Source organism: Pongo abelii, chromosome 13, assembly GCF_028885655.2.
Source record: "Pongo abelii isolate AG06213 chromosome 13, NHGRI_mPonAbe1-v2.0_pri, whole genome shotgun sequence".
NCBI lineage: Eukaryota > Metazoa > Chordata > Mammalia > Primates > Hominidae > Pongo > Pongo abelii.
The window spans coordinates 92,494,816-92,566,904 of record NC_071998.2 but is presented as its reverse complement, the minus strand read 5'-3'; the positions used below and the strand labels follow the sequence as shown (position 1 = coordinate 92,566,904).

The following is a 72,089-nucleotide window of genomic DNA, read 5'->3' as shown; positions in this document are numbered from 1 at the left end:
AAGGGAGGGAGGAAGGTCTGAGAGATGACCTATTGGGTGCTGTGCTCACTGCCTGGGTGATGGGATCATCCATACCTCAAATCTCAGTGTCACACAGAGTTCCCATGTGACAGACATGCACATACATCTCCTGAATCTAAAATAAAAGTTAAAATTATTTTTAAAATAAATACATAAAATAGTGGGCTTTATTGCCACTATTAAAAGACATCCCAACCCCTTACAAAAGAGAAGCTAAATAGAGTCTGGCTTAAGCTTCCGTGGAAGTCACAAATCCTGGGAAACATACAGCTCACAGCAGTCACTGAGCTGTATACCACACCTCCAAAACAAAAGCTAGGGCCCTAACAGTAACTTACACTAACTGTATAGTCTCTCCTGTCCCACTCATTGCCTCTCCCAACGCAACAACCATCATCTTGAATCACATGTTTGTCATTCCTTTGCTTTTATTTTTATGTAGTTTTCTTGTATCTAGATGTACCCTTCTAAAAGCACATATTTGATTTTAGTTGTTTTTAACTTTGTGTTTTTAAAACTTGATATCTTATTTTCCTGCTAATGAAAGAAAAAGTTTAGCATGTTCTCATATCCTTTCCTTCTCCCTCTCTTCTCCCCCACCCCATTAGCTTGTTATAATCTAGACATTTAATTTTATGTGATATAGATATATTTTCCATTTTTCTTTGGTCTCAAATATTTTTCCAAGCAACAAGAAACACTATTTGATCACCTTTATTTCATAAATTTCTTAGAACACAACATCTTCTTCGTCATTGATTTTCTTTCTTTTTTTTCCCATGTCATTGCTTTTCTCATTTCAGCAGCTCATCCGAAATTTGTCTTCACTTTGGAACTTGGTGAGGTAAAGCTTCTGAAATCTTATATACAAGCAGTTCTCATTAAGCATAATTCTGATCAATGCAAATTTCAGTTACTGCAATTTAGTTAAATAACAGCAGACTGTAACAGCAATGGTTCAATTTCAGTATATAGTTATAGTTATTATAACTGTGATTAATTACATAAAATAAAAAATTTGCTCTTTAGTCTTCAATCATCATGTAAATAAGAGATAGATCATGAGCAGTTACCATCCACACCACTCTTTCAAAGTCTGTTGGCGATCAGTCACTGTGCATCTGTTAATCAGGTCAAGTGAAAACAGCAAAGCATGTAGCTATGTTGCCTCATTGTCTCCCAGTGATAACCAACCTCGTGATGTTTTTGCAAAAATGGATAATCAAATGAAGGAGCTGGCTAACAAAGATGAATTGCAAAAGAAATAAAAAGTGTTAAGTCTGAAAGTGAAATTGGATGTAATTATAAGATTTGAAAATGGCAGCAGCAAAGCAAAAGATGAGAACTAGGTCTGCAGGATGGTACAGTATGAACCATGTTGAAAATGTCTGATAAATACAAAAAATAAGATAAAGTCATATCAACATATTTTAGTTTAAATTGCACCGTTTAACAGAAAGCCACTTATCATTGAAATTGAGCATTTACTTCTACTTTAAAGATATAACAAACAATTCCAATCATTTGGCAAGAATTCATGGCAAAATGTGAAATTAGTTACCACATGGAAAACAAACAGTAATTACAAGGAGAATGAAGATAAAGTCTGATTTCACCATTTCAGAAATTAGCATGAATTGATTAATGTTAAACTATCTGGTGAAGCTACTATTGCAAATAAAAATGTTGCTATAAAATCTGCACTCAGATTCTGAGAAATAGTTAAGGCAGATGGTTATAATGATCAGCAAATATTTATATTGATGAGACAGACATTTTTTGGAAGGGAATATCATCAAGAATTTAGGCAAAAAAAGAAAGAATCACAAAGTGGCCAATAAGGAGTAAAATAGATTAACTTCTTTAATTAGGAGGTAATTTATACATCATAATTTATATGAAGAAAAGAAAGCAAGCATTATTCAAACTACTCCTGATACTTTTTAATTATGATTTTTAATTTACAAATCATAATTGCATTTATGAGACAATGTGATGTTTCAATAAATTTTACAATGTAGAACCACTAAATCAATATAATTAACATATTCATCACCTCACCCATTTTTTTTGTGGTGAGACACTTGAAATTTACTTTATTAGTTATTTTGAAATATGTTATACACTATCATTAACTAGTCACCCTACTATGCAATAGAACTCAAAATTGATTCCTCCCATCTATCTGAAACTTTATATCCTTTAATCAAACAATTCAAAGATATGAAAATATCATATTCTTGATATTTTTCACAAAGAAATATGTTAATTCTCAATGTTTCTAAGATTTAAATCATAATATACTAAATAAATACTAGTTTTACTATTTTTTTCATTTCCTAATACATTTATGAATAAGAGTTTTTAATATTTTGACAAAAATTTCTCAAGGGCATGGAACAATTTCCAGTTTTCTGATTAATTATTAATATAGCTTTGCATGGTTTCAGCAAAACCTTTTCAGTCCTGCATTACCATGTAAACTGAGGAGTGCCTATACTTGGAAACATTTTTACCATGCCTACACATCTGAATAACAGTTTGCTGGATATAAAATTCTGGATTCCAAGTTTTCTTCCTTTAATAATTTGAAAACCTTATATGGCAAAAGGGTCTTTGCCGATGTGATCTTCAAAAGGGGAATTACCCTGAATTATCTGGGTGGGCACTAAATGTAATCACAAGGGTCTTCATGAGAGAGAGGCAAAAAGGCCAAAGAAGGAAGAGGTGATGTAATAGCAGAGGAAGGGGAATGAAAGGTGACATGAGTGGGATGATGCCCAAGGATGCAGCAGCCTCTAGAATGCAAAATAAGCAAGGAATGGGTTATTCTTCACAGACTTCAAAAGGAGCAACTCTGCCAACAACTTGATTTTAATCCATAACACTCATTTTGGACTTCTGACCCCAAGAATTTTAGGAGAATAAATTTGTGTTGTTTTGAATCTGTGGTTATTTGTTACAACAGCAGTAGAAAACTAACATAGCACTCAACAAAGATTGACTGGAAAGTTGAATGAATGTAAAATAGCATCACATATATGTACATCCAAATATAACACTTCTCAGCTTCCCCTCCTCAAAGCAGAAACTTAGAGCCAATTGAAGTGTCCCCTGGTTCTTTTGAGGAGTTCCCAACAGATCCTGTATACATACCACATCAGTATAAAGTCATGATGAGGGAAATGGTGCAGATCTGATCAACTGTAATTTGGTTTGTTCCATTTTTGGCTCTGATCAGTGACTCAAACCTAGTTGAGTGGGTAGGATGAGAGAGGTGCCATCTTATTCCCTTTAGTTTCCTCCTTCTCTTCTTACACTCTGCCCCCAACCCAACTCCTCTGTTCTCCTCTACTTGCAAAAGAAAAGCCACAGCATTTCAATAGATGCAAACACACACTGGTGGGAAATTTTGGTGAGATAATTGCCAACTTCAAACAGCCAGAACTGTCCTTTTACATGCACACACACGCACACAGGCACACATACACACATGCACATGAAAACATACAGAATGTGAGACAGAGAAAGGACCACAATGATGTTTAATCTGACTTATAAAATTTTGATTTTCTTTTTGCTTTACTATATTGTTATTTTTCCACAGTGAGAATAAATCATTCGTAAGATAAGTAAATAAAACTTTAAAGCAAAATATTTTAAACAGTTAAACCTGTTTTTAGAAGGACTATGGAGTTGCTGCCAAGAGCTAGACAAAAACATGAGAGACATGAAAGGAATGTAGATTCCAATCATTGCAGCAAAGAGGCTGAATACAGAGCGATGCAAGTTAACTAATGTGATGGCTAATTTTATGTGTCACCTTGGCTGAATTAAGGAATACCTAGAGAACTGGTATAGCATTACCTCTGGCTATCTGTAAGGGTGTTCCCAGTGGTGACTGGCATGAGAATCAGTGGACTGAGTGGGGAAGATTCACCTTCAATGTGGGCAGGCACCATCCAATCAACTGGGGGCCTGAATAGAACAAAAAAAAAAGAAAAAGAAGAGAAAAGAACTTTCTCTTACTCTCTCCTAGAGCTGAGACACTCTCCTCCTGCCCTTGGACATCAGAACTCCAGGCTCTCCAGACTTGGAACTCCAGGACTCACAACAGTGGCCTCCCAGGTGCTCAGGGCTTCAGCCTTGGACTGAGAATTACACTATGGGTTTTCCTGATTCTGAGGCTTTTGGACTTGGAATGAGCCACACTATTGCCATCCCAGGGTCTTGAGCTTGCAAAAAGCCTGTTGTGAGACTTCCCTGTCACCATAATTATGTGAGCCCATTCCCCTAATAAATCTCTTATCTATCTGTCTATCTATCTACCTATCTGTCCATCCATCCATCCTATTGGTTCTGTTCCTCTGAAAATCCTAATACAGCTGCCAACTCATATTAGGCAACTAAAATTGTTGCTAAGAGGCATGTACATTACAATCCTCAATCAATAGAGTGGCATTGTAGCTACAACAGGGCACTTAGCATATCTGTGAGAGGTGATGTCCTTGTTTCACCATGTTCTTTTGTTAAAAATTCAAGTGTGTGGAGTGAGGGGTCTGACTGTTCCTGGATTCAGAATGTTAGTTTGGGCTAATCAAAGTTTTATTGTGATAAAAATAGATTAGAACATCTTTTGGACTTACCCAAAATGGTGCCTGCTTTTTGTTTTTTTCTCTTTTGTAAGGTTGGAGGAATCACAAGATTAGGTGATGGTTAGAGGGCAGAGAGGACCATAACACCATTTCCAGTGTCCTCTCACCTTTAGGTTTATGAACAATTGCAGATACTTCATTGTGGACAATGAAGAAAATCAAGGGTGGTCAGGCAAGTTATAGCCACTGCTCAGCACACAGTCTGTATGTGTCTTTGATAAAATGTTTGTGGTATTCTGGTAAAGTAATAGTTTTAACAAAGTAAGCGTTAAAATTTCTTATTAAAAAAAGATGTTTCTGCCTATGACTAGTGACAAATGCAGCAACAGGATTTACTTGTTCAATGACACTGAGGTTTCTAGGAAATTTGCATGGTTAATGCTACTATAAAATTCAGTTCCCAAAGTGTCGAAGAGTCAGCTTCCTAAAAAGGTGAGTCAATTTGTGAAACCTTAGAGAATCACTGGGAAATACTCAAAATCCTTGAACATGGAAAATCCACTGAGATGCTTTTACTTTCTTTGCTCCTTTAAAAAAATTGAATGCAAATATTTCCCCCTTGAATCCATGGAAAGGAAATAAGTAGAAACCACATTGATGAAAGTTATTGTCAGGGTTCTAGTTTCATGTTAGGTGGTGGTTTTAACAATGTGTATTATTGTTGTTATTGTTATTGTTAATAGATAGAAGTCCTTATATAGACATTTGATAAAAGCATATCATGAATCAAGAATCATGATTAATCTCTTCATGTACCCTGTTAAAATACAAAGTTTCAACCAATTTAGTTTAAATGTCTAATTGGCTTTTACTAGTGATTCATGAATCAGTCAGCCTCCCATGTAAAAATAGAGGGAAGCTCCACTGGACATGGCAGAACAGTCAGTTTTGTGAGATAGCTTGAGCAAGAACAAGGAAACAGAAAAACACAAAAATAAATGTGCATTGGTTAACATCAGGTTACTTCCGGTCACTTTCTTTGTAAGGGTTAAAGCAGAGAGGCATGTTGGCTCAGGGTAACTGGGCCCTTTCTGATTGGCTGCTGTGAATCTCCTATTTTTAGGAAAAACTGGCCTTTGGGGCGGGCAGGGCAGGGTGTGGATTATCTTGCTTCCTTAACGTTGCAGTTTGATTATGTGGCAATCAGCATGAGTGACTGCATTTTGGTTTGGTCTGTTGGGGTCTAGCAGAGGAGCTCAATCCAAAACAATGGCTTCCTATAAATTTTATTTAACAAACCCCTACTTTTGGTCAGGCTCTCACCCAGGTGAGACTTAGGGCATCAGTGCTACACTCAGTGATCATCATTCTGGATTTTCAGTCTCAACACATTATTCACAGGTTAGAGTGTCCTCATTATTACACATTTCTTTGAGTTTTTGTCATTCTGGCTGGAGAGAGACTATTTGGCATTGGGTGGATGACTGCATGCAGGAATTTAAGACTTTTGAGAGCATGCACCAGGAAGACTATCCCATCCTAGGCCTGACCCATCCAGAAAACATACAGACTATAGCAAGTACATATTGATAACCCATACTTGGTAGGAGTTAATTGAAATCTAATTATAAATGCTCAGATGGGCCTGATGGACAGGAGTCATCCCAGGAAGAACAGAAAGGGACTTTCCTGGCTTCAGAGGTTGACAGATTAAGCACTGATTATAAATACTGTTTGCAATTTTATAACGGTTTCCTCGCCAATACCTACTGATTCTTTGTATCATCTTACCAATACCATTATGGGTAAAGAAATGTAAGGAGCCTAACAAAGGTCCCTTAAGGAAGCCTGGGAACACCATGTAACCCTCCATTTTCCCACAGTTAGGAAAGGAAATTAAAATAGCATCTCACTCATTGCCAATATTCCTTTTCATCCTTAGAAGCACTTTGTTGTCCATAGGCAATAGTGTCTAGGTTTAAGGAGGCAAAGTCAGGTAGCAGGGAATGTGCTTTATAGCAGGGATCCCCAGCCCCTGCTTAACTGGTCTGTGGCCTGGGGTTTGGAGACCCCTGCTATAAAGCATGCTCCCTGCTACCTGGACTGGTAACTGGTCCTTGGCCTGTTAGGAACTGGGCCATACAGCAGGAGGTGAGTGGCAGGTGAGCAAGTGAAGCTTTATCTGTATTTAAAGCCACTCCCCATCACTTGCATCACCACTTGAGCTCTGCCTCCTGTCAGATCAGCAGCAGCATTAGATTCTCATAGGAGTAAGAACCCTATCGTGAACTGCACATGTGAGGGATCTAGGTTTCATGCTCCTTATGAGAATCTAATGCCTGATGATCTAAGGTGGAACTGAGGCAGTGATGCTCGCGCTGGGGAGCAGCTGCAAATACAGATTAACATTAGCAGAGAGGTTTGACTGCCCAGAGACCATAATTAATCAATCGCTTGCAGACTCATATCAAATCCCTATTGGGGAGGGACAAGTGACAATTAAGCTGCATCTGGTGGCAGGCTTTATAGTGGAAAGTAAGTTGAGGTACTTCAATTGTATAGCTGCATCTGTTGGCAGGCTTTAAGTCACAATCTGAGACTTATTTTAGTCCATGTGTGGCCCGCCCATTATTTTATTCACTACTGCTGTCCGTGACTCTTTCCCGCATTGTGTACTTGTCACAGTCACGGTTTTGGTAAGCCCACATGCTAACCATAGCCAAAATGAGTAAAAAACAAATGTCAATGGAGAGCTTCTTTGAAAAGGGGGAAATACCCAATGATGAAACAGCAGAAGACTAAAACTGTGAGCAAAAAGAAAGCTGCATTTAAAAGAAAATACCAAGAGTCCTACTTAAATTACAGGTTTATTGCAACAGGTGAGTCACATTCTCCAAGCCCACTATGTATAATATATGGCAACTGGCTATCCAACAAAGCCATGGAAACTTCAAAACTGCTTCACCACATAGAGACAAAGCACCTGCATTAAAAGGTAAGCCTCTGCAGTTTTTCAAAAGAAAAAAAAAAACATGAACATAACAAACAGAAGCAATTATTGAAGGACACCACTTCATCAAATGTGTCTGCACTCAGAATAATTCTTACTGGCTAACTGCACTGCTAAAGCTAAGAAGCCCTTTACTATTGGTGAAGAATTGATCCTGCCTATTGCTAAGGAAATGTGTCATGAACTTTAGGACAGACTGCAGTTCAAAAGGTGGCATGTGTTCCTCTTTCAGCTAGCACCATAACTAGATGAATTGATGAAATAGCAGAGGATACTGAGGCACAACTATTAGAGAGGATGAATGAGTCTCTGTGGTACACAATCCAGGTTGGTGAGCCTACTGATGTTGACAACAAGGCAACAATGCTTGTTTTTGTGCACTATATTTTTCAGAAGGATGTGCATGAGGATGTGTTATGTGCACTTTTCGTTGCCAACCAACACAATGGCTGCAGAACTATTCAAGTCTTTGAATGATTACATATCAGGAAAACTGAAATGGTCATCTCGTGTCAAATATGCATAGATGGAGTGGCTGCCATGACTGGACGGCTTTCTGGTTTCACTACTAGGGTCCAAGAGGTTGCTTCCGAATGTGAGTCTATGCACCGTGTCATCCATAGAGAAATGCTTGCTAGCTGAGAAACATCACCTGAACTTAACAACATTTTGCAGCATGTGATTAAAATGATCAACCACATCAAAGTACATGCCCTTAACTGAGGTCTGTTTGTGCAGCTCCGTGAGGAGATGTATGCAGAGCACACAGGCCTTCTCTTATATACAGAAGTGAGATAGCTTTCTAAAGGTAGATTGCTGGCCAGAGTTTTTGAATTACAAGAGCCACTCCTAAGATTTCTTTTAGAAAAACAGTCACCACTGGCAGAACACTTCAGTGACACAGTATGGGTCACAAAACTTGCTTACTTGTGTGACATATTCAACCTGCTCAACAAATTCAATCTGTCACTTCGGGGGAGAATGACAACTGGGTTCAAGTTGGCAGATAAAGTGGCAGCATTCAAAGCCAAACTAAAATTATGGGGGCCACGAGTGAACATGGGGATTTCTGACATGTTTCAAACATTAGGAGAGATTTTGAGAGAGACTGAGCCAGGGCCTTCTTTCTTTCAGCTGGTGGATGATCACCTATTTCAGCTTTCAAAAGAGTCTGAGCATTACTTCCCAACCACAAAAGACCCCCAAACTGGAAAGGAATGGATCCACAACCCATTTGTGAATAAGCCAGGTGAATTGACTTTGTCCATGCTCGAAGAGGATCAACTGCTTGACACTGCAAGTGACAGTGGCCTTAAAAGTATGTTTAAGACAACTTCAAATCCTAATTGTCAAGGTGGAATATCCAGCAATTGCCACAAAAGTGCTGAAAAACCTGTTTCCATTTCTAACACCTTACCTTTGTGAAGCAGGGTTTTCTGCAGTGACAGCAAATAAAACGAGTTTACAGAGTAGACTGAATGTAAGCAACACATTTCGGGTGTCATGGTCTTTCATCACCCTCAGATAGGGCCATCTAATTGCAGGAAAACGAGCTCAGGGCTCCCATAGATTCTGCATTATGGTGAGTTCTATAATTATTTCATTATGTATTACAAGGTAATAATAATAGAAATAAAGCGCACAATAAATGTAATGCACTTGAATCATTCTGAAACCATCCCCCGACCCCGTCTGCGGAAAAACTGTCTTCTATGAAGCCAGTCACCAAAAAGGTTGAGGACCGTTGCTTTATAGTTTTTCTTTTTAGCTGAAGGGTTTAGATAACAGACCTCACAGGGTGGAGTAATAGTTTTGGCATGAAAGCTGGGTAGAGCATCTCCCTGATAGCAATAGAGGCTTTTTGTAGGAACTTCTTTTTTATGACAGCAATCTCTTTAGACAGCAGTATAGCAGTAAGGAACTCATCAACTTATGGGTCATTTTTTATTGACGTGCCTGCAGATGTGAAGAAATCTTTTTGTTTCCAAAGCATTCCGAAGTTATGAACCACCACAAAGGCATAGCAACTGTCAGTCAGACTGGTTTTTAGATAAAATACAGGCACGGGCAAGTGCACAAAGCTCTGCCTGTTGAGCGGACTTCAAGTAAGAAAGTTTGCCACTTTCAATGAGCTCATATTGGATGGTGAATGCATATCCAGCACAAAAGTTTTCTTCCTGATCTTTAACACTAAGATCCATCCAAAAAAAAAAAATGCTCAAAAAGGATTTTGAAAAGGAATGTCCTGCAAATCAAGATGGGAAATAATGACTGATTGAGAGGTTACCATTTTACAGTCATGTGGTTGACCTTCAACAGATAAGGGCAACAAAGTAGGATTGGGAGCATTATAGCATTTCAAATGAAGATTAAACAGTGAGATTAAAAGGATTTCATATGAGATTAGTCTGCTCACAAAAAGATGTTGGACACAGCTAGAATTGAGAAGACTCTACTGCAAGTGGTGTGTGGGGATACACAGCATTACCTAAGATCAGATTTCCAGAAGCTACAACCAGTTTTTCCACTGCATCTGGCTTTAAGGCAATTTGAGTATGCCCTAGTGACTGAGTTTAATTAAGCACTGTAATAATCTACGGCCCAAGCTTTCCACCATGTAGCTGTGTAACCATTCCCAAAGTCTGGTTATTACTCTCTTGCACAAACAGGGTGGAAGGTGTTGAATAACTGAGCAATCCCAAAGCAGGGGAGATTTGTTATTTTGTAATGCCCTTATTATCCTACAAAGGCTGTCTCGTGTTTTTTCTTCCCAAGGAAGGGGTTCAAGAACTGAGCTTTTAGGGGTTCAAGAACCAAGCTTTTAGACTTCATAAATGTTAATAGGAAAATACTAGGGACTCACAGATAGCAATATCCAACTAAACCTAAACACCTGCAAAGTTGTCTCCTATTTACAGGTCTGGGCAAATCTTGGATAAGCCTAACTTTATTAGGAGACAGTTGGAGACTTGCAGCACTTAGATCATGTCCCAAATAGTGAACAGTATCTGATGATAACTATAATTTGTCTTGGGAAATCTTATGTCCCTTCTTTACTAACCATTGTAACAGATAGATAGAGTCCTGTTGGGATACCTCCTTAGTCAGTAAACACAGTAAGAGGCCATCCACATATTGCAAGAGAGAGTCAAGCCTCTAGGAAATGGAGAGCACTCAAGTCTCAAGCACTTGAGAGGAATAGGAGGGGCCTTCAGTGAACTCCTGAGGCACGACCATTCAGGTATATTATTGACTATTCCAGGTGAAAGCAAACAGATATTGACTGTTGGGGTCAACTAGAATGCTAAAGAAGGTTAATCATAGGTATACCACCGTAAACCATTTAGAATTTGGGAGAACCTGTGACAAAAGAGTAGGGTTTGGAACCACTGGCAAACGGGAAATAACTATCCTGTTAATGGTTTGTAAATCCTGAACAAATTGCTACCTTTGACTGTTAGGTTTTTACAGGGAAGATTGGGGAGTTACAAGGATTGGTACATGATATAATTAATCTCTGAGCAACTGAGTCTTCTATTATTGGCTCAAGACTTTGTATGGCCTCCAGCTTTAGCGGATGTTAAGGGAATTTGGGAAGAGGCTTAGTGGGGTCTATTTAAATTTTAATAGGCTCTGCACTTTTTATTCTTTCAATACTAGTATTAGACATGGGCAATATGCCGCTGAGTTTCTCAGGTAAGTCAGGAGCATTTTGTGGACTGTTCTCTTCCTCTGTATCTAGGACAGATGGTCAAGTGTACAGGAGATCTGACTCAGGTGAGTCAGGAAATTTCAGAGTCAAGTCTCCGTTAGAGGCAAATCATATCAGGCCTTTTAGCTCAGACAGAAGGTCTCTGCCCAATAACTTGACCAGGGTTGTGTTACACAGCAAAATACAATGTTTTTCAGAAAAGGGCCTTGAGCCATTTGTATAGGTTGAGAAGCAAATTCTTCTTGAATTTGATTTCATACCTCCACAGCTAACATTTCCTTTTTGTTCCAAGAGAAAGCCTATCTTGTAAAAGTGGGGTGTAAAGTAGAAAGAGTGCCCCGAGTGTCTACCAAAATTGGGTGAGACCTCCCATAGATTTTTATCTTTGTCTGCTCCTGACTATTCAAATGCATAACTGGTAGTGGCTTACCATAGTTTTCCACAGAGGCCCATCAGTCCTGGTGGGTAACATGGAGATTACTACTGGAGGGTGGGCAGTCTGTGTTTAGAGGCCTCGTTTGAAATCTTTGAGGGCAGTTCCTATTCCAATGTCCCAGGTGTTTGCACAAATGGCAACATTTTATTGGAAACTGCTTTTTTAAGGGTAACTTCTTAAGAAAGCACCGTGGTAGGTCCAAAGGTCATTTAAATTGTTGATGCTATGGAGTTGCTGAAATTGCAAAACCAATATTTGGAAGCTCTTTGTTTCTTATCTTATTCTAAGGTCCTTTCAAAATATTCAGCTATAATCACTAATTCAGCCAAACCTGTAGCCTCCTACCCTATCTTTTGTGTTTTTACGAACCAGATAATTTCAGGGGAGAGTCCATTTACAAAAGGGGTGGGTAGGTTTGGTTGGGTTGTATTATCCACTGTGTAGAAGGCAGAATGCTAAAGAAAAGAGCTTCCCTGGGTTTAGAAAATTCTTTCTTTTTTTTTTTTTTTTTTTTTTTTGAGACGGAATCTTGCTCTGTCGCCCAGGCTGGAGTGCAGTGGCATGATCTCAGCTCAGGGCAAGCTCCGCCTCCCAGGTTCACGCCATTCTCCTGCCTCAGCCTCCGGAGTAGCTGGGACTACAGGCACCCGCCACTATGCCCGGCTAATTTCTTTTTGTATTTTTAGTAGAGACGGGGTTTCACCGTGTTAGCCAGGATGGTCTCCATCTCCTGACCTCATGATCCGCCCGCCTCAGCCTCCCAAAGTGCTGGGATTACAGGCGTGAGCCACCGCGCCCGGCCTGAAAATTCTTTAACTATAGTCCTAAGCTCATTTTTTGTCCAAAGATCATAAGTCACTCGAGGACTATCTCCTGAATTCTCAGGTGGTTGTTTCTTATAAGGAAACTATATAACCATTTTTTTTTTTTTCCAGAAAAGAAAGGTAATTCAGACAGAGGGTCAGTAAGCTGGAAATACCCAGGAAAAGGAGAATAGAGAGGGGCAGTAGGATTCCCATCAATCATACCATCCTTGGTGTGGGAGATAGCTTGTATTTTCAATTTTTCATTAGCTTTTTGCAATAAATCTAAAATATCCATTTTAGAATCTTGTAATCTCTTAGAAGCTTCTATCCGTCAATTAAAATATACATCCTATTCTGTCTTCCTAATTCAGGAAACCTGGGTTTCAAGTACCCCTTTTAGATGAATAATCTTCTCCATTTGGAATGTTCCACATATGGCTATTGTAATTCTGAATTATCTTTGGTAAAAAAAATTGCCACTTTTGTAAGTATTCACAGCTTCTGGAGCCATAATTTTCATATGTGAAAAAGATAGGCATACTGCGAAGTGGAGTACTCAGTCCTTTAGATAGTAGGATCCCATTTTTACATTGAATCTTGGGGTCTCTCGGAGCTGAGATAAAAGCTTAAGGAGGAAATGTCATAGGGTTCAGTTGTGTGCTATTTTCATCGTGTTCTTCATTGCATAGACATTTTCTTGAGGTTGGCGGGTGACCTAGCATCATCTAACCCACCTATGACCAACTTATCCTAACACAGGAGTCTTTTTGTAGGTGACAGGGTCCACTGGCAGCTTTTTGGTGCCCAACACAATGCCCACCAGCCAAGTTGCGGCTTGGCTCTCAGATTCCCTTGACCAACTTAGCCAGTGATTTTTCCTTACCTTAGCCCGTAAGAATAAAAGCAACGAAGAGAAGAAAACCCAAATTTCTGAAAACTTGTGAAAGATGGAGTCACCTTCTGGAAGTAATTGCCATTTACTGCAATTGCTCTCAGTTACCTTTAAAACTAAAGCCCGCTGATCACTGTTAACACCCAAAATCATATGCCCTATGACAGCACAAACAAACTCTTGGGACAAAAAATCCAAAGAGATCAGGGTGCTCAAATGTAAGAGACAGCAGAGCTTGGACCTGAGAGAAACGGAGAGAGACAGAAAGAGAGAGAAAGTTGCTCATGACTTCCAGGCTCTATGAGGAAGACAGTAGACTTTAAAGGTATCAGCAGTCTTTCCTTTGGGTCCCTTTGTGGTAGCCAGAATTGTTAAAAATAAAATTTCAACAAATTTAATTTAAAGATGTAATTGGCTTTTATTAGTGACTCATGAACCAGGCAGCATCCCACCTAGAAATACAGGGAAGCTCCACTGAACATAACAGAGCAGTGGTTTTTTTGTAAGGTAGATTAAACAGGAAAAAGAAAAGAGAGTAATACAAGAACCAAGAAACCAACCAAAAACACCCACCCACCCATACACACACACACACACACACACACACACACACACACAAACAAACAAATAAAAAACAGAAAGTAGATTGGTTAATATCAGGTTACTTTCGTAGTAAGGGATAAAGTAGAGAGGACTTCCTTATCATGCTGGCTCAGGTTGATTGGTCCCTTTCTGATTGTTTGCTGTGAATCTCCCACTTTTTTAGAAAAAAAACTGGCCTTTTGGGGGATTGTCTTCCTTCCTTTGAGTTTCAGTTTGATCATGTGGTACTTAGCATGGACTACATTTTGGTTTGGTCCATTTGGGTCTAGTGCAGGAGCTCAGTCCAAAACAATGGCCTCCTATAAATTTTATTTAACAACGCTGAAAGTCCAATTTTTTTAAAAGCAGAACAGAACAAAAGAATGGGGAAACATAGCAAACTCTTCCTACTACAATCGGTACCCAGTGAATGATTTGGGGAGGGGAGAAGATTAGGGTAGAACCAAAAAGGGGGATTTCCAGAGGGGAACCAGGATGCTATAAGCTTGTCTTCCCAGGACTTTTTCCGGGCTTTCCCAGATTACCACCTCTCTTACCTCCACCTCCCACCCCAGAACTTTTCAATTCATTTTCTTTTATAAAAGACCTTGATGGCTTTTCAATTTGGGGTTCTAATCTGAAAAAAAGTGGCTCCCTGTGGTAGAGAATGTAATTATTATTATCTATGCATAACAATAATCGTATAAAATTATAATAATAAACATTCTTGAAACTACCACCCAACATGAAAATTATAACCTTGTGATTTTAACAAACTGAGTATGAAACAACTTCAGATAACTGGGTATTCCTCTTCATAACCCATATTGGATTGTTTAATAGCATATAGTAAGACAAAGTAACAATAACTTGAAAAAAAATATAGTTAACCTTCTCAAGTGAAAGATGTCTGGAAGAAGGAGGACCAAGATTGAGGCTCCACGGTGATCAAGGATCTGAGACTTCCTTCATTTGCTTTGCCATCTTTAACTTGAAACTTTTTTTTTGCAAGACCGCTTTTTAGTCCAAGATGGCTGTAAGAGTTCCAAGCTTCACGTCTGCATTCCAGACAGCAGGAGAAGCTTTCCTGGAAAACTCACCCAACTATTTCAGCTTATATCTCATTCACACCCCAACCCTGAGAAGTGAGAGAGAAATGTAGTTTTTCATTCGGGCACACTGCTCTAGAATCTATCACAAAGGATGAAAAGGAGTATTTGCTACTGGATTGACACCTGGCAATCTTGTGCCACATGCTTCATGCACAAATGCTGCTCAACACTGAAAAATATTTTTATCAACCCACATGTTTATTCTTCCCTCACTCACCTCCATTCCTCATGAAAAAAAGGAACTTTCCACCCAAAGTGCTTCAAAGTTATGATTATGAGAAGTGACAAGAAAAAGATGTCTTTCTTATAGATGTTCTTTTCTGAAGAATCTGACAGAGCCAGGATTCATGTTCTTCTGATCTCTGACCTGCAAAATGCTGCAGGTGTGGCCAGGCCTCTAGGAGATAGCACAGAGACCAGAGCAAGGGACATCCAAAACTAGTTATCTGGGGATGGAAGGATGCCCAAACAGGAAATGTAAAGGTACACAATGTATTCTTCTTTTGGGCTCCTCATGGTTTTCCTAATGCTCTACTATAAGATCAGATTTTTGGTATCAGGATGGTGGGGTGACATTTTGTTTTATAGTATAAATCTCAATGTCTGTCATTGGAGGTATTTGGCTGGGTGAGGGGGAAGAGTCTCATCACTGGAATCACAGAGGCATAGCTTTAGTTTTAACTGCTTAAGTATTTAGAAATTATCCCCATAAGAACTCATCCATTTAAAGTTTTCATCATTTGGAACTTCTAGGATACCACATCCAAACCCAAAAGAGTACTTCACTGAGGACAGAGGTATTTTCTTAGCAAGTTCAAACATGAAACTGGGATAACATTTCAGATCGCACTTCCCTTTTCTACCCCTCAAAAATTTCCAGATTAAAAGTGTCAACAGAGTATTTAGGATTTAGAGAGGAAGATGCCTCCAAAACAAATCCATTTGAAATGTATCTGTAGAGCCAAGGATTTTACCCACACTGGGGACCACAGGAAATGACCTACCCTGAGATGTGTTTGGTATTTTTGAAAGAGGGCAACTATAAGCTGGACATTTGGTGATGAGAGAGGATAGAGAAAGGAAAACCTTGTTTTATCTGTGTAGGTGTCTTTTGTGATGTTAAAAGTTATTATCCAGCAGATACTACTTAGCCCAGGGGCTGGTGGCTATGCTGGTTCCTTCCTTTCCAATCGGAGGCCTCTGCCGCAAACATGATCCGCCAGATCATCAGTCAGGCCAAGATACATCTGAGCTTGATCCCCCTTTTTGTATTTACTGGAGCTGGAGGTACTAGAGCAGAACTTGTGTATCTGGAGCTGCAAAAAGGGATCCCCTTTTTGTATTTACTGGAGCTGGAGGTACTAGAGTATCTCTAGTGTCTGGCATTGTTCAATCCAGATGTTAGTTGGGACAGAAAGAATAACCCAGAGCCCTGGAACCAACTGGGTCCCAATGATCTATACAAGTTCTACTCAGTGAATGTGGATTACAGCAAACTGAAGAAAGAAGGTCCAGATTTCTAAATGAAATGTTTCATTATAAAGCTGCTTTAGAATGAAGGTCTTCCAGAAGCAATCCACACAATTTTCCACTTAACCAGGAAATATTTCTCCTCTAAATGCATGAAATCATGTTGATGTAATCTACTGGGGAGATTACACTGATTAATAAATAACTGAAACTTGAAAAAAAAGTTATTATCCAACTTGATAGTCAGAAAACTGGAGTCTGGAAATCTGAAATATCACCTTCCTCTTTTCATGCGGCTCTTCTTCCTGCTTGTCAATGGAATTCACTTTCCGTGGTACCAAGTTGTTCAGCCATCAGATCCAGCTCAGCTCATATTCTGAATCATTGCTAATTCTAAGGGTAAGTTTTTCTGTTGTGGCTACAGCATCACTATGGTAGCAGTTATAGCACAGATTGGGAAATGCAAAGAAGAATCAAACTGCATTCTGTAGGCCCAGGAAAATGTCAGATGTGTATGTGCAAAAGGGAGGAATGGTAATGTGGCTTCATGCTGGATATCCTGGAGAGAGGAAAGGTTGACTTTCTTTTTAAGCTCCAACTTCTATTTCACATAAAGCAAACCAAGTACTTTTTTACAATGAGTTGTGAAGTCGTGAAATGTATCTACTTGCAGAAAAATAATTCCACAGGTGTATAGCTGTGTATATTTTTTGAAATTTATAGTCTATACACTGATAGAATTTAAGGAATCAGAAATCACTTTTTCTCATGACAGTCCCCCACCACAGACATCAGACATCAACTTTTTCCCAAACTTTAAGCACTTAAAAAATAGGTCCAGAAAAGGGCATATTGCCTTTTTCCTTACTTCTATCAAGAAGGGGATCTAGATCTTCATCAGTTTGCCAAACCAGAAATGCAAACTAATAGGTGTATCTTCCTGTCTCCTCCCTTTCCTGAGCTTCTTTTAATTTCCCACTCATTATCTTCTTCTCCCTGGTTTTCTGTCTTCATTTCCATCTACCTTATTTTCAAAGGGACTCACAATGACTTTCAAAAACATACTGTATCATGAGCACTCTGGTGGGCTGACTAATGCCCCCCAAAGATACCTATTTCCTAATCCCTGAAACCTGTGAATATGTTACCATACATAGTTAAAAAAAAAAAAAAAAGTCTTTGCAAATGTGATTAAATTAAGAACCTTGACATGCAGCGATTATCTGGATTATCCGGGTAGGCCCATTATAGTCACAAGTGTCCTTGTAAGAAGGAGGCAGGAGAGTCAGAGACAGTAGTCACAGATGTGGTGATGTATGTAAAAGGTTACAGTAATGCGAGGAAGAGGCTCAATGATCCAAGAAATGTGTGAGAGCCCTAAAAACTAAAAAAGACGAGAAAATGGATTCTCTCTTCTGAGTCTCAGGAAGGAACCAGCTCTGTTGACACCATGACTTTGGATTACTGGGACTGACTTCGGACTTCTAAGATAATAAATTTGTGTGTTTTTAAGACATTAAAGTTGCGATAATTTTTATAGCTGAAGTAGGAAACTAGTAAAAAGACCAAGAAACAGTTCCAGATTAAAGGAGATTAAAGAGGCAAAACAAATACATGCAAAACATAATTCTGGATTTGATCTTGAACTAAACTTTTTTCTTCGGGTAAAAAGTATATTAGTGAGACAAATGATGAAATTTAAACAAGGGCTATATATTAGATAATATATTTTATTCATATTAATTTCTCAATTTTGAAAATTAAATTAGGGTTGTATAAAATGTCTAGAATGTCTTTGTGCTTATAAAATAGACATGGAGCTAGTTAGAGATAAAGGAACATTGTGTCTGCAACTTAATCTCAAGTAGTCACCCCCTTATGCACACACAAATATTGTGAAAGTTGTCAGAATAAAAATGGAGTCACTGATGTCAAGAAAATTCCAACAAATAAAGCCACGGAAGGCCATGAAGAGAGAGTTCTCACATTTGTATGCCTGATAACACAAAAGATACAAAAATCACAACTTTGCACAAAGGCCATTGCAACCTTATGCAAAAAATATTTCTGCACAGACATCTGTCCAGCAACTGCCTGTCCAACCTCAAAATGGTGTTGTGCTTGTTACAGATCTTAGTAGTCAAGAATAATTACTTCAAAACAATTATGAAAGCCTCCTTTTTTTTTCTTTAAAAACCTTAGCCTTCCTTTACCTCCTTGAGTACAAACATAGTTTACTATGGCATGCATATTCCCACTGCAATGTTCTATTCTCAAATATGCAATTTTTTTTCTTTTTGAGAGACTGTTTGTTATTTAGGTTGACATATATGATATCAGAAGTGGGATATGAAAAAGGTCACTATTGGAAGAAATTGATGGCTTTTGGAACCAGTGTGCAGTACTCACTTGAGCCCTTTGATCCCTCCACTTCCACAGCTCACCATTTTGGCCCTTATGAGCTGAGCCTCTCTCCTTTTGACAGGGTCTTTTTTACTTTATTTGGGATCTAGTTTAAATAAGGCCACTTTAATAAGAAATCTTACATCCCTTCTGGGCTATAAAATACTTTTTTTTCCAGTCTTTTCTGGTAAGTCCTGGTATAAAGACAAGTCTTTTTCGATTGAATACTCTTGCTTTCTAGAGAATTTACATTTGGTCTGTGAGGCACGTCTTCTCTGGGTTCCATATGTAGTTTAGTATTTCATTTGATCTGCACACCTGGGTTAAAATTTTGTGAACACTCTTACCTTGGTTTCTTTTGATTACGTTTGACTCCTTTCCCTTATTATTTCTGAAAATCTTCTGGGAAGAAAAAAATAAACATTCTAAACAGTAGACACAAGATGGCTAATTAAAAGCCACCAGAGCAGTCACCACCATCTAAAACACCAATTTAAACCCCTGATATTCCCTGGATTTATAGGATTTATAGTTTTGTTGCTCTTAAGGGATTAATAAGAAACAGAATGGAATTCTCAAATATTAAGGCATGCCAGGTTTCCTGGGCCTCCAGCTGGCTACGTAAATGGCCATTATTTTAAAAATCTGCAACTATACGGTGAACATGTAGTCTTTTAAGTTCTATGTCTCTCGATTTTTTTCTTCCTACTTTAAATATGTTGGCTTTTCTGCTAGTGGTGAAATAAAACTCACTGCTATCTCACTGCTCTGGCATTCCAGCCAAGATTTAAAAAAAAAAAATTCTTAAAGGGCTACCATATTAATGGCTTTACAAATTACAACAGCTCCACAGTAACTAACAACGTGGACACCTTCCAAAAATATAAATTTAGGTTTGCCTAATTAGCAATTGTGTACAATAATAAAACATTTAATTCAAAAATTAATAATCTAAAAAGAAACTATTAAAATGCTTCCCTGCCCTCATGTGCTAATCAAACAAATCAGACTGGCAAACAAAAGACAGATTTGTTACTAATTCAAAGCAACTTGGGAGATGTTTTTCTCATACAATTCAGCTAGTCCTCACCATAATGCAAATATTAAAAGTTTAAATCTAAACTCATCTAAAACTGGGCAAAAAGTAGTAAAAGAGGTTTTTAAAAATCAAACTGCCCTGAAAAATGCTTTACTCAAAATTTTGGTCCACAGTCTTACCTACTGGGGCAAATAAGGTTTAGCCATATAAACAGGTTCCAATTTTGTCAAAAATATAATTTGGATCCAACTATCTTTTACAAACTGATGAGTTTATATTACTATCCCCTAACTAAAATTCTAAAATAAAAACTATAAGCTCTTTGTTTGTGTATGTATGTGTTTAAATAAATTTATACATATGTACATGTATTGTGTTGTATGTTGTGTCTACTTGGCAAAATCTGGCTTAGTTGACCCAAATCCCCTTAAAAATTTTTATTTAGATAAATGGGCACTCATATAAAATATCGAATATATAGTTATTAACCCAAATGCTTCTTAGTTCATGACTTAAGTAAATCTTTAATAAATAAACTGGTTTTTAAATTATTGATAAAATAAAAATAAAAATGTCTCCAAAATTGTCAACATACATTTTTGCCTGGATTTACTGGTCAGACAGATTTATATTTTTTGCTTACATAGATAGATACACACACACACACGTATATGTTTATATATATTAAGGTGTCAGGGTTTGGCATGAGAGTTATGAAACGATTAACCCAGCCTAAAACAAAATGACCTTTGTGTAATATTTTGATAAATAAAACTAAATTAATATTGTTGGTTTAAAGCAACAGCTAACTCTTCTAAGTTATTGGGATAATACTCATATATTTAACTTTAAGGTTCTCACTTAGGTGAACACCTAATGTTTACATGTTATAAAAATTGTTAACAAAAAAAGTAACTTAAAGTAGTGGCTATCTTTGTCTAATATCTCAGTTCTTATAAATAATCTAGGTAAACTGTTAAAAATAAATTAAGTAAATATAAATGAAATAAATGCTTATAAATAAACTTTTCATAGAACTTAAAATCTTAAAGTTTTGTTAAATTAAATAATAGATATTCATTAAATGTCTGAGTTATTTCCAAATAAAATTTAAAAATTGTTATAGAAAAATGTTTCTAAAAATTATAAAATAGTTCTCATCTATAAATGAGATAGGTGATTCCAGATTTCTTGCTTTTTAAGTTTTCACTCAAATTTAAAGTTACTAACAGTTAAAAATTCTAATTAATATATAATTCTGTACATAAAGTGTACAAAAAATGTTTTTAATATTAAAAAATTATGAAAAAACATTCTTTATTGAAAAAATAATTTTGTCTAATTTGAAGGTCATTTTAAATTTGTTTCAAAATATAGATTAAAAAACAATAAAAACAAACCAATAAATTCAAATAATGTAAAACATGTTATAAAAATGTATTTTTGGTAAAAATAACAGCTAAAGCAATAACTTTGTATTAAAAAAATTTTGTATGGTAAATTTGTGTCCTAAACTAAAATAACTATTTTTGTTTTTTTAAAGAACATGTAAGACAAAGCAAAATATCTAAACATGTAATCAATGGCATATACAAGTTCTAATAAAGTTCATTAAAAATGTATTTAAAAATTTTTGTGGGTGATCAAGTGATATTATAACTTTTTAGAAATTATTTAAAAGTCTCTCTAAAGATTAAGCTTTGATATTAAAAATACACCAATACAAAACTAAAAATTATGGTCTTCTACATTGAAACAATAAAGTTTTCTTAAAATATTAATGTGCTCTTACTAAAATTACAAGTTTTGATTTTTAATTCTAAAATATATATTTTTAAACTTCTCAGATTTACATCTCAAAAGCTCAACTTTTGCTGTACTTCGCTGCACATGATTTGCAGATCACACATCATTGCCTTCAGTTCTTTCTCCCCTTAAAAAAAGATTTATCTTTTTTCTTAGTTGAGGTGATAACTCTCTCTCTCAACCTTTGTCAACTCCTGTAACTTTTCTTTCTCTGGTTTTAACCCTGCTCTTCTGGCATAATGCTGAGATGTTGCCATAAGGTTCTAAAAAAACACTGTTTTGCTCCAGTGTAACTTGATTCTTTAGTTTTGGCTTTTCTTGACATGCCTAAATTATTCCATATAACCAAAACTTTCCATGCTGTTAGTAAGAGCCAGTGTATTTCCCTGCTCAAGGCATTTTCCTGTTTACATTCCTCTATAATATAGTTCACTCACTTTTCTGGTGTCTGAACACACTTTTCTGGTGTCGGATTAAATTCAAGTACCCATTTCCTCAGATTTGACTTCCAGTTATTTAAATGAGCTTCACATAAGGAAATGTAATCACACTATGGGAGGATTTTTTTGTTTTGTTTTGGTTTGGTTTTTTTACCTTTTTGTAACTGGCCTTAAAAAAAAACTCAAAGATTTTATGTTTTATTGAGATAATTGCTGCATTGAATTTACTAGGTTTTGGATTACTTTAAAAGTAATAAAGAAAGCTACATGGATGTAAAAAAAAAACCCTTTTAACCACTTTAAAACTCTATTTTGTTATCATTCTGGTTAAGTAAATAAATTTTATTTAGCCATGACCTGTAATTCTGTTTTAAACAAGTGTTTTAAACCTTTTGACATCTTTGGTAGGTTTCCCTAGGTTCAAAATCCTAAATTAGGTCTTTCTGACCTAAAATTAACTTTAAAATTTTCCAGTTGAGCCACAGAAAGCCTATATATATATAAAAAAATACATATTATATATATAAAATATATGTATTGTATATATAAAATATGTATATTATATATATAAAATCTTATAGAAATAGTAAATAATTAGGCATTTGATAAATTGCAGAAAAGACATTGTCAAATAATAAATGATAGTAAATCTTCTTTCAGTTACATTTAGGGATATGGTATTGATATAAATGTTCCAAAAATTATATAAATTCATAAAAATCTAATGTTATCAGTGATCATTTGATTGTTATATTAATCTTTTCTAAAGTTATATTTATATAAATATGCTATTCAGCAACTAATTGAAAAAATATATAAAATTTATAAAAGTCTAATGGTCCTGGTGTAATGCTGTCAGTCCTGATTCTGGTTATCTTAAAATGCTACGTACAGTAAAAATAACTAGTTTCCTTGTCAACTGAAAACTTTCATCAAATTTTGACCATGGCTATTCTGAGTCCTTGTTATCCACAGTTATTGCTTTAAATCCTTTAAAAGTTTTTGCAATCAGCTATAGTCTAAAATTGCTTTTCATGGAAAAGCAATGAACTCTAATAAGTACTCACACAGATTTCTGATAAGTTTTAAATCAATGAACTAAATAAAAATTTCCATAACTCTAATAAAAAACTAATGGACTTATAAAACTACTAATCAGGATTAAACAAAACAAAAAATTAATTACATGAAATTGAATAATTGATACGAATAATGTTCTTATGACTTTTATTTAAAGAATTGTTGGCTCTTTACTTAAATGTTTTTATTTCCAGATTTAAGAAAATTTTCTCTCATAACCTATCTGTAGTTTACAAAAACTTGGGAAAGTATACTTTTGTAAACAAAGATGAAAACATTTGCTTTTTCTCCCTAGTTGATTCTCCAAAAATGTAAAAACCATTCATAAGTATTTTTATTTTTATTTAAATAATTTCAATTAAAATCTGCTCTCTCTCTTTATAAACAAAATACACTTTAAAACTTTGGTTATATTAACAAGGCTTTAACTAAAATGTCATATTTTTAAATGTACATAAAATGCCTATCTTCAAGAATTCTCAGCCTTAAAATGAGTAAATAAAAATTGTCACTTCCTGTCAGGCTCAAGAACTTAAGACTATAAACAAAATCTAAAGTTGGCCTTCTTCTGGCTTCCAAGCCTCAAACAGTTTTTAAATCTAAAGTTCTTATATGATCAATATTTTAAAAAATAAAATTATATTTCTTAAAAAAAACCCTATGATACACCTGTTACTAGATTATATCCCTGTACATTGTTTTCAAGATCTTGTTATCTACCTATAGACTGAACTAGATCCTACATTCTCCTAATCTCCCCCAATATTTGGCTACAACTCTCCAACTCAAAACAAAAACTGCCTTATTCCTAAAGCTCTATAAACTAAAACTAAATGGATTTTAAGAAACAAGCCTCATGCCTAAGATATGGACCACACAAAAGTTCACAAAGCTGCCCAGTGTCATGACCAGAGACATTCAAAGTACAAATCAAAAAGAAAAGTTAATGTTTCCATGCTGTAAACAGCTTTGACCAAGACATTAAATAAGATTTCATATCATAATGAAACTTATGTCCCCTTAACGCTACCTTTCTCACTTGGCAAGATCATAGTTTAATTAAAATTTCACAATCAATGGCTTCTGCTGGTAATTTCACAAAACCTAACCTAAGAAATCATTTAGTATCCATTAGTTAAACTGAAAAAAAAATTTTACATATTCATGGTAAAATTTTGTTGCATGCATAGAATGATATTTTGTTGCATGCATAGAATGTGTAATGATCAATCTGAGTATAAACTCTGCCCAAATCCATGGCTGACTGCTAAACTACTCACCTGTGGGTAACATCCAAGGGAGGCCAACAAAAAAAGAGCAGAGAAAAATCAGAAGAGAGTCTACCTTTGAAAGATAAGACTGCACTTAGTGAGATTTATAAGTTTACTATTTTTTTTATTTTTTATTTATTTATTTTTTTCGAGATGGAGTCTCGCTCTGTCACCAGGCTGGAGTGCGGTGGCACAATCTTGGCTCACTGCAACCTCTGCCTCCTGGGTTCAAGTGATTCTCCTGCCTCAGCCTCCCGAGTAGTTGGGACTACAGGCGCCTGCCACCACACCGGGCTAATTGTTTGTATTTTTAGTAGAGACGGGGTTTCACCATGTTGGCCAGGATGGTCTCGATCTCTTGACCTCGTGATCCACCCGCCTCAGCCTCCCAAAGTGCTGGGATTACAGGTGTGAGCCACCATGCCCAGCCTTAAGTTTACGATTTTTTAAAACTAAATGTGGACAGCTCAGGCAACAGAAAGCAGAAGCCTTACTTGCTTGAGGTATCAGAGAGCAGCTTAAAACTGGAAGAACAGTTTAAGGGGGAGTTAAGGGAGAAAACTCCAGAAGCAAAAAGACAGAGAGAATAAGCCCAGAATCTGAGCATAATTTCTGCCCAAATGCTTGACTAATGACTAATCTACTCAGTCACAGGAAAGATACTGAGGGCGACAGTCTAATAAATCAGAAGCTGAGGGAAGAAAGAAAAACCAACAGAGATAGTAGCAGCTACAGGAGACATACGGTTTGAAAATTGAAATTTGAGACCAGGCAAGTCAAACTGCCTACTAGAACAAAAACCCAACAATCTTCAGGAAAATGTAACAGAATTCAGAGTTGCTACAATACATTACAATGTCCAGTCTTAACCAAATTTATTAGATGTGCAAAGAAAAAGAGCATGGGAGTGCTAGAAACGCTATGTTAATATCAGAGACTTTAAGACAAAAATTACTGCCAGACGGGCAGGTGGATCACGAGGTCAGGATATCAAGACCATCCTGGCTAACACAGTGAAACCCGGTCTCTACTAAAAATACAAAAAATTAGCTGAGCATGGTGGTATGCGCCTTAGTCCCAGCTACTCAGGAGGCTGAGGCAGGAGAATCGCTTGAACCCGGGAGGCAGAGGTTTCAGTGAGCCGAGATCGTGCCACTGCACTCCAGCCTGGGCAACAGAGCGAGACTCCATCTCAAAAAAAAAAAATTACTGCCAGAAACAGTTATTTCATAATGATAAAAGATATCACAATCATAAACGTATATGTGCCAAAGTAAAAAACATATGACACAAAAACTTATACAACTAAAAAGAGAAATAGACAAATTCACAATTATGTGTTTAACAGACTTTTCCTATAATTGATAGAACTGAAAAAAATCAGTACAGAAGAAGATGTAAATGACATTATTTCCTACACAGATCTTAGCTCATGATTAAAGAAGACTACCCCCAACAATTGCAGAATGCATCATCTTTTTAAGTGCATATGAAATATTCCCCAAGACAGGCTATATTCTGGGCCACTAAAAAAATGTCCCAACAGATTTTAAAAGAATATATATATATATCCTTTAAGATTTCATTCTTTAAAAATATTTATATATCCTTTAATATTTAATATATATTCTTTGAGTTTATACATATAGTTAATGTATTTTATATATATTAAAAGAATAGAATTAGAAATCAATAAAAATACCTAGATAAGCCCCAAATATTCGAAAATTTAAAAATACATGTCTGAATAACATGCATAAAGAATAAATTACAAGGAAAAATTGAAAATATTTTGATCTGAATCAGGTAGTCAATATGACCTGTCTGGTAGATGTGAATCAGCTTCTTTAGTCAAGTAGTGCTTGTTTAATGGGCCTATGTACAAAATGGCCATGTCAGTAGGGACAGATTCTGAATGATTTCAATAATTGTACTGATCAATTTCAATAATATGCTGATTTTGTTACCGTTCATGTTAAGTGCTCAAACTGTCAACAGCAATGATCAAATGCTGGTTCTGTGATATGGCATTATTTCCCAGAAGAACCAACAAGTTACCTGGTGCCAGGTTGGTTATACTGCACCTCTATTATCATGGGGGGAATAACCATTTGTCCTCTGTAGAGATTTCTGGGTACCAATTTTCTTTCCTAGGCCACAGCACTTCTGCTAATACCACTATTCATGAACTTACAGAATAAGCGTACCATTGCCTTGCTCTACCACATATTACTTTTTGCCCAGGGGACCCATTTTACAGCAAAGGAAGTATGACAATTAACTAATATCTTTGGAATTCAGTGATCTTACCACGGATCCCATCAAACAGAAGAAGCTGGTATTATTAAATGGTGTAATGGTCTTCTGAAGGCTCAGTTATGACACCAGCTGTGAGACAGCACCATGAGAAGTTGAGGTGCTATCCTCAAGAATGCAGCATATTCCTTAAACCAATAGCCAACATGTGGCATAATTTGCCTATAGCCAGAATTGAGACATCCAGGAAGCAAAGATATATTCTTCTCACTATTACAGCAAAAAACTTACTACAGAGATATTTTTTCTTCCAAGCCCCACAAACTTAGCAGATTTGGAAACTCTAATATCCAAAGAAGAAGTACTTCCACCAGGGAATTCACAGCCTATTGAGCTGGAAACTGGGACAAGAAGAAAGGCACCACTATACAGCCTTAGGTAATTGATTACAATACCAATGGGAAATTAGTTGCTGCTATACAATCAAGTCAAGGAGGACTATATCTAGAACCTAGAAGTTCATTAACAAGTCCATGTGAGTACACACATATCCAATGGTCCTGATCAGTGGAAGACTGAAGAAACTCAGTAACAAGAGATGCACCAAGAACCTAAATTTTGTAGGATCAAAAGTTTGGGCCAGGCGCAGTGGCTCACGCCTGTAATCCCAGCACTTTGGGAGGCTGAGGCGGGCAGATCACTTGAGGTCAGGAGTTTGAGACCAGCCTGGCCAAAATGGTGAAACCCCAGCTCTACTAAAAATACAAAAATTCGCTGGGCGTGGTGGTACGTGCCTGTAATCCCAGCTACTCAGGAGGCTGAGGCATGAGAATTGCTGGAACTTGGGAGGTGAAGGTTGCAGTGAGCTGAGATTGCGTCACTGCACTCCAGCCTCGGCGACAGACTGAGACTGTGTCTCAAAAAATAAATTAAAAAAATAAAATAAAATAAAAAAGTTTGGGTCACTCTGTAAAGAGGCTCATACAGTGAAGTGCTGGCAGAAAGGGGAATATGCAATGGGTAGTGGAAGAAGAAAGCTGTGATTCTCAACTTAAATTTCATGACCAACCATAGAAGTAGGGATTCTAACAGTTATGTTTCACACTGTTTGTCCTCCATCCCCACTCTTCCCATTAGGAAGGGTAACAGTAATGATTAATATTTTATGTCTCAGGTATATGTTCAAATTCAATTACTCTATTATGGCACCATAGTTACTGGAACGTTTTTTGTCCCAAAAGGTGTGTTCAATTTTTATATGAACAAAGTACAAGAGAAGATGTTTAGATTAAGAAGACTTTACTGGATATCTTCTGCTTATGCCTCCTGGTCATCCAGTCAGCTCTGTGTCCTGGGAATTTGAGTTACATGGATTGCATCAAGGGCTCTCTTGCCCTCTGATTTCTGGTTGGGTTCAGCCAATGGGAGACACTAGCAGGAGATAAGATGGCAGAAGAAAGTAGAGTTATGCTATTTATTCTCCTGGCTCTTTCCCTGATGGGTCACCATAGGTTCACTGCCTCATTCTATTAGTGACAGGTCCCAGAGGATGTCTCCCTTTTTACAATTATTCTTTTGTTGTTTTAATAACTGTTTCCTTACTTTGCTCATCAGGCCTAGGATTAGTAATAGTTCCTTGGTATCAAGCCCTAGGGTATGCACTGCACTATGCCTTATTGGTTTTCTTTAATTTCACCCACACCTTTGAGAATAGATTTTTTTCATTATCCTGTTGTAGTGTGTTATTTCTGGCCAAAGCCTAACCAATAAAATACCCTACTTGCATAGAGGTTAAGATGTTTACTATAATAATTGTAATAGTACCCACTACTACTCTCTAACCTCTTATTTTATTATTATTCTTTTTTTTTTTCTATTTTTGCTTTGCTTTGAGAAGAAATATAGCATGTTGATTAAGAGAATGGACTCTGAAGCCAGATTTCATCGGTTTGGATTTTGGCTTTTCCTCTTTCTAGCAGTTTGACTTTGGGTAAGTTACTTAGCTTACCTGTCTCATGGGGTTGTTGGAGTGATTAAGAGTTAGTAAAAAGCACTCAGGACAGTATCAGGCATAGAAAGTACTAGGGAAGTGTTTGATCTTACTATTTAAAATATTTATCAATACCTGATATAGTATGCATTTATTTGCTTATTAACTATTGTCCACCCAAATGTAAGCTCCCTAAAGGCAGAGATTTGGTTTTGTTCGTAGCTGAATCCTTACTCTCTAGGAAAGCACTATCTCATAGAACTGATGATGGGATGTTCTATAGCTGTACTATCTAATACAGTAGCACTAACCACATGTAGGTACTGAGCATTTCAAATGTGGCTAGTGCTACTGAGGGACTGATTATTACATTTTATTTAATTTTAATTAATTAAAATTTAAGTAGTTACATGTGACTAGTGACCATGAGATTGGACAGCACAGACATTGCCTGGAACATCATAACTGGTACTCAACGAATTTTTATTAAACAAGTGAATAACTACCAACCATTTATAGAAAGCTAGATATTTTGACAGGTAGAATGCTAAGCACTTCATGTATATTATCTCATGTAAACCTCTCAACAAACCTATGAGGGAAATATCACTGTCCCCAATATATAGATGACAACATTGAGGCACAGAGGAGTTAATTTGTCATAGCCGGTAAATAGATTAGACCCCAGCACTGAGCCAATGACAGTGAACTGAATTCGACTCAGGTTGATTACAATCCTCCAATTTTGGAATATCAGACTCCCAGTTTTTCTCCCAGGAAATGAAACTACCTTCCCAAGCTCCCTTTCTGTGCTATATCCAGCTCTCATACTTCCCAGCCTCAGATATAGATTTTCCAACATTCCTAATGACAAATTCCTTGAGTGAAGGATCCACACCTCATTCTTACTTCATTGTCATCTATAGTGATGGCACTATGTCAGAACCATTCTTCAGTAAATGCTGGCTGAAAGAGTAGATGATGAATGGGTTCTCAGGTGGATGTTTGTAAGGTTCTAAAGGAAGTTAATATCTAGTATCAATTTTACTTACACAAGAAGAAATCATATGAGCATTTACTGGCTTTAATGCTTTATCTTGTGACCACTGAACAGACCTTTTAGAGCAGGTGTTGGCAAATCAGGCAGTAAATATTTTAGGCTTTGTAGGTCATAAGGTCTCTGTCACAACCATCCAACTCTGCTGTTCTTGCATGGTAGCAGCCATAGACAATATGTAAATGATGACCACGTTGCAATAAAACTTTGTTTATGACCATCAAATTTTGAATTCATATAATTTTCGTAGCCCTGAAATATTCTTCCATTTTTAACCATGAAATATTGCAAAAAACATTCTTAGCTTGTGGGCTGTACAAGAACAGTCAGCAAGCTGTAGTTGCTAACCTGTGGCCTAGACAGGCAAACCTAGGATTAGAACAAGCACTGAGTAAGGCCGTACAATTGTGTGGTGAAAACCCATTCAGAAGGGAAAGTCCAGGGTGGAATGTAGGAGGCTGTTACTTTTCTTTTGACCCCCACATTTTTCCTCCCCCGGATCATTCCGTATCTTTTTTCCTATTTGCTTTGCCGGGATTGTTCTCAATCAATGTGCATACTTTCTCACACCTCAGGCGTTATGTCTCTCGTGGCCATTTGTGTTTAAATTGAGGGTTTGGGGAAGACTGAAAAACATTCAAGACCCAAAGTAACAGCTTTCTCATGAAGCGTTTACACGCATTGAGAGATATCGTCCCATTGGTGTGAATAAGTCTCTATATACACACCTGATCAAATATAATGCTGGTTTCTAGTCCCCTCACAAAAGAAACAGGCTTCCTGTTTGCGTGACTTGGGGGCGACTCCTGCTTTTCCCTGGCTGCCCATCAGTTGGCGCCTTTTGCCATCCTTTTTCCCCAAGCCGCTTTGGGGGCCGCGGTCTCTCCGCAGCTCGCGGGTCACATGGCCCGCCTGAGCAAGGGGAGCCCTGCGCCTGAGCTGCGAGGCGGGAGGAGGTGAGGCTCCGACGCACACCCAAACCGCGCTGCGCCCGCTCCTTCCGGGCCCCGGCGATGGCGCCTCCACCGGGATGAGCTAGCCAGCCTGGGCAATACCAGAGGCGGCCCTCGGCGCGCGCAGGGGACCGAGCTGATCGCCCCAACCGGGTAGGTTTCTGTTGCGCACGATCTGCCCAGCCCTTCTGGTGCGGTGGTCGGAGCCCTGGACAGTAGAGCGAGGGGACAAGGATTAGGGGTGGCCACAGCTGGCACAAGCAGGGCAGCTGGGGGTTGGGGAGAGGCGTCGCAGAGGGCCTGTGCCCCGGGCAGTGCGCCTCGGGCAGGCGGGTTGCCTAGCGGCCCTGCCCGCAGCTCCGACCGCTTCCTGCCGGAGGATTGCGGTCCCCGGCGCGGCAGGGGCCCACATCAGTGCGGGGATGGTTGAGTGTAGCGGGGGCGCCTCCCTGGCCCTTGCCTGCGCCAGCTGCGCTGACAGGTCAGCAGAAGGAAGCGAGCGGGGCGCGTGCCAGTCTGGGTAAGACCCTCGCCGAGCCTAGCAGGGCCGAAGCGCCAAGGGGCCTGGCGCCTAATGGCCGCCCGCAAGCAGGGGACCCTCGCGGCGCGTCCACACCTTAGGTTCGCCGGGCGCGCCGAGAGCGTGGCCGCAGTGTTGAGTTTCTGCGGGCGACCTCGCAGCCAAGGGCTGGGGGAGGGCGACTGGGCAGAGGAAGGCTTCCCTCCCAGCACCAGGAAAAACCAGCAGAAGGGAAGGAGCGCAGCGATGGAGACGGTCAGCTGGGCCTACGGGTGGGAAACTGAGGCTCAAGCGTGGCAGGGACTGCCCAAGGTCAGCGACAGACACTACATCCAGGGCCCTGGACATCGTCCCCCATTCTTTTTCCAAGAGGGAGGGTTAGTTAGGTCCACCTGGGTGTGTCTCGCCCTCTTTCTGGCCCTTAGCTCGGGCGTCGCCAGTGTCGCACTGCGCTCGCGGTGTCTTGGGGCGTGAGCTCCTGCAGGGTCGTTGTGACCCGCATCCCCTGCTCAGCCCACGCTCTCTCCGGGGGACCGCAGGGCGGCTCCAATGATGATCTCACCATGCGGACCATTAGCAACACATGCAGGTGTGTGTGCGCGTGCATGTGTGTGTTTCTCCAAGAAAACTAATCCTTCTATAGGGGAAATAGCTTTTTTTTTAGGGGTGAATTTCTAGAATGCACTGCACTAGGTACTTTATGAGGTAAGAAGAGAAAATCAACATTATTAGAATTATTAGAATGTTGTAAGGATACACTATTAGAAAACATCCAGGAAACAAAAATCCAAAGGAGAAACAAAATAAAAATAATTTAAAACTTCAACTTCTAGATGGTTTAGATTTTCTGCATATCTTAAAATTTTCTCTATATATACACATTTGAAGTTTTAAATCAAAAGTGTGGACCAAAAAATGGTATCTTGTCTTAATTTGCGTGTCTTTGATTACCCATGGGAATTAATACTTTTTCCTCTGTGTAGCAGCCTTTTGCATTTCTGTAGGTGAGTTGATTGTTAATTCTTCTGCCCATTTTTCAGTTGGAGTATCTTTCTCTTCCTGATTTTTAAACACTTTATATGTATTACACATTGAAGTAGTAATTCTTTGTCACATGTTGCACTATAGCGAGTATTTTCTGTTAATTTTTACTAGTTCTAATTCCAAATGATCTTTTGGATACTTAGGTCAATTTTTTATTTTGATGGTTATATGGGCATATAGATTTGACAAAACTCATCGAAATATATATATTTAAGTGGTGCATTGTACTATATGTAAACAGTACCTCAATAAAATTAATTTTTAAATGCCTAGAAAATTATAATCTTGGGTAATGAGAGAGAATCTGCCTAGTCAGATATTAAAACCTGTTATAAAGTTTTCATAATGAAAATAACATGGCCCTGGCACCGCAATGCAGAGATAGATAGATGCCAAAATCCACAAACAGATAGATATATGTAATTTAATTTATTATAGCTATAGCAACTTAAATCACAAATAAAAAAATGGACTTAACAGGTGCCCTGACTGTCATGTTCACCTTCCCAGTGTCTAACACAAAACTCAATGTTGAATCAAATGCTTAATTATGATTATAAAAGTAATGCTCGTTGCAGAAGTGTAGATATCAAAACAGGAAATTGCCATCCCCATACCCTTCCTTTCTCCTTCACTAAATTATACTCCACATTAAAAATAAAATGGTCATATCTCTGTACATTTTTCTGTAATTTGCACTGATATAGTTTGCATTTCTCCCTTCTGGTCTTAGTCTACTTGAGCTGCTGTAACACATTCTCAAAGACTAGGTGGCTTAAACAACAGACACATTTATTTCTCAAAATTCTGAAAGCTGGAAGTTCCAGATCAGGGTGCCAGCATGGTCAAGTTTTGGTGAGGGCCCTCTTTCTGGTTTACATGTGAAAGGGCAGAGAAAAGAAGTGATCTCTCCTGTCTTTTCTTATAAGGACACTAATAAAGGGCATGCATTACTGAGGTCTGCACCCTTATGACCTGATTACCTTCCAAAGACCCCATCTCCAAATACCATCATATTGGCGATTAGGATTTATAACACGAATTTTGGCTGGGCAGGAGGAGGACAAACATTCAGTCCAAAGCACAAACCTAGCTAAGATTTCTTTTATGTCAACATATTTAAACCTTTCTCTTCTTAACATTTCCACAGCATACCCTTTTATGATTCTCTAAAAATCTGTTCCCTTTGCTAGGCATTTCATTTGCCTGCAGTTCTTCCTTTCTTCCTTCCACCCTCCCACCCTCTTCCTCACTCTCTCCCTCTCTCTTTCTGTCTTCTTTCCTTTCCTTTTTCTTCCTTCCTTCCTTTCTTCCCTTTCTCCCTCCATTCCTCTGCCCCTCTTTCTCTCTTTTTCTTCCTACTGCATACAAAACAGCACTCAACATTTCTTATCCAGCTTTGGTAGCATGTGTTGGCATTTCTGCAGAGTAGATTCCTAGAAGTAGGACCGTTTGTCAAAGGGGATGCACTTATAAAATTTTTATAGATACTGCCCCAACACCCCAACATTTCCTCCAAAGATTGCACCAATTTATATTAAAGTGCCTAGTTGTTGAACTGTGACACTCCCCCTTGAAGTAAATTAAATTCAGATGTTAAATATAGAGATTAATTATGGAGAAAGGGAGCTCTATTACCAAGTCTTTCCACCTAAGCATTATTTTTCTGTTTATTAATGACTTTTTAATTACCCTTTGGTAGAATTTTGTAGTATGTGTGTATATTCTGCATATTTCTGAAATTTAGTTCTAGATATTTGAGTTGCTTATTTTTTTCCCTTTTGACTGGGATCTTTTGTTCCCTTAGTTCATTGGTGATCATTTACATGAAAGCAATCACTATAATATAGATAATATAGATACAGATATGGATATGTAATGCATATATATAGTACATGTGTATATATACTTGCTATGTATATTATATATTATTTTTACATATTAATTCTGGTACCAACCATGTTTTGAGTCTATTGCCATTTCTAATGGTTTTTCAGTTGATTTTCCTGGGCTCCAAATTTATATAGGCAGTAGTGCATATTGGTTGAGAATGTGGGTTCTGAACACAGTCTGCCTGGGTTCAAGTTTTGTCACCCTGCTTAAAAACTTAGTTTTTTAAAGTATAAAATGGGCTTAATAGTCATACTTCTCAGAGGCTTTTTATGAGGATCGATAGATGAGATGCTTAGAACAGTGCCTGGCACATAAGTGTTCTGCAAACATTTACAAATAAGTCGATCTCTACACAGTATATGACCAGCTCTTTGATACTACCAATTTTATAGCTGAGGACCTGAGACCCATAGAGGTCAAAAGAGGCCATTTATTTGCTCAACAAGCATTGAGCATCTTCTGTGCATAGTTCTGTGCTGGGTCTGTGAGGGATACCAAAGACAAATCGGACTGAATCTACTAAAAAAGGATTCAAGAGTCCAATCAGATCATAAGTCAAGGGCCATAAACAAGGCTATGGAAGACAACAGGCATTATAGAAAAATATGAGCTTTGAAATTTATCCTTGTGCTTGAATTTCCTGCTTGCAACTTGGTAGCATCAGTTTTGTCAACTAAATGGGATTAATTCCATTGCTATTTGAGAGTTGCTATTTTGTTCAGAAGAAATAGATGCAAGAGTCTAGCACAACATTGGGATATGTAGTATGGCCTTAATAAGCGGTAGCTATAAATAGATGAGTCTGAAGTAGAAAGTGACAAATGAATGCCCTGGAGGAAAAGTTCATAGAAAGGGCCCCAGTACTTGAGGGGAATAAAAGAGATTCTTTCTGGTTGGAAAGGTCAGGGTTGTGTTTTGGAAGAGGTACCTTTTGAGCTGATTCTTGATGGTTGAGTTAGACAGTGTGAGGAGCAAAAATGCAGCTGGGAAGATAGTTGGAACTGGATTGTGAAGAATCTTGGCAAATAATTTGGACTTTATTCTACAGTCATGGGGGAATCATTGAATAGTTTTACAGAAAAGACTCTGTTCTGACTTATGCTTCAGAGTGTCAGATGGATGCTGATCAGGTAAAACATCACCGTCATTTGCACAGTGTCCTATGCCTGACAAAGGGCTATCATAGCTGTTGTCTCTTCATCATCACAGTCTCACTGTGTTGCCAGGCTGGAGTGCAGTGGCGTAATCTGGCTCACTGCAACCTCCGACTACCTGGTTCAAGCGATTCTCCTGCCTCAGCCTCCTGAGTAGCTGGGATTACAGGCACGTGCCACCACACCCAGCTAATTATTGTATTTTTAGTAGAGACGGGGTTTCACCATGTTTGCCAGGATGGTCTCGATCTCCTGACCTCGTGATCCGCCCGCCTCGGCGTCCCAAAGTGGTGGGGTTAGCGGTGTGAGCCACTGCACCTAGCTGAAGTATCTTTTGTTTTCCTGTTTCACAGAGAAATAAAATAGGCTCAGAGAGATAAATGATTTTTTTATACAAATTGATCAAATTAGTGAGTGTTGGGACGAGAACCGGACCTAGATCTTTTGGCTTGTGTTGCTCATTCTGGAGGTCAGAAGCTCTGTTAGGAGCCTGTTGCAATCAGCTGGCTTGGAGGTGCTGAGGAGGAACTAGAGTGTGGCAGGGAGGAAGGCTTGACGAGGGGAAGGGGACGAGAAAAGAGAGGCATAATAAAAGAGGTGGGATTAGGAAGTGACCGCATGGAGGTGAGAAGTTAGAACTAACTAGTGTTTTAGACTGAGTTGCCTGGGAAAGTGGTCATGCCATTCATATAGTGGATTTGGGAAACATAGAACATTCTTGAGCACTCATCCCGTGACTCACACCCTGGTATTGTGTCTTCCACACCCGTGGATCCTTTAGTTTAATTTTCAGAAGTTGCACTAAAATATAACCGTTGTTGTTGCTCCATTTATTCATCTAAGCCCTAGTTCATGTTCATTTCTCAGAGTCTGTGCCCTTTACTGTCTTCCCTGAGCCCTACACTCTAGACATGGTAACCGGTAGAGAATTCTGTTTACGGAAGGGTTGTGTTTCAAAGAGCACATGCAAAGCAGAGATAAGAACTGGGTATGTATTGTTCTGTAGAATTGGAGCTGTAATGGTGCGACTGTTATTAGGTCAGCTCATAGGTGCCAGTCAGTCCACAGTGTCTCTGGAGTGTGGGCCTCAGCCTGTGACATCATGGGCAACTGGAATTCTGGAAAAAGACAATCAGAGTGGTAACATAGACATAGCCCTCTTGTCTCACCCTTATGATTGGGCTGGGAGTAAAAAAACTCCTTCCCCAAACTAGCAGTGAAAAATCCTATGTTTTTATATCTGTTCCCCTAAGGCCATTTATCTTTTATCTTTTGTCTGTTTGTTTGTTTGTTTGTTTTTGTTTGAGACAGGGTTTTTCTCTGTCACCCAGGTTGGAGTGCGGTGGTGCGATCACAGCTCACTGCAGCCTCGACCTGCTGGGGCTCAGACAATCCTCCTGCCTCGGCCTGCTGAGTAGCTAGGACTACAGTAACATGCTACCATGCCTGGCTAATTTTTGTATCTTTTGTTGAGACTAAGTTTTGCCATGTTGCCAGGCTCGTCTCAATCTCCTAGGCTCAAGCCATCCACCTGCCTCAGCCTCCTAAAGTGCTGGGATTACAGGCTTGAGCCACTGCATCCAGCTGGCCATTCTTCTTAAAACCAGATCAGTAAGGTGAAATAAATTATAGATGGCACTGGACACCACAGCCTACTGTGCAACAATTGGTTAAATCTTTTAAGAAAATATTTTAAAAAGTAAACAAGAACATACTCCTGAATGACTACATAACTCCATGTGGTTGGATTTTCAGCAAAGCAGTCATCTAATCTTGAATGAAGGATCTGATCCCAGCTCCTGTGTCCTAGGTGGGTGTGGTAGATTGCATTACTGTTCAAAATGCCCCTCCCTGGAGTACATTTTCTGCCCCTCCCTGGAATACATATATTTCTCCAGTCATTGGCGTCAGGTGTGGCCATGTATCTTTTGGTACTCCCTTCTTGCAGGAAAATGACATAACTCTGCTCTGTTGAACTTGAGTTATTACGTGACTTGTTCCAGTCAGTGAAATGTGAGTGGAAGTGATCTGTGTCACTTTTGAGCAGTGGCTTTGAGAGCCAGCTTGTGGTGCACTATTCCCCTTTTTTCTCTCTACCACAAAACCAGCAACGTTAAAAAAAAAAAACAAAACAAACAAACAAAAAAACAGTTCTATCTGCCTGGGTCCTAGAGTACAAACAACAGGCAACAGAGGCACAATTGACCTATAAAGGACAAGTAATATGAGCAAGAATTAAACCTTAGTTCTTATCAGCCACTGAGATTTTTGGGATCATTACTGAAGCCTGTCCTTATTCATGCAGTGTGTAATGATTGGGGTTGGGGGCTGGGTCTGAAGCCCTGTGAGCATTCTAAAAATAGTTTCCATACTCCCTGAGCAGATTGCTAGATGCTTTCTTTTCTCCTGAGGATTTAGACATTGGCCTGTTGCTTTTTTTTTTTTTTTCTATTGAATCTTCATTTTCCCCTCCTTCTGCTCTGTGGGAGGAGTAAATCTTCCTGTCCCATTGTTTTGGCCAATGGATGATGAGTGGACTTGATTTGTGGCACACTGAAACAAGGATGTAAATGTACCTGCATGTTCTGACTTGGCCTCTTGTGCAGCTTCCAGGCGACGTAAGAACACGCCCCAGGTGGCTGTTTCCTCTGCAGCTTGATCTAGAAGGAGGGGCATGTGGCATGAACTAATTCTGACCTACATTCTGGAGCTGACCCCAACTGAGCCACAGCTATCCACACACCCGTATGCAAGAAATACATGTTATTACTCTAAGTTATAAACATTTGAGGCTGTTAATCACCCCAGCAAAGCTGATCAATATAGGTAGGGACCATGTGTCCTCTGAACCGAATCCCTCTCTTTTCCTGATTGTCAGTAGAACAGCAGTCTCACAGACGTAGTTTTAAAGTAAAGGACTATGTGAGATGTTAATGATTTTATTGTCCCCAGTAGGATAAATTCCCTGGGACCAAAGGTTCTCTTGATGTCAGTTCTAGGTGTTTCCATTTCTTTCCCCCTTAACATATCATAGTAAGTAATAGCCTTTACTATGTGTCTGGCATTTTCCAAACTGCCTGTCCTATTTCATTTTCTCTAGTTCCCTCCTCTAGATTGATCCAGCTCCCTTGTGGTAATAACAAAGGCAGCAATAATAGTATGAGCAGAAAGCCACTCAAATGCCTCCTTTTCCAAGGCCAATACTGCAGGAGTGTGAGATCAGCCCAATTCTAGTATTTGGCTTCCATTAGCAGTGATGTGGAACTGGTGAGGCCACGTTCAATCACGTGCAACCACATGGTTTGTTAACTCCATTGCGCTGAGCAGAGCAGAGGAAGAAGCAACCAGTCTGCAATATGCTGGATGTTCACAAACCATCAAGACTAGGGTTTCATAATTCAAACCTCTCCTTGCTTTGTTCCCTCTTTGGGTACTATCCAGATCTCTTAGTTCTAGGATAGTCTGTCTCACCTTTGGAGTCCCATAGTACAATCTGCTTCTGTGGCTGAAAGGAAACTTGTTTCTCTACTTGAGAAATTAACCATGTCACTGCACATTTGGTATTCTACACAACTGTAGAGGGCAGAGTAGGCTAACTGCTGTAATAAAGTCCAAAAATTATTGGTGTCTAGACACAGTGGTTTATGTATTGCTCACAACACAGTCCACTCTAGTTTGGGAGGGTACTGGGAGGTGGGCAGTGGAAGCGACATCTGTTCCATGCCGTCCCAACACTGGGATATGTATGTAAAGGATTCAAGGACCCAGGCTTCTGCCATCTGGTGACTGTACCTCCTCTAGATCCACCAGGGCTCTCCATTCAGCTGGCAGATGGGGAAAGAGAAAGTCGAGATGGCACATCTGTTCTCAACTACCTTGTCCCAGGTGTCACACCTGTCACTTTGCTGACAAGCCCTAGTCACATGACTCCACCTGGAGAAGGCAAACTAGGAAATGAGGTCTTTCTGTGTGCCCAAGGGGAGACCGTGGATATGAGAGCACTGGCTGAGTCTGCTCCACAGCAGCCTCGTATGGTTCCTGGGCAATCCTCCCTTTGCAATAACTCACAAACTACACAGTTTTCCTCCAAATGTGTGTAAGCCTTATTATGCTTCTGAGGCAAGAGATTTACTTTCTGTACTGCAGACACCATTTAGTTTTGCATTGACCTTACTAGCAATTATTATTTTATGCTGGTTTTGCCCTTTTAATTCTGTTTTTTGGCACTAGTCTGTTTTCCATCAGAACATTAGACCTGCTTACTTCTAAAATATTTTTGTGAGTTTGAACACATGGATAGATTTTAATGGCATTTTTACTCTGCATTATTTTGCTTTCTAACACATTTAATATTCACAGTAACCCTATGAGACAGGTATTATTATTTCCATTTTAGAGCTAAGAAATATAAGATATGGAGAGGTAAACTGACTTCCCACCAAGTGAGAGGAAGAGCTAGGATTCACACCAATATGAGCCTGGCCTCAGGCCCATGCTCTGAATCATCATATCACACAGCATTTTTTCCTGGACCAAACTGAAGGCAACTGTCTCTTCCATATTCACCTCTGCCTTTCCCCCGACTCCCTCATTGAAAAGCTACTCATGGATCTTCCTCCAGATGTTTCCTCCCTCCCCAAGCCTGGGGCTCTAGAGTTTGCTTGCTTATGGGACATACTTCCTCTCATTGGTTCCCATGATCTATAAAAATAAAATGGGAGAACAATCAGGATTAAATTAATGTGCAATGTTAAGTATAGTTGTCTGAGATTAGAAGCATATGAATGGAAAATGACATTAAATAACAAAGATACTTCAGAGAATCCTAAGTATTCCTTCTCTTGTTGGACAAGTTTTTTTTGGAAATTGCTATATGCACAGTTAATCGACAAGTATTTTCTGGGCCCTTATGCTGGAACTTGCTCTAAATGTGTATATTTCTTTTGTGCCAAGCCTTGCTTTTTTGCCCCCATTTTAAGAACCCATTGTCTGTGTAGCTGGCGAACAGAAATAATGATCCTAACAGCCTACCTGGAGATTTTCTGGCACATTGTAAACCTAACTAAGTATCTTTAGGCAGGGAGACTTGATTGGATGCACCGAGATCGTATTACTCATAGAAATAATAAAAACATCCCAGAGGTTGTTAGCAGACACAACCAAAGAACGGTTTACTGCAGAAAATACTTTAAAGTCTCTAGAAGCTACAGGGCCTGGAATTATAATTTCTGGTTTGATATATGCTGAGTTCAGTTCTTGTCCCTTTGGTTTTTTTGTTGTTGTTGTTTGTTTTTTTAAGTTACTCTTACCATTCCCTACTTCCTCTCTCTTTAGGTTTGATTTCTGATGACTCTGGCCTGAGTTCCAGGATGGTTTTTTCTTGGGACCAGACATGAACAAAAGTTGACCTCATGAGCACTTCAACCTCTCCAGCTGCCATGCTCCTCCGGAGGCTGCGGCGACTCTCCTGGGGCAGCACTGCTGTCCAGCTCTTCATCCTAACAGTGGTGACATTTGGCCTGCTGGCCCCCCTGGCCTGTCACCGACTTCTACACTCTTACTTCTACCTGCGCCACTGGCATCTGAACCAAATGAGCCAAGAGTTCCTGCAGCAAAGCTTGAAAGAGGGTGAGGCTGCCCTCCACTATTTTGAGGAGCTTCCCTCTGCCAATGGCTCAGTGCCTATTGTCTGGCAGGCCACCCCCCGGCCCTGGCTGGTGATCACCATCATCACTGTGGACAGGCAGCCTGGCTTCCACTACGTCCTGCAGGTGGTGTCCCAGTTCCACCGGCTTCTTCAGCAATGTGGCCCCCAGTGCGAGGGGCACCAACTCTTCCTGTGCAACGTGGAGCGTAGTGTGAGCCATTTTGATGCCAAGTTGCTCTCCAAGTACGTCCCTGTGGCCAATCGCTATGAGGGCACTGAGGATGATTATGGTGATGACCCTTCCACCAACTCGTTTGAGAAAGAGAAGCAGGACTATGTCTATTGCCTGGAGTCATCCCTGCAGACCTACAACCCAGACTACGTCCTGATGGTAGAAGACGATGCTGTTCCAGAAGAGCAGATCTTCCCAGTCTTGGAGCACCTTCTGCGGGCTCGCTTCTCTGAGCCACATCTCAGAGATGCCCTTTATCTCAAGCTCTATCACCCCGAGAGGCTCCAGCACTACATCAACCCAGAGCCCATGCGGATCCTGGAGTGGGTTGGTGTAGGCATGTTGCTGGGGCCCTTACTAACCTGGATATACATGAGGTTTGCCAGCCGCCCAGGGTTTAGCTGGCCTGTAATGCTCTTCTTCTCCCTGTATAGCATGGGTCTGGTGGAGCTGGTGGGTCGGCACTATTTCCTGGAACTGCGGCGGCTGAGTCCTTCCCTGTACAGTGTGGTTCCTGCCTCTCAGTGTTGCACCCCAGCCATGCTCTTCCCGGCACCTGCGGCCCGCCGGACCCTCACCTACCTGTCCCAAGTATACTGCCACAAGGGCTTTGGCAAGGACATGGCACTGTACTCGCTGTTGAGGGCCAAGGGAGAGAGGGCCTATGTAGTGGAGCCGAACCTCGTGAAACACATCGGGCTCTTCTCCAGTCTCCGGTACAACTTTCATCCCAGTCTCCTCTAGGGTGCCAAGAGATGCCTTTCTGAAGTTGGCCACTTCTTGAAGATTCAAACATTGATCTCTTTATTTAGACATGGTTGCCTGCAGGTATTTCACAGTTTACTGTTGTTAGAGATATAGGCACTGGGGCAGCTGAGGAACATCAGTAAGTAAGAGCTTTGGCTTTGGTAGCCTCCTGGCAGGAGCAGCAGTTTGCCACAGGTCCGGACCTCTCCCTCCACACAGCCACACTGCCTCATGCAGTCTGACCCACCCAGTGAGGGTGCATTTGAACACTGATTATATTCTCCATTTGTTTTTAAGCTCTGCTTTGTGATAGAGCTTGTGACTGCCAAAAATTTTGTGCACAGTGATATGACTGTTTTAGGATCTTAAGGGTAGAATTCTGTGAAAGGTGAGATCCTTTGGAATTGAGTTCTTTCTCATTGGGTATGAAAATGGATGTATGTTTAGAATATATGCCCAACGAGGCAGGACCATGTGGATAGATTCCATTTGTTTCCTTGACCTGATGTAATAAAAACTGATAAAAGCCATGCAGTGCCCGCCATCTTGGAGGCAGGTGATCTGGCTTTTCTGTTACCTGGCATTTTCTTTTCCTATATATCTGTAGTGCACTGATAATTGATATTGTTAGTGAGAACTTTAAGGCACGACAAGATCTGGAAGAGCTTCTGAACCATCAAAGTCAGATTGCTTACGTTGAGTAGTGATTTAACATTGAACATTTCTCTACTACTCTGACTCTTTGAAAATTGGACATTTCAGAATGATACAGTATAGGGGACCTCTTTAAAAGTAGCATATCATTTTTCCTGACCTTCCTGGCTGCCTGCTTACCCTCATTTCTTTTTCTTCTAGGTAGCATGATGTTATAGAAAAAAAAAAAAAAAAAAAAGCATGGACTGAAGTCAGAAGACCTGAACTTTTATTTCAGATCTCTGCCATGCCCTAACAACGTGACCACCTTGGGCAGGTCATATAATCACTCTGGGTCTCAATTTCTTCACCTGTAAAATAAGGACAGTAATACTTACCTGTTAAAGTTGCCTTGAGGATTAAATGGCAGAGTATATGTAAAACACCTAGGAAGTGTTTAGTCCATAGAAGACACTTGGCAAACTTTTCTCTCCTGTGATAAACATATACAACTCAAGCTTATTTCGGAAAAAGATATTGGTGATGTTGTTTAAAGTATGAGATAGGGCATGGGGCTGCCACCTATGTACCAGCTATTCCAGATGACCAAGCCCTGCTAGAATAAAGACTGACTTTTCATTGTGACCTGTGAAGGATGTGCAGCTCAGCTTTCATCTATCCCCACCTTCAGCCAAGCCAAAAAGAAGAATTGTTCATTCAAACTGGAAATGATCTCCAGCTTGGAAATGAGACTCCTCATGAGCTTATTCTAAAATCAGAGTCTGAAAATTACTTTTCTCAAAAGTTACAAATAAATGTCTTTTAACAGTACTATCAGACTAGTGATCAACAAGTTCCTTTAATGAGGATGGATGATGATATTAGAGTTCAAGCAATTGTCCAGTTTGTTTCGATGCCACAGTTTGCTTTTAAATTCCCACAGTGAGCTTCCATCTTGAGACCCACTCAACACAGAAGGATTACATAAATGTTGATCACCCATGCTCTACAGATGAACAAATTGAGACCCAGAGATGCTAAACTGCTCTCCAGGTCACAAACCTGAACAGCAGCATAGCCAGAATGGGAACAGAGCTCTTCTGACTTCAAGCCCCTGCACTTTTTTCTCAACCACATTAATTTTATGAATATCTATGTGGTCAAAGTCTCTTTTGTAAAATCTGAGTATAACCTGGACTAAATCATGTCTCTGTAAGCTACGATGGCAGAAACACATTGTCATGTTAGTTTGGAGGAACAAACAGATATAAGTATGTGTTGTAATGTTATAGTGAGCTGTTATGTATCCCCCAGCAATGTCCAAAGTGATCAGAGCTACTAGATGACTTATTACACTGTTCAGATCCCACTCCTTCATTCCTTCTCTCTCAGTGACCTGTCTACCCGCAAGCTTTAGAACTGAACTCTCTCCAGCTTAGAACTCATTAGAGTTTGTTGCATTAGTGATTGGATTTCCTCAATGAGATCCTTTTTGACCAATGACAGTGGAGCCACTTTAAGCTAGCCAGGCCCAAGATAGGGAAGCACTGCTGGTTTACATTTCTGCTCTTTCTAATTCAGTTGTCTATTGCATGCAGACATCCCCTCCCCTGACTTCTCCATTATGGAAGGCTAAGGCCATCCTTCCTTGTCCAGTTCCTCTACCTACACACTAACATGCCTTTTCCCCATGGAGCTGAACTCTGCCAGTTGTCTTTGGACATTTTCTGCAGATGCAGGCTCAGTTCTGCTCTTTTGTTCCCATCCACTTCTAGATCTCCCTCCATTTAATCCCTTATTCTTATAAGGAGTCTAATTTTTATGTATTGTCCTTGATTAGGGCAGCTGACAGCTTTACACCAAAGCTGAAGTCTCTCATTTAATCCTAAGCAAGGGGCTAGGGAAAACTAAGATATCCTTCCCATATCAAGGGACATAAGTTACTAGAAGGGTGGAGGTCTCTTAACAGGCTAACTCACCTTTCGGAGTTTAAATTACGGTCAGGCTTAAGAAGCTCTCTCTTGTGACTGAGTGTATTGCATAGACATGTCTGTGAAAATAAAAGCACCCATTTTGCTAAGGCTTTCTGAGAAGACTTTTATCATTCTCTGTCTTTCTTTTTCATGAATGGATTTTTCTGATGCGGCAAATAGCATGGGCTCCCTGCCTCCACACAGAGTTTTGTAGTCCCAAGGGAGCCATTCAGAAGTATTGGCTGCTGCCTGCACAAGCAACCGTGGCCACAGATCCCTGGGTCACAGCAATGTCAGAGCATTTATCCATCTTTTTCTGGGTAAAAAAATTTGGGGTCACTGCTACCACCCCGATCATCTTACCTCTCACCGGTATACCCCTGGTACAGTGTGATGATCATTCCTTCACTCTTTCCTGCCTCTTGGCCTAAAAGTCTTAGAATAAGTTGTAGAGCTGCCATGGGTGGTATTCCTGTCTAGTGCTCCATTGGCAACTCCAAGAACATGCAGCAACACCTGTAGGCTGAAAGAGAAATCCCAGCCTTCCCCTGAGAGAAACACACAGAGATCCCTCACACCCATCCTCCCCCCACTCCCAACACACACACTGAAAACAAAACCACTAACAACAACAAAGTAAAAAACAGCTGTGTGTGGTGATGGAAAGACTTCCTCTTAGCACTTGCCATTCCTTCTGCTTGGAATGCATGTAAAAAACTTTTTTATAGGGGCTAAAATTGTACACTATAACCAATTCTCAGTCCCTAGACCCCATTCTTTGTTCCTCTTCTTCCTGATTTTCTTCACTAGTCCATTTCTTTTTGTCCAGTATTCCTTTTGTTCATAGGCAGTTCCACTGTGAGTCCTGTACTCTTTCTCATTCATTCATTGCTCACTATGTGTCATGTTCTATTCTAGGTGTTGGGGATATAGCAGTGAATGAAACAGAAGACCCCTGACACTGAGGAGCTCATGTTCTATGGGGAAGGTGAAGCGGAAAAAAACTCAAAAGAATAAATAAGGGAATTTCAAGAGGTTTGAAGGAAATCTAACTAGGTAATGTGATTGCGGGACCTAGGGATAGGGAAGGGCATAGACTGCTTTAGATAGGATGGAAAATCTCTTGGGGGAGATTAAAATTGAACTAAGACCTAAATTACATGGAAAAATTTAGCCAAAGGAAAAGCATTCCAGAGAGAGAGCATGGCAGTGCAAAGACCTTGCAGAAAGAACCAGTGTAAAAAGTCCAAGGATGAAAAAAAGCCAGTGTAGCTAGAGCTTGAAGAATGAGCATGGGAGTGGGAAGACGGGAAGGTAAGTTTGCAGGGGCCAGATCATATCAGGCCTGGAAGATGATATCGCTGTTTAAAGTTTATTCTAAATGCAATGAGAAGCCAGCTCCTAGCAAGATAATAAATTGCTTTTCCAGAACGTTAACTGTCCATTATTTAGTTCCTTTGCATTCTCCACAGGCTGGTCTTATAAAGGTTCTGTGACAGTAGGGAATCCATTAAAGATCTATTACATAAGGGAACGTGGGACATGCAAGAGCAGATGACAAATGTAGAAACCCTCTGCTTCACTTGGCATTTCTGTCCTTCATCTTTCTGATATTTTAAAGCTACTGTGTTCCTACATACATATGCTATCTGTTCCTTCATTCTCTTTGATAAATTCATCATTTGCCTTTACATTTTCATCGTTTTTACCCCCAAATGTTTAACGTAGGTGTTTTTTTTTTTTTTGGGAATCATTTAATTCTTTCATATTTCTGTGTCAGTTGCTAGGACAAAGACCAGGAAAATCTGTTAAACTCTAAACCAAAAATTCCCATTCACTGCAGAGTGATGATTTGCAACACTGCTGCAATTCAGGTAGTGGGGTATCCTGAAGTGACAACACATCACCACTGCAGTCCTAATAAATTAAGTCTTTTTGTTTTGTTTTGCTTTGTTTTGTTTTTTGGTCTGCTAGCTTTATTAAATTTCCAACCATCTTTGACATAGTCCCAAAGATTTTCCAAATAGTATCCAACCTAGAAAACAGTTTCAGTTAATAAGCATTTTTCAGCAAATTCTATTATAGTTGGGATAAAAATATCCAGTGGCTTAAAATTACCCAATTTTACATCATGTGGTGCTGTAACTCAAGAGTGCATCGTACTGTATGTAAAAATCCCACAGTAATCAACTCCAATTAAAGTGCCTCTCCACCTAAATTAAATTACCAGTTAAATAAATTCTCCCAAATGAGGAGTGTATCTAAGGTAAATCAGATTAGTTCTATCAAACTTGTATTCTGCAGTTGCACTGTAATATTCTCACCATTTTTCTTCAAACAACAACAAGAATGCACAATACAAATATTTCCATTAAAGAAAAAACAAAATCAGTTATCAATTTTTAAGCAAACAGCTGTAATCTAATTCCCCATTGTGGGTTTGTTTTTTTTTTCTGCAAATGTTGGCTGCCATTTAATTTTGGAAAAGAAATACACAGAATTTTCAGTTTTCCTATTAGGCATGTTACTCACAGAGATTGGGATTCAATGTTTCTAGCTTTACCCCAAGCAGGGCAAAATTTCTGATTAACCAGTTTTCAAGTCAACCAGTCTGTGTAGATTTATTTCCAGGAATGTCTTTGTGCAATGCCTCTTGTCCTTCTCAACCATACCCTCCTCTAGCCCCAGTGTATCCAGAATCCATGGCCAATTTGAGTTCAGCAAAAATTTGGCTTCCATTTAGCTCCCCCTCCAAATAAGTTTATAAAAGAGGAGGCAGGATTTCATCTCCTTTCTGGATTGTACACATAGAATACATCTAAATTTTAAAAGCTATATATTGTAAAAAGTGGTGTGTGTCTGTATCACATTCAAAATCTAGTTCATGTATTATTCTGTAAGGAAATACATCAAACAAATTAATCATGAGTAAACCTAAATTTAGCAGTTTATCCTTATCTTAATGAATACCTAAACCCTGTTTGCGATATTGACTCAAACGACTCAAGCTTTCTCCTTTTTAATCTTGTTGAACTTTTAGCTGAAACGCCCCAATCTGCAGAAACACATTTCCATGTTTGAATCAGGAGAGGCTTGGAAGAGATTAGAATGACATTATATTTCATTTTACCAGTTAATACCACAGGAAGAACTATTTCAGCCAAACTAACCCCTTCCTGTCACACTTAAACATTAACCTCAACCCCAAGGTAGACACATACTAAAATTCAGAATTGCATCCCAGGAGGCCTTTAGGACAAATTAATTTTTGTTCTGTAAAAGGCACCACGTGTCATGTTTCATATCAATTTACATTTATTGAGTGCCTACTGAGTGACAGGTGCTGTGCTCAGTGCTGGAGACTCAAACGTGAGTGAATAAGATATGCTTTCTTCCTTTCAGAACCTTGGCCCCCAGTGGGGGAGTTAGCAACATGATGTAAGTCCTGAGATGGCAGGATCACACAGTGCTGTCTGTAAATTGCCCCAAAGCACTGAGACTCTAAGTTATCCCAACTTTCTTAGCTTCTCTGCAACCTCTTTTGCGGAGGACAACATGATCCAACAAAAATGTCTCCTACTAACAAAGAGAATGTTTGACACAAACACTTATTTTCAGAAACAATTGTCTCCCAAAGCACTTGGCTTGTCCAAAGGTGACTTACTTTGATGGCAGCCCCTTGCCACACCTGTCTCAAAAAACAAATCAAGCTGAACCCAAACAGTTTCTTTGTCCACCCCTCCTTGCTGACAGAAGCTTGCTGATTTGCAAATGGAGAGAGGACTGGGAAGGTCACAACTTGTCCTTGCTCCCTCAAGGTAAGTGTCACCCCTTAAAGCTTGCCTGCTGCCTCATTGCCTTTCCCAAGTCTTGTGCCAAGTCAGTGCTTCTCATATCATAACTTCACTATAGCTGATTGCAAGTTGGATCCAGTCTCCTGGAGTTCCCCTCACAGAATGACTACAGCTCACCCATCACATGATGTGAGAGTGCCCTTCTTTGAACCCTGCAGAGTTTTTAACCAAAGACCACATATTTATTCCACCTGTTCTTGTCAGTGTTTCCATAGGGACCCACAGGCCTGAAAAGACACATTCCTTACTTTTAAAAATTAATTTGTTTAGACAACCCAGACTGGTGTTGGCCAGTCCTTAGACTGGCTCTGAGGATAGCTGACTAAGCTGCTGCTCCAAAATGCTGGAATATGTCATAATTCACAACCATTGTTCATAACTGTTTGACTACCCTAAACCTTACCTTCAAGGACTCTCTTATCTGAATGAACAAAGCAGAATAAACCGAACAATAAGAGTAGGGCTTGAAATCCAATTCTTAACTAACTACAAAGCATGTACGGGCTAAGAGTTTCTTACCCCTTGACAGGAGGGAAATGGGGAAATTTGATTTATATGTGAAAATTCTGCTTTTCAGCTTTTACTTGCTAAAGACAGGACAACTCAAATGAAAAGAAAAAACGGTGTTATCCATTTATTTTCCCAAAAGAGATGTTTGGAATGCTTTTATACATTCTCTTCATACATGGGCAGAGTTTGTGCTGTAAATTTTGCAAGTTGGTTTCAGTGCAAGAGATGGTTACAGCATTAGGATGCATTCAATGGCAAGTAACAGAATCTAGTCCCCCAGGGGCTTAAGCAATAATGACATTTAATTTTCTCACCTGGCAAGAGGTCTGGAGAAGGCGGTTGCAGCAGTGCAATGAAGTCATCTAGGACCCAGATTCTGTCTGCTCTTCTGTTCTGCCATCTTTTGCCACCTCAGCTACTGCAGCTTCAAATATCGTGTCCTCACAGAGCTGCATTCAATGGGAGTAGGAAGGGGCTGGGATAAAAAGCTTTCTCTTGTAAAGTTCTTTGGTTGTTGTTTTGTTTGTTTTCCTCCTTCCAGGAAGAGCAGTTTCAGGAAGTCTCCCAGCAGACCTCTCCTTTTGCTTCATAGGGCCAGAAATAGGCCACATGCCCACTCCTAGACCAATCACAGGCAAAGGAAAACAGAACAAGCCCAGTTACAATTAATTCTCTTGGGGCTTGGATAGGGGCCCATCTTCTATGATCTCAGTGGCTCCCTACCCACCACCTAAACAAGATGGGGCTTTTGTTGGCTAGGAAGAAGAGGCACATAGCTCTTGGGTAAAATGTGAACAGCAACTGCTCTGTTGCTGGGGGAAGTGATCAAGATTTTTAATGTCCTTTCTGCTCATGCCATTTTATTTAGAAATTGAAGTAACAGGGAGATTTATTTTAATATAGTCATATAGTTAAGTTAGGCACATTACTGAAAATATATTCTAGCTGCTACAAGATTAATTGTTTGAAGATATCAAAGGGCTTTGAGAGGCATAGCTTCTTAGATTCCTGGCGGCCCGTAAGATTGCATTTTCTTTCTCACATGATAGGACATCTGAACAGCTGAACATGAAACATCATGGAAACAATAAGATCATTGTTGCTACTTTCAAGGAAGTACAGATAATCAAATTCAGATTGGACATGGGATTGACCAGATAGCAACGGAAGCTTGTGCTTATTTTCAACATATTGTGGAATTGTCTTGAATTGTTGATTTGGGGCCCATGAAGAGCTTTTTATTTTTTTGAAAATAAATTCACAATTTTAGAAAGTAGTCATATGGATTTTGATGTATAGTGTAAACCATGCTGTAAATTTCTGAAGCTCTTTTTGGAATGCAAATGTTAATACAACTGCATCAGAAAGTATTTTCCTGTCTGTATTCAGTTTCAAGGAGAAAAACTATGATAATGAAATTAAATTATGTTCTCAAAAAAACACAGTATCCCAGAAAAGATATAGGGGGGTCTGACATGAATCCCAGGAGATCCTGAAATTTCTAGAGATTTGAGCAATGTGTGACACTTTACTCTTCAAGAAAGGAGTAAGGATGAAGATAGGAACTAAAATCATTCCTGCCAACTAGAAACAGAATGTGACTTCTCCCTAATGAAATCGATCCCACAGCTCAGCACCTAAAGACACCATGTGTCGCCAGTCTTTGGATGTAAGCAGTCATGTTAAGACTAAATAATGCAGAGCTTCCTTTGTTGATAACACTCTTTCTCAAGCCCCAAAAGTCCTACTAAATATTTCTTGGAGTCTGCAAAAAGCTACCTTACATGTATGTACGCACAAAGAAGTCTGCTAGCTACAGTGATTACAGAGCATCTATTTTATCTTTCCTTTCCTGTTCTGGCTCCACACTGCCTTGCAAAGTAACTGGAAAGGCCTCTCTTTTACCCCCACTTATAGTAGCTATTTTGAAACCACCAGTGCCTATGCCAGGGGTACTATTTTTTAATGCTTCCCCAAATATCAGTTCTCCAGGCTACAGTAGACTGGTGCAGCAAGACCCAGTGTCTTCTCGGTGGCTTACCATGATAGAAGTTTATTTCTCGCTGGCACAAAATCTAACAGAGATCTGGGCAACCCTTCAGGATAGCTGTTTTCCATGAAGCCTCCCTGGTCAACTAAGCAGGTTTAAACTGATAACTTGATGGTGGTTACTCACTAGCTCTTTGCTTCAGGCTGCAAATGCTGGAACTAATCAATATGGCTCTACTTTAACTGCAAGAGGGCTAAAAAGTGCAGAGAGGTTCATGTATATGAAAAGGGAGAAGAACAGATTTTGGTGAATACTAGTGATATCTACTTTACAGGTCAGTACTTGGTCCTGGGGGAAAGTGGAAACAATGACCCTCTTTCTAACTGTTGCTTTGTTTTGTCACTTGATCTTCCAATCAGTACGGCTTACATCCAGAATCTCAAAAACTTTCTCATAAGTACACTCTATTGTAGGCTCCAACATAGGTCAAGGGTGGAAGAAAATGCTGTGCCATCTTTCCCATTCTATCTGACGTGTGTGTGTGTGTGTGTGTGTGTGTGTCATTATATATATGAGTCATTATATATATATAATATATAATATATGTATGAGCCATGAGCCATTCTCTCTGACTCATATATATATATATTTCGTGACAAATTTACATACACCCTCTTTCCCCATTTTTTTCCATCCTCCTTCAAACAATAACCAACTTGTTTATTACTGTATTATGGAGTCTTAGCCCAGTGCCTGGAATTCAGAAGTGTGTTAATGACTGAATGGATGAAAGAATGGATTGGTTGATGAGTGGGTGAATGGATAAATGATGGTCCTCTCTATCCATAGATGATGCAATGAAGGGAACCTGGTTTCACTATCTACCCTGTGAACTTGACCTGTTACCTTGACCCTAGTTGTAGTCCTTCTGGCTTAGATACAAGCTTAGAAAAAGATTGCCTCTTTTTTTGGCTCCCTTTGGATAGAAATTTTGTTTAAGATTAATTATGTTAGTGTCAGGGGTTCAGTTTAGGAGCTGAAATCCTACCATTCAGGGATTTCTAATTAAGGAATATGCACATGAGAATAATACCAAATAGAAAATAAAATACCTTTTTAATTAACTAAGTGCCCATTTCTCTCCCAGGGCAGAGATCTTTGTTAAACCAAATCAGATTATACCATGTAGGTTTGGAAACCTAAGGAAGGTTTCCCTCACTTCCACCCTGGGTGATGAAAAGGTCTGGAACAGACCAAATACAATTTATGCACATAGTACATATGCACAGGACAGAGAACGGCCACGCCCTTTCCCAGTGTGCTGCCATAAGGGGACTGTAATTGCCAATGAGGGAACATCAGCTTAGAGACCCTGCCCTCTAGTGAAATGTGGTTTGGTAATTGCCTTGTGCTTTGAGTACTTGAGTAATTCCTCCTCCCTCTGGAAGAAGCTAAAAAGTAAGGAAGACAGAGGGGACGGGGGTGGCAGAAACGCCTCTTCCTCTCCAGACCAAAGTGGAAGTGGGAGGAGAGCTGGCTTCTGCTCTTCTTATTCATCTTGAATGTAATCTTCACTTCCCCTTTGCCCAAGCCCTTCAGTCCTTTCCCCAGGATCACATTCATTCTACTCCATGACAAAATGACAGTTTTGTCCCCAACCTAGGTCAGTGTCCTCACTCTACTATGTGTTTCCTAGAGGACAAGTTCAAACTCTAGGTTTATAACCACACTTTTGTATAAAGTTCTTCTTATTTTTAATATGAAACTTGCTACACACTAATACTGAAATCAATATAAACTTTATTTTGCCAACACATAGATTTCTTTCTGATCATGTGGTCCACTATTGAAAATTCTTGGCAAGCTTATCACAATGAATAGCCAATAGCTAGATTCTGCTGCTAAGCTAGTCTTCATCTCCTTAACATATTTGCTATAAAATAAAAAATCCATAATAATGAAAAAATTGGGGAGATGGGGGAAGACTACGAAGGGTTGGCATAATATAGGCAGTGTGGGAGGGGAGACTTTGGTTGGGGCAAAAATCAATATTCCCCTTTCTGGCTTCTTTCACTATCTCCCATTGCCTCCCAATAATATGCCATTATTTCCCCCCATTCAACATCACTTCTGCCAGCCTGAATAAGTGTAAACAGCTTCTGTCTGTGCCATAAATAACCTATTGTGATAGTTATCTGTTAGATTAACACAGTTCTCCTTCGTTTCCCATTAACTGTGCTATTTATTTAGTAGTTCTGTCAACAAAATTTTAGAATAGACAAATAGCATAGACAATGCTTCAAAAAATTGTCATTACTGCAGAATCTTAAAAACGAAAACAAAAATGAGGGCAATTAAAAAACATAAGTAGTGATTACAAACACGCCACCAGAGAAGATTGTGGAACAGTGTCTCAAACGATTAAAGAGACAAATAACACAGAAATTCTTCAGTTTTCAGGATGGCAAATAAGAAAAGGAACAACTCGCTGAAACACGAAAACTCTCTCTACTTGTAGAATAACAACTGACTGAAATCGGTTGGAACCATTATGGCCAGCTGGAGTCTGTGTAGAACAAACTTGCTGACATCACAGCCTGAATTTCCACTGCATGTTTCATACTAACTTCCCCCAAATTTGTACATGTATTCCATGAGGTAGCATGAAGAGATAACTGCATGCCAGAGGACTTTCCAGACCTCCCCTTTCCTTCTACCAATCAGGGGTAAATCCCAGAATCCATCCCCTAAACCTTAATAAAAGTATTGCCTTATAGCCAGCATGAGGAGATAGATTTGAGTTGGACTCCTGTCTCCTTGTTGGTCGACCTGCAATCAAAAGTTATTCTTAGCTGGGCACGGTGGCTCACGCCTGTTATCCCAGTACTTTGGGAGGCTGAGGCGGGTGGATCACCTGAGGCTGGGAGTTTGAGACCAGCCTGGCCAACATTGTGAAACCCCATCTCCACTAAAAATACAAAAAATTAGCTGGCCGTGGTGGTGGGTGCCTGTAATCCCAGCCACTAGAGAGGCTGAGGCAGAAGAATCACTTGAACCCGGGAGGCGGAGGTTTCAGTGAGCCGAGATCAATCATGCCATTGATTGATCAATCATGCCATTGTACTCCAGACTGGGCTACAAGAGCGAAACTCTGTCTCAAAAAAAAAAAAAGTTAAAAAGTTATTCTTTTCTCAAAAACCCAGTGTCATCATAGCATTGGCTTCTAGCACATTGGGAAACAAGCTTCTTTTGCTCAGTAACAATGGCAAATAAGTACATTAAAGGATGCTTAACATTATTAGTCATAAGGGAAATGAAAATTAAAACCACAATGAGATACTACCACACATTCATTAGAATGGCTAAACTTCTAGGAAACTGAACATACTGAGTGTTGGTGAGATTATGTAGCCACTGAAACTATTGTACAGTACAGCCACTTTGAAAGACAAGTAGACAATTGCTTGAAAAGTTAAACATATGCCTACCATTTGATCAGATCCAGTCATTTGGCTTCTAGGTATTTACACAAAAACAATGAAAGAAAACATGTGTCCATATTAAGACTCATACAGGAATATTCATAGAGCTTCATTTGTAATAGCCCAAAACTGGAAACCATTCAAATGTCCATCTGCAGCAAATGGACAAACAGATTGAGAATACCCATACCATGGAATACTATTCAGCAATGAAAGGAAAAAACTATTTATATATGCAGCAATATAGATAAATCTCAAAATAATTATGCTGATTGAAAGAAGCCAGATTAAAAAAATGTGTGTATGATGTCATTCATGTAAAATTGTAGAAAATGCAAACGAATCACTATAGTGACATGAAGCAAATAAGGGTTGCCTGGAGATGGGGATGAGGTGAGGTGAGGTAAGGAGGAAGAATTTACAAAGGTGCATAAGAAAACTTTTCAGGATGATGAATATGTTCAATGTCTTGATTGCAGTGATGGCTTCGTGAGTGTATACACATGTTGAAACTTACCAAATGTTATATTTACATATATGCACTTTATTATGTCAATTATATCTCATAAAGTTGTTGTTTAATAAAAGACTTTTAACAGTGGTTTTTGCACCAGCCAAAGATGAAGGAACCGGCTTGTATCTTTCCATTAAGTTTCAAATTACTCTCCCGGAATCTCCCTTGAAAGTGTAGGTCAGCATAGCGGAGGGGTGAGCGTGCTGAGTCACCTATCACCCCCATGTGCTTTTATCCACTGGTTTGTTTATGGTTTCTCTAAAGATTCCTTTCCAAAAAGACCAGGCTTAAGGGGGGGAAAAAATGGAAAAGGCTTTAAAATTCACTGGCTCTTTAATGCCTACTAGCTGTAACATTATCAATCTAAGATTCTATAAATGAGGAATTTTGTAAAATACTGTCTTTTTTAACTGAAGAAGCCTTCAATTATAAAAGACACACCATATCCCTAGCTTTCCTTAACAGCTTTTTAGGGGAAAAAAGCAAAAGAAATAAGAGTATACTTATTATAAGACGCACTTCAATTTCAAAAATGTTCAGAAGTATGGTTTTAGAATAGACATTCCAGCAAGTAGTCCTAGAGTTTTGGAAAGGGGTGGGTGGGATCGGCCTTCATAAACTTAAACTGCCTGAGTTGTGGTCTCAGCACCCTGGCTAGTCTCAGGCACCATCTCCTTCCTTTAAAGAAGAAGCAATACACTAAAACCCTAAACATTGGATTCAGCACTAGTTTTTTTTTTCTTTTCCCAGGCTTTGTAGATGGTGAGGTTATAGCCAAAATCCCATTTAACTCTTAAGAATTTAAGCTAACTTTCATTCATTTATTTATTCACTCAACAAAAACTTATTGGGCACCTGGCACTATTCTAGAGTCTGGGGACAGAGTAAGAAACAAGACAGACAAGAGTCCCTGACCCCATAGAGCTTACATTCTAGCAAGAAAACAAATGTTTAAAAAGTATACAGATAAAACACAATATGGGTCGGGCATGGTGGCTCACGCCTATAATCCCAGCACTTTGGAAGGCCAAGGCAGGTGGATCACCTGAGGTCAGGAGTTCGAGACCAGCCTGTCCAACATGGTGAAACCCCGTCTCTACTAAAAATACAAAAATTAGCCAGGCATGGTGGTGCACACCTGTAATCCCAGCTACTTAGGAGGCTGAGGCAGGAGAATCACTTGAACCCAGGAGGTGGAGGTTGCAGTGAGCGGAGATCGTGCCATTGCTCTCCAGCCTGGGTGACAGAGTGAGACTCCATCTCAAACAAAACCAAAACAAAAAACACAATATGATTTCAGATTGTGATAAGTGCTATAAGGAAAAGCAAAGCTGCTTAAGGATGTAGAACTTGTGTGGGTTATTTCTGATAAGGTGTTATAAAGACTTCTCTGAAATGACAGTTAGGCAGGGATATGAATGATATGAATACTTAAACTATGTAAAAATCTAGAGTGTAGCATTCCAGGAAGAAAGCACAGCAAGTAGCATAAGTTCCTGAGGAGGACATAGCTTGGCCTGTTTAAGGAGCACTAAGGTCAGTATGGCTGGGGTACAAAGAGAAAGAGGGAGTGGTCAGAGATGAAGTGGGAAAAGGAAGCTCTTTTAGGTCACAGTTAGGAGCTGGCATTTTATTCTCAGTGTGATGGGAAGCTATTGGAGAGGTGACAAGTTTCTGACCGCCCCCCCCAACTGAGATTCAGAAGAATCATCTTCTGAGCACAATATTGACATCAGCAGTCTTATCTAATCTCCTCTACTGCAAACGGTTAGATTCCCTCTATCAGCCACAAAAGATAAAAGCACGAAGAACACTATACTGTGCTAGAAATCAACGAAAAGGGACAGTCACATGCTACAGACAGGGGAGTTTTTGCAAGATGCAATACAGATGGGATTAGTTTGAAAAAGTGGCCAGTCCTATATATTACAACTCAGTCACAAGAAGGAACAGCTAACCAAGAAGTGGACCCCAGCAGAACCCACCTATTTACTCAGGGGCTAGGGTCAGAGATGAGGGTGTAGCAAGAGATGATCTGGGGGTATATCTGGATCCCCTCAACAACTCTGGAACAGTTTATTTGATACCGGAAGTCATACCAAGCAGGATCCTTCAGTGTCATTTACTGCCAATGTGCCTTTGACAAAGATAAATATGCCTGGCAAATATCCAGGGTGCTACCTTGGCTGGTATCTAACAAGGCAAACCTTGCCATGCAAAGAATAAAGGCATAGACCCAGTTACTTTCTAATTACACAGCAAACAAAAAAATGAAGCTTTTTAGTATACAAGTGAATTTCCTAGCCACAACTACCTCAGGAACTGGTGGTTTCCACACTATCCCCAGTTTGATTCCTAAAGTAGCAAAGAAAAACAACTTAAAAATCAAAATTGTCTATATAGATTTCATTTAGACATCACAAAAATTCTGAGAGATTACATTTTAACTTTCCATGTGAGGCAATCAGAAACTATCCTAAGCTTACTTCTTTAAGAGTGTGCAAACGGGAGCATTTATAGGTGATACAAAGAGATAAAAAAGAAAAGCATCAATCTATCAGAGAAATATCTTCCCATGAAATACAGTTGCTACAACAAATAAGAGAAATTTTGGAAAATTCCGAATCAAATTTTTGCCAGATTCAAGAGGACTTTGAGACAGGTGTGTGTGGCTCATGCTTGTAATCCCAATGCTTTGGGAGGCTGAAGTGGGAGGATCACTTGAGCCCAGGAGTAAGAGGCTGCAGTGAGCCACGATGATCACATCACTGCACTGGGTGACAGAGCAAGACCCTGTCTAAAAAAACTAAAAAAACAAACTTCAAGAGGACCTTGAAACTTCAAATAGAGAGCACATAGTCATGAAACATTAATTAAAAAAAAATCTAGAACCATACGTTGGTTGTAGTGAGTTTGATAAGCCTGTCTGGGTCAAATTTCTTAATCCTATCCCGCCACCTCCTTTCAATACCTTGAAAAATGCCACCGTTTAGAGTATGTGCACAAGTGACAAGTTATGGTCCCGAATCATGATCTCATCCATCCTTGTGAGCTAGGCTGGACTGAATGTCTTGAGCCCAAATGAGTCCTCTTCCTGCCCATGGGGCTTCCTTCACTCTGGTTCTTCCTTAGTCTTCTAAGTGGAGGGAGCAACATTTTTAACTGGGAGGGATAACCCAATGTCTTTCCATAGCACCAGCTTCACGGGAACAAAGGAAGAAGCCATTCAATAGAAAATACCTAACAAGAGAGAACTCCAAGACCAAGTGGCATTGGAGCATTTATCCTAACCCAGTTCAACATATCTATCTACACCCTTCTCACTGGAAGTACTGATTCCATTCAGATATCAAAGGAGAAAGCCTTGAGCTCCCCCTAGAGAACAAAACATGTAGTCAGTATTTCCTGATCTTAGCTCTCTGTAGGCTTCACAAGTCTTGCCTCCCCTTTTCTGAAAGAGGCACTGGCGCCTCTTACTGCCTTGGGCATACCTCTTTACAGCACTTACCACATTGTGCTATTTGTTGCAGCTCATCATTCCCTTACACATGTGAGCCTCTTGACGGCAATCAGACTGTCATTAGGTTTTCTCTTCTATCCCTTAAAATGGTGTCTGGTGCAAAGCGGGCCCTCAGCAACTATGTTTGTTAGGGAAATGAAAGCATTCATGAGAAGCAAAAAATATTAACATTCCTGGAATGTTAATATTTTGTCTTTCAGTGCTCAGTTATTTCTCCTGCTTTCTTTTCTACTTCTTTATTCTACCACATATTATAACTAGCAACTTACATAGCCCTTGTTCATGCAATATGACACTGAATCCTACAATTCTATGGGAATAGAATTTCCCTTTTGCTCTTACTGGAAAAGAAAACCGACATTCAAACAGGTGAAGTGAGCTGCTTAAAGTAACATAGCCAGGAAGTATTAGAACAAAGAAACAAAGCCAGGTTTTTCTGACCAGATTTCATGATCAACTAGGTGACTTTACTGTGTTCCTTTGGATTTTTACCAGCTTTAGCCTTAGTTTGTCTGCAACCGCCACACACGCACACTGCATACACACTATACACACATGCACACTGCACATAAATTAGCAAAATGAAGATAACTTCTTCTGGCTCTCCCTTCTTCCTGCTTTATAAAATGATCACTGATTGTAAAGCATTCAAACAATATACTCATTCTCAAGCTTGATTGCACACTGAATCATCTGGGTAATTTTAAAAATTACTAGAACCTGGGTTCACTTCCAGTAGTTCTGACTTAATTTGTCTAGAGTGGGCTGAGCATTCAGATTTTTCATAGGTTGTTAATGTACTAAGTTGAGAACCACTGCAATACAGAAAACTGTAAATAATTTTTTAAAAATCTGCAATTCCTTGGCCGGGTGCGGTGGCTCATGCCTGTAATTCCAGCACTTTGGGAGACCAAGGCGGGCAGATCACTTGAGGTCAGGAATTTGAGACCAGCCTGGCCAACATCGTGAAACCCTGTCTCTACTAAAACATACAAAAATTAGCCGGGCATGGTAGTGCGTGCCTGTAATCCCAGCTACTCAGGAGGCTGAGGCAGGAGAATTGCTTGAACCAGGGAGACGGAGGTTGCAGTGAGCCGAGATCATGCCACTGCATTCCAGCCCGGGCGATAGAGCAAGACTCAGTCTCAAAAAAAAATCTGTAATTCCACCACTCTGAGAAGATCACCATAGTTAATATTTTGGTGAATTTATCTTCTCTTTACATTGAAGCATACATTCAGTGCTACAAAAAAGGGATAACATGCAAGTTGTTTTGTAACTTAGTTTCTTTACCTGCACCCTTTTCCTCACCTGTATGTGTGTGTATGTCTGTACGTCTGTAGTGTGTACTCATATATACATTTTAATGGCTTTATAGTATTTCATTGTATAAAGGTAATACAATCACTTAAAATCTCCTCCAGATGATAGATAGATAGATAGATAGATAGATAGATAGATAGATAGATTTTCTGTTAAAATCACTACTTCAGTAAACACCTTCGTATATACTATTATGCCACCAGGCTTGTTACAGCATCATTATTTATCTAATCTGATTAACATGTTATTACAACATTTTCTCCTCACCTAAATTAAGAAAAATGAGAGAGGATGCAAGAAAGAAAGAAAAAAAAAGATATGAAAGGCAAGTCCAGGAAACAGAAAACCCGTCTCTCTTACAAATTTTCTGAGCTTATTTTGGACACATATTGGAATGATGCCCTTTGTTTAAACTAGGGACGACCCATTTCCTAACTCTGATTTCCTTGGAGCCCTTTTTCTGTAGCCCAGGGAGGGATGACCATGAAGCAGCAAGCCAGGTAGATTCCAGAGGCAGGGTCTCAGCAGGGTGTCCATCAGCCACAAGAGGTCACCAGGGGGATTAAAAAAAAAACCCTCTGCTTCCCTGAGCAAACGCTCCCAGGTGAATACACTAGTTTTCAAGGTGTGTTGGCAATGGTAGAAATGATGGGAACAGAGTGATCTGACAGGATACTAGAATTCTGAATTTATTATAGACATTGATTTACTGCAAGATGTAAAGAAAAACATTTCTTTTCCGAATCACACCACCATTGTTTTAGGAATTATCTTGCCTTCATAGAAAAGGAGAGAGAAGTGGTTATGCTCATAGGCTTTGGAACCATAAACACTAGAATCATAGCTCAGTATTACCTTCAGTAAGTTACATAAGCTTCCATTTCCTCATCTGGAAAATGGCTACAATGAATGATGATACCTAATAAATGAAATAAGCCTGCAAAATGCTTGGTACATGTTAAAAGCTAAATAAATATTAGTTGCGTTTGTGTCTGTGTTTGATATTGGAGGAGAGATGAGTTTGGTTTGGGGCATTTTGAATTGGGCATGCTGTTTTTGTTGTTTGTTTGTTTGTTTTTGTTTTTTGAGACAGAGTCTCGCTCTATCACCCAGGCTGGAGTGTAGTGGCGCAATCTCTGCTCACTGCAACCTCTGCCTCCTGGGTTCAAGCGATTCTCCTGCCTGAGCCTCCTGAGTAGCTGGGACTACAGGTGCGCACCATCACGCCGGGCTAATTTTTGTATTTTTAGTAGAGATGGGGTTTCGCCGTGTTGGTCAGGCTGGTCTTGAACTCCTGACCTTGTGATCCTCCCACCTCAGCCTCCCAAAGTGCTGGGATTACAGACATGAGCCACCATGCCTGGCAAAGCATAATTCTTTAATGGGCCCACATCATTTCATTACACTCACATCCCACTAGCCAGACCTGTCACACAGGCACATCTAGCTGCCAGGCTGGCTATATAGAAATATCATTAACGAAGTAGCTATAGACCCAGCTAAAATTCTACTACTTTAGAAGGGGAAAATGGATATTGGGGAACAATTTGCAGTTGGCCACAGAATTAATTCAGTTTGATCTAATATTTCTGGTCCTAGAATTTTACGAATGAAAAAAGCAGAGGTGTATAAAAAGCTTTACCTATAAGGTTATTTATTGCATCTTTATGTATAATAACAACAAACAATTCGAAATAGGCAGACTTCCAATAACAGAAGTTGGTTTGTTACAAGAAAAACTTGGGACTTTAATGTCCCCTCCAAACTGAGAAGGAATGAAGAGACCAAAGAATGACTTGAACGAGTCCAGCTTAACGAGTAGATGAGTTTATTAGGACTTATGCACAGGGCAGTCCTGGATGGTGGCGGGACAGATCTAGAGATCCGCACCACCTCCCATCTCTAAACTGCTTTTAAGCTAATTTCTGGCTCTTTGCCTGCTGTGTTTGAACAATGAGACTGTTTTTCTTGGTAGGTTCTCAGATACTCTCTGGGTTATTTGGGTTTTCAGGGACACTTGTTTAGTTCTCTGCAGGGCATCATGACTGTGAGTCACTGCTCAGTCTTCAGGGTTCAGGCAGCAGACATATACCCTTAAGTATCCTGGTGGAGGACTTGTCACACTACCAGTCAAATAAATAAAGGCATATATACATATATATATATATCTCTTAGAATATTATAGACCTATTAAAAATTACATTCTCAGATATGGTTTTTCTATGATTATGTCATAGGAAAATGCTCAAGATGTAATGGAACACAAAAAAGCAGAAAGCAAATCCCTACATATAATGCAATTTAGTGGCACTTTTTCAACTATGGGGGTAGTGTCTGGGTTTATTCAGGAATCAAAAGGACAAGACTACAGGCCTCACAGGGTAAATTTCTCATGGCATGTGGTTTGAACTACAGCCCTGCAGCATCATATCTGGATTTTATTTATAGGCTCAGAACAGATACATTTCTCGAGTGAATCATCTTAACCAGGATCATAAGATAAAAACATAGATCCAGAAGACTAGCTATTCATTTACAATGAGGTATAATAGTGACATAAACTGTATGTGTGTGTGTGTGTATATATGTGTGTGTGAGTGTGTGTGTGTATTAGTCCATTTTCACACTGCTGATAAAGACATACCCCAAACTGGGCAATTTACAGAAGAAAGAGGTTTATTGGACTTAAATTTCTGCATGGCTGGGGAGGCCTCACAATTATGGCAGAAGGTAAAAGGACGTCTCACATGGCAGCAGACAAGAGAAGAAAGAACTTGTGCAGAGAAATTCCCCTTTTTAAACTATCAGATCTTGTGAGACTTATTCACTAGCACAAGAACAGCATGGGAAAGACTTGCCCCCATGATTCAATTACCTCCTAACAGGTCCCTCCCACAACACATGGAAATTCAAGATGAGATTTGGGTGGGGATGGAGCCAAACCATATCATTCCACCCTGGCCCCTCCCAAGTCTCATGTCCTCACATTTCAAAACCAATCATGCCTTCCCAACAGTCCTCCAAAGTCTTAACTCACTTCAGCATTAACTCAAAAGTCCACAGTTCAAAGTCTCATCTGAAACAAGGCAAATCCCTTCTGCCTATGAGCCTGTAAAATCAAAAGCAAGTTAGTTACTTCCTAGATACAATGGGGGTACAGGCATTGGGTAAATACAGCCATTCCAAACTGGCGAAAACATTGGGGCTACAGGCCCCATGCAAGTCCGAAATCCAGCAGGTCAGTCAAATCTTAAAGCTCCAAAATGATCTCCTTTGACTTCATGTCTCACATCTGGGTCAAACTAATGTAAGAGATGAGTTCCCATGGTCTTGGGCAGCTCTGCCCCTGTAGCTTTGCAGGGTACAGCCTCCCTCCTGGCTGCCTTCATTGGCTGATGTTGAATGTCTGCAGTTTTTCCAGGCGCACTGTGTAAGCTGTCAGTGGATCTACCGTTCTGGGGTCCGGAGGATGGTGGCCCTTTCTCACAGCTCCACTTGAGCTGTCCAGTAGGGACTCTGTGTGGGGACTCTGACCCCACATTTCCCTACTGCACTGCCCTAGCAGAGGTTCTCCATGAGGGCCCCACCCCTGCCGCAAACTTCTGCCTGGCATCCAGGCATTTCTATACATCTTTTGAAATCTAGGCAGAGGTTCCCAAACCCCAATTCTTCACTTCTGTGCACCTGCAGGCTCAACACCACATGGAAACTGCCAAGGCTTGTGGCTTCCACAGTCTGAGGCAACAGCCCAAGCTGTACATTGGCCCCTTTTAGCCATGGATGGAGTGGCTAGAATGCAGGGTACCAAGTCCCTAGGCTGCACAGGGCAGGGGGGCCCTGGACCCAGCCAATGAAACCATCTTTTCTTCCTAGGCCTCCCGACCTGTGATGGGAGGGGCTGCCGTGAAGACCTCTGACATGCCCTCGAGACATTTTCCCTTTGTCTTGGTGATTAACATTTGACTCCTCGTTACTTATGCAAATTTCTGCAGCTGGCTTGAATTTCTCCTCAGAAAATGGGATTTTCTTTTCTACCACATTATCAGGCTGCAAATTTTCTGAACTTCTATGCCCTGTTTCCCTTTTAAAACTGAATGCCTTTAACCTTACCCAAGTCATCTCTTGAATGCTTTGCTGCTTATAAATTTCTTCTGCCAGATACCCTAAATCATCTCTCTCAAGTTCAAAGTTCCATGAATCTCTCTCTAGGGCAGGGGCAAAATGCTGCTAGTCACTTTGCTAAAACATAACAAGAGTCACCTTTGCTCCAGTTCTCAAAAAGTTCTTCATCTCCATCTGAGACCACCTTAGCCTGGATCTCATTGTCCATCTCATTACCAGCATTTTTGTCAAAGCCATTCGACAAGTCTCTAGGGAATTCCACACTTTCCCACATTTTCGTGTCTTTTCTGAGCCCTCCAAAGTGTTCCAATCTCTGCCTGTTACCCAGTTCCAAAGTCATTTCCACATTTTCAGGTATGTTTTCAGCAGCGCCCCACTCTACTGGTATCAATTTACAGTATTAGTCCATTTTCACACTGCTGATAAAGACATACCCGAGACTAGGTAATTTATACAAGAAAGAGGTTTAATGGACTTACAGTTCCACGTGGCTGGAGAGGCCTCACAATCATGGCAGAAGGCAAGGAGGAGCAAGTCACGTCTTACATGGATGGCAGAAGGCAAAGAGAGAGCTTGTGCAGGAAAACTGCCCCTTAGATAACCATCAGCTATCATGAGACTTATTCGCTACTATGAGAACAGCATGGGAAAGACCTGCCCCCATGATTCAATTACCTCCCATCAGGTCCTTCCCACATGTGGGAATTCAAGAGGAGATTTGGGTGGGCACACAGTGAAAACATATCTGTGTGTGTGTGTGTGTGTGTGTGTGCATATCTATGTATATATAATTATATATATCATCTCATATATATGATATAAATATATAGAGATGATAGTACAGCATGGACAAGGAAATTTCAGTCCAGCAAAAAGATAGATGGTTCTATTCTTAAGGAATTTTCCAAGAGGATTTTTTGAGAAAAGCAGCCAGAGTGAGACAACAACTACATTTCTTAGAGGGTCTTAACTTCTCTCTGTAAAGAATTACAGACAAATGGAGGCATAGAGCTTCTATGTCCTCTAGCTGTTTTCAGGAGCCCTGGTGCAGCTTGTGAGCAGAAATACTAGTGTTGGCTTCAATTTCCTGTGGAAAAGAGATGTGGTGTGGCACAGGGAAGGAGTACCGAAAATAATCTGTTCTAAAGACTTATCTGGGTGACCTTTGGGAGAGACGAAAGGGAGGGCGTGAGATAGTGAGAGACTCTGGAGTATTTATGGAGTGAAAAATCAAAGAAAAGTGGGTATAAAGAAGTGTTACTGTACTTATGAATCTGATCTCTGTTAATGTACCTTGAGAAACACAAATATGCTTTTAAATTATTTTTTCATTACTTTTGATTACATGACTTTGCATGTGTTCATGGCAGGACTGAATTCCATGGGACTTTGGTTTATCATCAAGTAATATTCCAAGGATACAAATGATGTAAAGTAATTAATGATATCAAAATCTTCATATTAGCAGTGAAAAACAAAAAAATTATTTGTAATGGCCCCAAAGACTTTGATAATACTCAACATCTGTTCTTTTTCTCTTTTTGACAGATGAAACATTTAAGATATATATATCCACTGAAAAAAAATTATTAAGTACCCTTAAGACGGCAGTCTTCAGGCTGGGAGTGGTGGCCTGAGCCTGTAGTCCTAGCTACTCCAGAGCCTGATGCAAGAGGATCACTCAGGATCACTCCTGAGCCCAGGAGTTTGGGGCTGTAGTGCACAATGACTGTGTCTGTGAATAGCCACTGCACCCCAACCTGAGCAACACAGCAAGCCCCCATCTCTAAAAAAAAAAACAAAAAGCAAAAAACAAAAACAAAAACAAAAAAACGTGCATTCTTCTCAAAAATAATTTTGAGAGACTATATACACTTTTGCATTTTAAATGAGTATCTATGTTTCATTATAAATGTAAATAATTCCAAAGGCTGTCATATCCAGTATGTTTTAACACTGGTGACCCTTTTAAGTACAAATCATGGAATCTTAAACAAGATAATGATTAAATACCCATTAAAGAAAATTATGTGTTAAAGTTCAGAACATTTACATTATTCGGTTCCATAGCCCTCACAGAACTTTATGTAAATGTAATATATTTTTAGGCTTGGAAGTTTTATTGATAACCATATCATACTTCTCTGCAGCAAACTAAAAAACTTCCTTAGTTTTCTATAACCTTAGAGGTCTAATACTGCACTGCACAACACTCTTGCCACTAGCAACACATGCCTAGTAAGCACTTGAAATGAGATTAGAGTGACTATGGTACTACATTTTTAATTATATTTAAGTTTTAAAATTAAAATGATTTTCTAATTTTCTCCATAGAGATCTTACCTATTTGCTAGGTTTACTTATAAATATTTTATGCTGTTTGATGATGTTGGAAATGATTTTTATAAAGATGCATTTTCCGTTTGTCATTGGAGATATTTATATATGTCTGAGCACCTGTTCTTTGCCTGGTAATATGTTGCTTTAATACGCTAAGGTGACACATTTTATTGTAAGGTTAGTTCAGCAGACTGTGCTGTTGCCCAGAATTATGGTTACTTATGAACTATACTTTTTAGTAAGCTGCCTGGAGACATATGGTTTTTATGTTGCTATTTCTCTTTTCTGGAACATCCGTTTGGGATTTGCACAGGACAATTGTGCTTGCTCTTGGAAGTTCACATGGATTTGACTGTAGCTCTGCTCACTGATGCGCAGCAAGTGTTGGCTCCCGCCGCCTCCAGAATCCAACTCACTGGACACCGCTGCCTCTTCGGCCACCAGGTACCCGTGCGCCGCCTTGTGACGGGTTTAGTGCGGGCATCGGGGACTAGGAAAGGGTCAGTCCGCTCCCTGTGGAGCTCTCGGTTCTGTGCGCTTCGTTTCTCTTTCGCAGCCGCTTGTTCCTGACTGCCGGACACAGTGGCCGCCCTCTTCCCACGAGAGTGACCCGGTCGGGACAGGGTCCCCGCGCTAGACCTGCACCCCCGTCCCGGCCTAAACAGATAGCCCAGCTCGGCCCTGCATGCCCCACCCGGCTCTGACGGTGTCCCCGCCTCCAACCTGGGCCGCCAGCACCTCCTGCAGGCGCCCGGCGCCGCGGCCTCGCACCGGCCGGAGCAGCTGCCTCCACAGCGGTTCAGCGATTATTAATGTTTTAAAACTGTCAGTCGCCTGCCTGCCTGCCCGCGCGCCCGCCCGCCCGCTCACCTGCCTTCTTTTCTTTTTTCTTTCTTTCTTTTCTTTTCTTTATCTTTCTTGCTTTCCTCTTTCTTCTTTCTTTCTCTCTCTCTTTCTTTCTCTTTCTTTCCTTTCTTCCTTCCTTCCCGTCTTTCTTTCTTCCTTCCTTTCAACTTTCTTTCTTCTTTCTCTTTCTTCCTTTCTTTTTCTTTCTCTCTCTTTCTTTTTCTTTCTTTCTTCTTTCTTGTTTGTTTGTCCTTTCTTTCTCTCCCTCGCTCTCTCCTTCCTTCCTTTGTATCTTTTTTCTTTCTTTTTTTGTTCTTTCCTGTTTGTTTGTTTGTTTGTTTGTTTTGAGACAGAGTCTCACTCCGTTGCCTAGACTGGAGTGCAAAGGCGTGAGCTTGGCTCACTGCAGCCACACCTCCCGGGCTCAAGCGATTCTCCTGCCTCAGCCTCCGAGTAGCTGGGACTACAGGCATGTGCCACCACGCCTGGCTAATTTTTGCATTTTTAGTAGAGACAGGGTTTCATCATGTTCCCCAGGCTGGTCTCAAACTCCTAGGCTCAAGCTTTCCTATAATAAAAAAATAGATTTTCCAACAGCATTAATAGGTTAAAAATATAATAAGAAAATGTCCAATTTAACATAACAGAAATCTTCTTAAAACACACTTAAGAAGTGCACAGGGCCAGTTGTCAAAAGAACTACAAACATTTAGTGAATTATAAAAATTAAGATGTGAATAGAGAAGCATATTATTTTTCTTGATGGCAAGTTTCACTAACGTATCAATTATTTCCTAATTTGTTTATAAGTTTAGTATAATTTCAATCAAAATATCAAATTGGGAACTTCATGAAATCATTCTAAACTGTTTAAAAAATTAAGAGGTAATAAGAGCAAGAAATATTGGAAGGAGATTGTGAGGAATATATTCTTTCAGATGTCTAAATGCATCATAAAGCTACAATCAATAAAACAGTGTTAAGAATAGCACAACTATTCTTAATTTTCTAATCAGATGGGGATCTCTGAGCACTTCATAAAGAGCATAGCCTATGAAGAGATTACTGGACAATAGCCCGAGAGTAAGTTGAATAGACCTTTTTCTGATGATGACCTTCAGACAAATCAGATGGTGTCATACCAAAAGCACACAAGCGCTATTCCTCCAAAATGATTCCAATAGGAAAGGTGTAGGCACAAGCATATAAGGTTCTCATTCTTGATACCTCTGAGATCCTTCAAACTAGATGGACTGCATCTTCTTCAAGCAATCCTCCCCTAATATTTCTTTGCAATGATTGTTTGCTAAATCATTAGGGAACTTGAGGCCAAGTTTATTTTCCTTTGCTATAGAATAAAGATATGCGTGTATATACATATATATGTGTGTGTGTCTGTGTGTGATTCATATATAAGATACGTATGTATATAAACAGTCAAGATAGGTGAAAGACAGGGCCTTTCAAAGGCCAAGGGACACACAGGCTACTTCCATACTTTTATGTTTCCAGTAAATATAATAAAAGTGAAGAAATGGCAAAACCAGAGTTACCAAAACTTGTGGTATAAATTGGATTTATACATTTAGTAAAGTAATGCTTTGAATCCATGCATGAAGCAATAACTGTGTGTAAAACTCATTTGGTGATAACATCCAAAATGAATTTTAGGCCTGATATGATTTGGATGTGTGACCCCTCCCAATTTCCTGTTGAAATGTGATCTGTGATGCTGAAGGTGGGGCCAGGTGGGAGGTATTAAATCATGGGGGTAGATCCCTCATGAATAGCTTAGCACCACTCCCTTGGTGATGAGTGAGTTCTCGTTCAGTTAGTTCACTCAAGATCTGGTTATTTAAGAGTCTGGGACCTCCCCCTGCTCTCTCTTGCTCCCTCTTGCCATGTGGTATGCTGGCTCCCCGTTTGCCTTCTATTATGACTACAAAGCTTCCTGAGGCCCTCACCAGAAGCTAAGCTGATGTTGGTGCCATGCCTGTACAGTCTGCGGAACTGTCAGCTGAAATAAACCTCTTTTCTTTATAAATTACCCAGTCTCAGATACTCCTTTGTAGCAATTCCTTTTAGCTGTGTCACCACTCAAATCTCATCTTGAATTGTAGTTCCCATAATCCCCATCTGTCATGGGAAAGACCTGGTAGGAGGTAATTGAATCATGGGGGTGGCTACCTCCATGCACTATTCTCATGATAGTGAGTGCATTCCCATGAGATCTGATGGTTTTATAAGGGGCTTTTCCCCCTTTTGCTTGGCACTTGTGGCTGCCACCATGTGAAGAAGGACATGTTTGCTCTTCCTTCTGCCATGATTGTAAGTTTCCTGAGGCCTCCTTAGCCATGCTGAACTCTAAGTCCATTAAACTTCTTTTCTTTATAAATTACCCAGTCTTGGATGTGTCTTTATTAGCAGCGTGAGAACAGACTAATACACAACCCAAACAGATAAACACAAAGCCTTTCTTGAATGTGAAGCTCAGATTCTCCCCTAAGACCATTCAGCCTCTACTCAGCAGACAACCACACACGTGTGGAAGCTGATACAAGCATTGTTTTACTCCATTTCAAAAACTGTCTTTACTTTATTTCAAATGAGTGCCTAAAACACCAGATACTTATAGTCTGTATATTACTAACCAAGTAGCTCTAGTCTTGCCTAGATTTCCTGCATGCCTGTGATAAAAACGTTGATACATACCTAATTTTAAGCAGTGTTATTCTTGAATTTAGCAAGCAAATGTGTAAGTGTCTTTTCTTGTGTGGGCTTTGAGTTGTATAACCCAGTTTAAAGAGGATGGATGTCTATTTAAAAAATAGTTTCAGGTTCAAAATCTCCTGTATCTTCCCTTGCCTTTCTTCCTGGCAACGATTAGCTAACAAGGCCAGTGTCTGTTCTGGTCATGTCTAGCTCAAGAAAATGAAATTACATCATCTGAGTATAAAGGAATGCTTGTCCTTTGTTAATTCTTCTCTGGCGTTTTCTTGTCTATTTCACTCCCAAAGTCACAGGGCAAAGGGGCAGGGGAGAAAACAGATACGTAGAAGGACTGCTTCTCATCACAGCTCAGCATCCAACTCCATCCTCCATTTCATACAAGCAAACACACTGTGAGTTCTGTCTCGGAGCAGAAACACTCTACACATTTCCAACCTGTTTGCAGTTTCCTTATTTTGATTCTTCCCCGCAGTATCAGAGGAAAAGAGACTGCCTTTTCTCTGAACTTATTTATAGCATTCCCCTTTGCCTTGCCTGTGGCCTCACAACACAATCTTGGAATATACTTAAAAGAGAAACTAAAATTGTGATGCAATACCAGAAGTGCCATTTAAAGAATATGGAACATTTTAAAGGAAGAAAACGGTTTTTGTGAGTCAAATTGTTGCTAGCAGAGCAGATAGCCCTGTCGAGTAGGCCAGTACATTGATCTGTTTGGAAATATAAAGTTTAAAGGTGAGTTGAAGACTGTTGCCCAAGGGAGAAAAAGTAACTCAGATCTCTGAGTGGAATCTGTGAGGAAATAGATGAGGAGAGATGAGAAAGGGGAGAAGAGAAGCAGAGTTTGAAGCAGTGAATGGAATACACCATACATGGTATCTCATACGTGGTGGGGTATTTCAAATGACTTCTACAAATAAGGATGACTGATGCTCAATTTTGTTTATTTTCTTTCTTCTTTTTCTCTTCCTATGATCAGTTGACAGGATTAAGGCTCAATTTTAAATTGATCTATTGCCACCGTGTAATTCCCATTTCTCTTTGTAAACTTTTAGTTATGTCTACATAAAGGCTTTTTGAAAGTGAAATTTTTGTTTGTTTGTTTGTTTTGGGGTTTTATGGAAATCAAATAAAGGAAACCAAATTTCCCATCACGGTCCTGGCAGGGCTGGTACATGGGTCTGCTGTGACGAGCCAGGTACTTGACTGAACTGAGTCAGTGAAATGAGAAGCTCTGAGCCAAAGTGACATTAATATCATAACTCCCTTGGGAAGTTCGCCCAAATTAGGGGAAGGCGTTGAACTTTCTGGAAGTTGTAGAATGAAGATTTGAGCCAGCCCTTTCTGGATCTAAAAAGGCAAGGAGAGCCCAGCTGAGATCTGAGCTGTACATACCTATGTGTGATCCTGCTTTCTCTTCCCTATTAGACCTGAGTCAAAAGGGACCCTCACTTTTGCAGAATCTCTATAGGCAGTTTCCCTCCTAGGTCCAGGATGGATAAGGGAGTACATGCACGTTGAGGAAGAAGATGTCAGAGACTGTGCCTTTGGGGTTGGAGGAGGGGAGAGGGCACTGGAGAAATGACTGGCAAATTTACCTTCACACACTGTGAGCAAGAGGTAGCTGCTTGTTTTCTCTGACCACAACATCCCAGAATATAATTATTATATTTTTACTTATTCATTTACTTAATAGCTGTATGAGGCATAATTTGCGTATCATAAAATTCATCTATTTAAAGCGCAAAATCCAATGGTCTTCGGCAGATTTACAAAGTTGAGCAAGCATCTCCACTATCTAATTTTAGAAAAATGTTGTCATTCCAAAAGAAACCCAATGTGCATTAGCAGTTACTCCCCATTCCCTCTGCCCTAACTGATCTAGGCAATACTAATATATTTTCTGCCTCTGTGGATTTGTGTATTTTAGATATTGTATATAAATGGAATCATACAATATGTGAGTTTTTGTGCCTGGCTTTTCTCACTTAGCATAATGTGTTCAAGGTTCATCCGTGTTGTATCTTGTATCAGTACGTCATTCCTCTTTATGACTCAATAATGTTCCATGGTATGGATATATC

The 72,089-nt window shown here is 39.7% G+C and overlaps 1 protein-coding gene and 1 pseudogene across 3 annotated transcripts; both read left to right on the top strand.

Moving 5' to 3' along the window:
- Nucleotides 1-16,377: 16,377 nt before the first annotated feature.
- Nucleotides 16,378-16,733, top strand: LOC112134982 (cytochrome c oxidase subunit NDUFA4-like; annotated as a pseudogene).
- A 14,120-nt stretch (nucleotides 16,734-30,853) lies between these two features.
- PGAP4 (post-GPI attachment to proteins GalNAc transferase 4) lies at nucleotides 30,854-51,655 on the top strand. 3 transcript variants are annotated; one of them, XR_008509448.2, is made up of 3 exons: nucleotides 30,854-31,084; nucleotides 40,877-42,556; nucleotides 45,693-51,655. XR_008509448.2 is itself a non-coding variant. In NM_001132715.1 (2 exon segments), a coding segment is annotated over 1 exon segment (1,212 nt). In that variant the 5' UTR covers nucleotides 30,910-31,084; nucleotides 40,877-40,953; the 3' UTR covers nucleotides 42,166-44,891.
- Nucleotides 51,656-72,089: the final 20,434 nt, after the last annotated feature.

Excerpts from the sequence above, each read along its gene's own strand:
- PGAP4 (XM_054519419.2), top strand. The coding sequence starts at position 40,954 with ATGAGCACTTCAACCTCTCCAGCTGCCATGCTCCTCCGGAGGCTGCGG.